The sequence below is a fragment of the Rutidosis leptorrhynchoides genome, chromosome 11 (assembly GCF_046630445.1).
Source record: "Rutidosis leptorrhynchoides isolate AG116_Rl617_1_P2 chromosome 11, CSIRO_AGI_Rlap_v1, whole genome shotgun sequence".
Lineage (NCBI taxonomy): Eukaryota > Viridiplantae > Streptophyta > Magnoliopsida > Asterales > Asteraceae > Rutidosis > Rutidosis leptorrhynchoides.
This window is the reverse complement of record NC_092343.1, coordinates 389,942,934-390,015,022: the sequence shown is the minus strand read 5'-3', so window position 1 is coordinate 390,015,022 and position 72,089 is coordinate 389,942,934. Positions and strand designations below refer to the sequence as shown.

Sequence of the window (72,089 nt, the reverse complement as noted above, 5' to 3'; positions counted from 1 at the left end):
AATGATAATAATAACAATAATACCAATAATAATAATAATAATAATAATAATAATAATAATAATAATAATAATAATAATAATAATAATAATAATAATTGGATAATAATAATAATACTAATTATAACTTTAACGATAATAATGATAGTAATAATAAAAAAAATAACAATTTTTAATGATAAATCCTTTTATTGATAAAGATAATAATAAGATAAAACTAGAACGACGATAATAATAATCATTTTTAATAATAATACAAAAATTTGATGGACTATAACTTCAAATCCGTTCATCGAAATCATTTAATATCTAAATGAAAAGTTCTTAATTTTTCGCTAGCTTTCCAACGACATGCATATCTTATACCTTATCTCAGTCGCATATATAACTAATTCAGGATTCAACATAACCTAACTAAAGGCAATATCAAAAGTACAAATATGCATAATCCTATATACTCGAGCACTAGTCAGGGATACACTATTAGTATGTAAAAGTTAAATTATGAGTACTCACGTATCAATATTGAGATTCAATATTGCAGGAAAGGTACGTAGATGCAACGAAGATGATAAACACTATATTGACCTCACGAGCATACCCATGAACCATACCCAATCACCTCCATAGCTATAACCCATAATTTCCTTAATCCAATCCCACTCGAAAAACAATTTTGAAATCACTCGGACAGCACTCTGACGTAATATTTTATGTATACTATTAATATCTTGAAATAATACGGAGTAAATATATATATATATGTAAATCGATTGAGAGAGTTTACAGAAAAATATTTTCAAGTTTCTATGAAATAATGAAACCTATTGAATTCTATTTATAATAGATTTTTTGAATTATTAAAGTGAATTATTAAAGTATGAATTATTAAAGTGAATTATTAAAGTATGAATTATTAAAGTGAATTATTAAAGTATGAATTATTAAAATATGAATTATTAAAGTTAAAGTAAAGTAAAAATAAAATAAAGGTAAAGTTTAAGTATAATAAAAGTATAAAACTATGTACGTATAATGCGCGTATAAATATATATAATATTAATTTAAATCGTTATATATATTTAATAAAATAAAATATAAATTTCGTTATCTTTATCATACTGGTTAAGTAATGAGTTGTCAAAAGTGGTTCTAGATATTTATAAAAGTTATATACGTTTTAATAATAAAGTTCTTTTTAAACTGAAAACGTTTTTGTACGTTTGAAACTAAATCAAATAAATATAATAATTTTGTTTTCCAAAACCAAATATATTTTTAAGAATCATTTTGTTTAAAGGTTAAAATAATGGAAATCGTTATATCATAAAATGTTTTAGAAAAGTAGAATCATATATATTCATAATAGGTTTCAAGTTTTTAAATTACAGTTTGTTGGTGAAGCATGGGATAAAGTTCAAAGGTTAAATAAACGTATGAAATCATCTTAATGAAAAATGTCGAGTTACTTAACTTGTCGATATCCAACATCTAAGTTATTTACACTTCACGTTCTTACTTATAAATTACTTTACCATTTTCCGAATGTTGTCAAAAAGAATAGATTTCTTAAATCACAGTGGACCTCATAACATAAACCCGTAATCATATCATAATGTATCTGATAAATCAATCATTTGATATTATCTTCTAATTCCATCGATAAACATATTGAAACAAATACGTTCATGTAAAGTATTATACGTTTAATACTTTATTAATATTCTCAAGTTATAATATATATATATATATATATATATATATATATATATATATATATATATATATATACATATTTATTTATATATAACGGTTCGTGAATCGTCGGAATTTGGTCGAGGTTATAATGAATGTATGAACACAATTTAAAATTCTTGAGATTTAACTTAACAAACTTTGCTTATCGTGTCGGAATAATATAAAGATAAAGTTTAAATTTGGTTGGAAATTTCCGGGTTGTCACAGTACCTACCCGTTAAAGAAATTTCGTCCCGAAATTTGAGTGGAAAGGTCGTGAATGATAATAAGTATGTTTTCATGATGCATACAGGCTGAAAATTAGAGTTTTATTATCAGCGAATAATTTGGATAAACAATCCATTTATATGAAGAGTACGAATGAAGCTAACATAGAAGAGTGAAATGAGTAAGTGTAGATTCATCTTATCATTTAGCGTAGATATGATTGATTTCCAGATTTCAAGGGATTTGAAGAAAATCTTTGTAATAAGATTTGATTCTCCGGTAACAAAAGGAATTAGGATCCGCTTTAAATGCGATCGTCCATTTTAATTGTTCTGTCGGATATTTTCTTATAAATTCACCTCCTTCGTTTTCTTACAACTCACACCTTCTGTTGATGCATTTTATGCAAGTCCCTAGACATCTACCCACGTCCATTGCAGGTACAACAGTTTACAGGCCACCATGATCGTTCGTTATTATCCTATCCGTGTTTGTATGTGGTTACAGCAACTGCAGGAACGAGATTTGGATGTTTGACTATGTTAGACTTAGTCAGACGTCCGAGTGAAGCCTCACTCGTACAGATGACAGGCTCATATGCACGGTTTGTAGTGACCCGAACTTTTCCATGTTTATATATATTAATTGAGATTGATATTTACATGATTAAATGTTTCCAACATGTTAAGCAATCAAACTTGTTAAGACTTGATTAATTGAAATAGGTTTCATATAGACAATTGACCACCCAAGTTGACCGGTGATTCACGAACGTTAAAACTTGTAAAAACTATATGATGACATATATATGGTTATATATATAGTTAACATTATATTATGATAAGTAAACATATCATTAAATATATTAACAATGAACTACATATGTAAAAACAAGACTACTAACTTAATGATTTTGAAACGAGACATATATGTAACGATTATCGTTGTAACGACATTTAATGTATATATATCATATTAAGAGATATTCGTACATCATAATATCATGATAATATAATAATTTAAAATCTCTTTTGATATTATAAACATTGGGTTAACAACATTTAACAAGATCGTTAACCTAAAGGTTTCAAAACAACATTTACATGTAACGACTAACGATGACTTAACGACTCAGTTAAAATGTATATACATGTAGTGTTTTAATATGTATTTATACACTTTTTAAAGACTTCAATACACTTATCAAAATACTTCTACTTAACAAAAATGCTTACAATTACATCCTCGTTCAGTTTCATCAAAAATTCTACTCGTATGCACCCGTATTCGTACTCGTACAATACACAGCTTTTAGATGTATGTACTATTGGTATATACACTCCAATGATCAGCTCTTAGCAGCCCATGTGAGTCACCTAACACATGTGGGAACCATCATTTGGCAACTAGCATGAAATATCTCATAAAATTACAAAAATATGAGTAATCATTCATGACTTATTTACATGAAAACAAAATTACATATCCTTTATATCTAATCCATACACCAACGACCAAAAACACCTACAAACACTTTCATTCTTCAATTTTTTTCATCTAATTGATCTCTCTCAAGTTCTATCTTCAAGTTCTAAGTGTTCTTCATAAATTCCAAAAGTTCTAGTTTCATAAAATCAAGAATACTTTCAAGTTTGCTAGCTCACTTCCAATCTTGTAAGGTGATCATCCAACCTCAAGAAATCTTTGTTTCTTACAGTAGGTTATAATTCTAATACAAGGTAATAATCATATTCAAACTTTGGTTCAATTTCTATAACTATAACAATCTTATTTCAAGTGATGATCTTACTTGAACTTGTTTTCGTGTCATGATTCTGCTTCAAGAACTTCGAGCCATCCAAGGATCCATTGAAGCTAGATCCATTTTTCTCTCTTCCAGTAGGTTTATCCAAGGAAATTAAGGTAGTAATGATGTTCATAACATCATTCGATTCATACATATAAAGCTATTTTATTCGAAGGTTTAAACTTGTAATCACTAGAACATAGTTTAGTTAATTCTAAACTTGTTCGCAAACAAAAGTTAATCCTTCTAACTTGACTTTTCAAATAAACTAAACACATGTTTTATATCTATATGATATGCTAACTTAATGATTTAAAACCTGGAAACACGAAAAACACCGTAAAACCGGATTTACGCCGTCGTAGTAACACCGCGGGCTGTTTTGGGTTAGTTAATTAAAAACTATGATAAACTTTGATTTAAAAGTTGTTATTCTGAGAAAATGATTTTTATTATGAACATGAAACTATATCCAAAAATTATGGTTAAACTCAAAGTGGAAGTATGTTTTCTAAAATGGTCATCTAGACGTCGTTCTTTCGACTGAAATGACTACCTTTATAAAAACGACTTGTAACTTATTTTTCCGACTATAAACCTATACTTTTTCTGTTTAGATTCATAAAATAGAGTTCAATATGAAACCATAGCAATTTTATTCACTCAAAACGGATTTAAAATGAAGAAGTTATGGGTAAAACAAGATTGGATAATTTTTCTCATTTTAGCTACGTGAAAATTGGTAACAAATCTATTCCAACCATAACTTAATCAACTTGTATTGTATATTATGTAATCTTGAGATACCATAGACACGTATACAATGTTTCGACCTATCATGTCGACACATCTATATATATTTTGGAACAACCATAGACACTCTATATGTGAATGTTGGAGTTAGCTATACAGGGTTGAGGTTGATTCCAAAATATATATAGTTTGAGTTGTGATCAATACTGAGATACGTATACACTGGGTCGTGGATTGATTTAAGATAATATTTATCGATTTATTTCTGTACATCTAACTGTGGACAACTAGTTGTAGGTTACTAACGAGGACAGCTGACTTAATAAACTTAAAACATCAAAATATATTAAAAGTGTTGTAAATATATTTTGAACATACTTTGATATATATGTATATATTGTTATAGGTTCGTGAATCAACCAGTGGCCAAATCTTACTTCCCGACGAAGTAAAAATCTGTGAAAGTGAGTTATAGTCCCACTTTTGAAATCTAATATTTTTGGGATGAGAATACATGCAGGTTTTATAAATGATTTACAAAATAGACACAAGTACGTGAAACTACATTCTATGGTTGAATTATCGAAATCGAATATGCCCCTTTTTATTAAGTCTGGTAATCTAAGAATTTGGGGACAGACACCCTAATTGACGCGAATCCTAAAGATAGATCTATTGGGCTTAACAAACCCCATCCAAAGTACCGGATGCTTTAGTACTTCGAAATTTATATCATATCCGAAGGGTGTCCCGGAATGATGGGGATATTCTTATATATGCATCTTGTTAATGTCGGTTACCAGGTGTTCACCATATGAATGATTTTTATCTCTATGTATGGGATGTGTATTGAAATATGAAATCTTGTGGTCTATTGTTATGATTTGATATATAAATAGGTTAAACCTATAACTCACCAACATTTTTGTTGACGTTTTAAGCATGTTTATTCTCAGGTGATTATTAAGAGCTTCCGCTGTCGCATACTTAAATAAGGACGAGATTTGGAGTCCATGCTTGTATGATATTGTGTAAAAACTGCATTCAAGAAACTTATTTTGTTGTAACATATTTGTATTGTAAACCATTATGTAATGGTCGTGTGTAAACAGGATATTTTAGATTATCATTATTTGATAATCTACGTAAAGCTTTTTAAACCTTTATTGATGAAATAAAGGTTATGGTTTGTTTTAAAATGAATGCAGTCTTTGAAAAACGTCTCATATAGAGGTCAAAACCTCGCAACGAAATCAATTAATATGGAACGTTTTTAATCAATAAGAACGGGACATTTCAGTTGGTATCCGAGCGTTGGTCTTAGAGAACCAGAATTTTGCATTAGTGTGTATTATCGAGTTTGTTAGGATGCATTAGTGAGTCTGGACTTCGACCGTGTTTAGTTGAAAAATGATTGCTTAACAAATTTTGTTGGAAACTATATATTTTTAACATGTGAATATTATGTGATATATTAATCTCTTAACGCGTTTGATATTATGTGATAGATGTCTACCTCTAGAACAAGTCCCATTGACTCACCTAATAATAATGAAGAGTCAAATGTAAATTGGAATGATTCGTGGACTGATTCACAAGTTCCCGAAGAGGAACCGGAAGAAGAGTCGGAACCGGAAGAAGAATCGGAACCGGAAGAAGAATCGGAACCGGATGAAGAAATAGAACCGGTGGGGGAAATAATAAAACGGTTAAGTAAAAGAAAATCCTCAACCAACCGACCAAGGTTAATTATGGTCAATGGTGTTTCCGCCAAGGAAGCAAAATATTGGGAGGATTACCAATTCTCCGATGAATCGGATTCCGACGAGAATTCCGATGATGTTATAGAAATTACCCCAACTGAATTTAAAAAGGCAAAAGAAAATAATAAGGGAAAGGGCATAAAAATAGAGAAATCTAATTCCAACCCCGATGAACTTTATATGTATCGTCAACCCCCGAAGTCCTTAAGTTGTAACAATGACCCGGGAACCTCTAAACCACCAGGTTTTTCTAAACCAATGTGGAAAATTACGGCTCGTATTAGGGGAACATCATATATCCCTAGAAACTTGGCAAAACGAACCAAAACCGAAGAAGAAGAAACGAGCGAGTCGGAATAAGATAGTTGTATTCGTGTGGTGTAATATATGTAATATAGTGTGCTTATGCTTTATGATATATGTAAAAATTGCTTGTATTAATAAGTATTTTTTTTATGAATCTAACTCTTGTCTATTTTACAGTTTAAAAACACAAAATGGATAGACAACCCAATATTTTAAGAGACCTACCCAGAGACATGATTGATGAAATCTTGTCTAGAGTCGGTCAGAATTCCTCGGCACAACTATTTAAGGCGAGATCAGTTTGTAAGACATTCGAAGAACGTTCCAAGAATGTCTTGGTTTATAAGAGACTTTCGTTTGAAAGATGGGGGATATCACATTGGGAAACCCATAAGTTATGATGTGTTTACTTTGACGCATATATTGCGGGGAACCCAAATGCTATTTTACGCAACGGGTTAAGAAATTATTTTGACTCAATATATCCGAATATTGGACTTCGTGATTTAGAAAAAATGGCTAACATGCAACATAAAGAAGCATGTTATGCTTACGGATTAGTAATGTTCGCTTCTCACCAAAGTGAGAACAAGAACATCGGGCTACAACTATTAAACAAAACGTTTCCACAAGTGACGGAGTCGGTAATTGGGGTAAGAAATGAGGTTTTTAGATTATTACGGGACTGTTGGACATTACGTAACCCTCGTCCCTTTGATGACGTTACAACACGCTGTCTTATCAACGGCCATAACGGTTATGTTCCACAAGACCAAGGATGGGAAGTAGTCCTAGTAAAACCAGAATGCATGACTTGTTTCTGGACGTATGAATTACGTGTCTTTATTACCTTTGCTGAACGACTTGTGTACTAGCTAGAATTATCTTCACAACTATCTTGTATCAAAGTTATTGTGTGCTATATTTCATGCTTTATGTAAAATAAGCGGTATTGTAAGTTTGTAAAATATTGTATAAAAGTTTGAACGCGAAATATTATTATAATCAGTTTTTCATATAGAATTGTAGTAGTTGAATTGTATATTAGCTACTAAGTATGAACTTAACGGGTAGGTACTACCCGAATTTAAACTTATAAAATGCTAATATGAAGAAAAAGCTTTTATAAATGAGTTCATATTATGCTACGAAATACTATTAACTACTCTTAATATTCTGTATGATTAACTTGTTCCATTTGACTATTTTGAAGGAAATGGCACCGACTACTCGACACACCGTGAATATGAATGAAGAGGAATTTCGTACTTTTCTAGCTTCAAACATAGCCGCAGTACAGGATGCGCTACATACCAACAATAACCTTGGATCTGGCAGTACAGGAAATCGTGTAGGATGCACCTACAAAGAATTCACTGCCTGCAAACCTTTGGAATTTGATGGAACCGAAGGACCGATCGGATTGAAACGGTGGACCGAGAAGGTCGAATCGGTGTTTGCCATAAGTAAGTGTACTGAAGAGGACAAAGTGAAGTACGCTACGCATACCTTCACAGGTTCTGCGTTAACATGGTGGAATACCTATCTAGAGCAAGTGGGACAAGACGATGCGTACGCACTACCGTGGTCAGCATTCAAGCACTTGATGAACGAGAAGTACCGTCCCAGAACCGAGGTCAATAAGCTCAAGACAGAACTTAGAGGGTTACGAACCCAAGGATTTGATATTACCACGTATGAAAGACGATTCACAGAATTGTGCCTATTGTGTCCGGGAGCATTCGAAGATGAGGAAGAGAAGATCGACGCGTTTGTGAAAGGATTACCGGAAAGAATCCAAGAAGATATAAGTTCACACGAGCCCGTCTCCATACAACAGGCATGTAGAATGGCTCACAAACTAGTGAACCAGATTGAAGAAAGAATTAAAGAACAGACTGCGGAAGAGGCCAATGTGAAGCAAGTCAAAAGAAAGTGGGAGGAAAACGGTGATAAGAATCACCAATACAACAACAACAGCAATTACAACAATAATCGCAACAATTATCCCAACAATCGCAACATCAATCGTAACTACAACAAACGGCCCAACAACAACAACAACAACAACAACAACAACAACAACAACAGCAACTACAACAATCATCCCAACAACAATAATAACCGCAACAACAACAACAATCAGAAGCAGCTATGCCAAAGGTGTGAAAAGAATCACTCGGGGTTCTGCACCAAATTTTGCAACAAGTGTAAAAGAAATGGTCATAGCGCGGCGAAGTGTGAGGTCTACGGACCAGGGGTTAATAGAACGAAAGGAACAAATGGTGTCGGAACGAGTAATGGCGGAGCAAGTAGTGTCGGAGCAAGTTATGCCAATGTAGTTTGTTATAAATGTGGAAAACCGGGCCACATTATTAGAAATTGCCTGAACCAGGAGAACACGAATGGACAAGGCCGTGGAAGAGTTTTCAATATTAATGCGGCAGAGGCACAGGAAGACCCGGAGCTTGTTACGGGTACGTTTCTTATTGACAATAAATCTGCTTACGTTTTATTTGATTCGGGTGCGGATAGAAGCTATATGAGTAGAGATTTTTGTGCTAAATTAAGTTGTCCATTGACGCCTTTGGATAGTAAATTTTTACTCGAATTAGCAAATGGTAGATTAATTTCAGCAGATAATATATGTCGGAATCGAGAAATTAAACTGGTTAGCGAAACATTTAAGATTGATTTGATACCAGTAGAGTTAGGGAGTTTTGATGTGATAATCGGTATGGACTGGTTGAAAGAAGTGAAAGCAGAGATCGTTTGTTACAAAAATGCAATTCGCATTATACGAGAAAAAGGAAAACCCTTAATGGTGTACGGAGAAAAGGGCAACACGAAGCTACATCTTATTAGTAATTTGAAGGCACAAAAACTAATAAGAAAAGGTTGCTATGCTGTTCTAGCACATGTCGAGAAAGTACAAACTGAAGAAAAGAGCATCAATGATGTTCCCATTGCAAAAGAATTTCCCGATGTATTTCCGAAAGAATTACCGGGATTACCCCCACATCGATCCGTTGAATTTCAAATAGATCTTGTACCAGGAGCTGCACCAATAGCTCGTGCTCCTTACAGACTCGCACCCAGCGAGATGAAAGAATTACAAAGCCAATTACAAGAAATTTTAGAGCGTGGTTTCATTCGACCAAGTACATCACCGTGGGGAGCTCCTGTTTTGTTTGTCAAGAAGAAAGATGGTACATTCAGGTTGTGTATCGACTACCGAGAGTTGAACAAACTTACCATCAAGAACCGCTACCCACTACCGAGAATCGACGACTTATTTGATCAACTACAAGGCTCGTCTGTTTATTCAAAGATTGACTTACGTTCCGGGTATCATCAAATGCGGGTGAAAGAAGATGATATTCCAAAGACTGCTTTCAGAACACGTTACGGTCATTACGAGTTTATGGTCATGCCATTTGGTTTAACTAATGCACCAGCTGTGTTCATGGACCTTATGAACCGAGTGTGTGGACCATACCTTGACAAGTTTGTAATTGTTTTCATTGATGACATACTTATTTACTCAAAGAATGACCAAGAACACGGTGAACATTTGAGAAAGGTGTTAGAAGTATTGAGGAAGGAAGAATTGTACGCTAAGTTTTTAAAGTGTGCATTTTGGTTGGAAGAAGTTCAATTCCTCGGTCACATAGTGAACAAAGAAGGTATTAAGGTGGATCCGGCAAAGATAGAAACTGTTGAAAAGTGGGAAACCCCGAAAACTCCGAAACATGTACGCCAGTTTTTAGGACTAGCTGGTTACTACAGAAGGTTCATCCAAGACTTTTCCAGAATAGCAAAACCCTTGACTGCATTAACGCATAAAGGGAAGAAATTTGAATGGAATGATGAACAAGAGAAAGCGTTTCAGTTATTGAAGAAAAAGCTAACTACGGCACCTATATTGTCATTGCCTGAAGGGAATGATGATTTTGTGATTTATTGTGACGCATCAAAGCAAGGTCTCGGTTGTGTATTAATGCAACGAACGAAGGTGATTGCTTATGCGTCTAGACAATTGAAGATTCACGAACAAAATTATACGACGCATGATTTGGAATTAGGCGCAGTTGTTTTTGCATTAAAGACTTGGAGGCACTACTTATATGGGGTTAAAAGTATTATATATACCGACCACAAAAGTCTTCAACACATATTTAATCAGAAACAACTGAATATGAGGCAGCGTAGGTGGATTGAATTATTGAATGATTACGAATTTGAGATTCGTTACCACCCGGGCAAGGCAAATGTGGTAGCCGATGCCTTGAGCAGGAAGGACAGAGAACCCATTCGAGTAAAATCTATGAATATAATGATTCATAATAACATTACTACTCAAATAAAGGAGGCACAACAAGGAGTTTTAAAAGAGGGAAATTTAAAGGATGAAATACCCAAAGGATCGGAGAAGCATCTTAATATTCGGGAAGACGGAACCCGGTATAGGGCTGAAAGGATTTGGGTACCAAAATTTGGAGATATGAGAGAAATGGTACTTAGAGAAGCTCATAAAACCAGATACTCAATACATCCTGGAACGGGGAAGATGTACAAGGATCTCAAGAAACATTTTTGGTAGCCGGGTATGAAAGCCGATGTTGCTAAATACGTAGGAGAATGTTTGACGTGTTCTAAGGTCAAAGCTGAGCATCAGAAACCATCAGGTCTACTTCAACAACCCGAAATCCCGGAATGGAAATGGGAAAACATTACCATGGATTTCATCACTAAATTGCCAAGGACTGCAAGTGGTTTTGATACTATTTGGGTAATAGTTGATCGTCTCACCAAATCAGCACACTTCCTGCCAATAAGAGAAGATGACAAGATGGAGAAGTTAGCACGACTGTATTTGAAGGAAGTCATCTCCAGACATGGAATACCAATCTCTATTATCTCTGATAGGGATGGCAGATTTATTTCAAGATTCTGGCAGACATTACAGCAAGCATTAGGAACTCGTCTAGACATGAGTACTGCCTATCATCCACAAACTGATGGGCAGAGCAAAAGGACGATACAAACGCTTGAAGACATGCTACGAGCATGTGTTATTGATTTCGGAAACAGTTGGGATCGACATCTACCATTAGCAGAATTTTCCTACAACAACAGCTACCATTCAAGCATTGAGATGGCGCCGTTTGAAGCACTTTATGGTAGAAAGTGCAGGTCTCCGATTTGTTGGAGTGAAGTGGGGGATAGACAGATTACGGGTCCGGAGATTATACAAGAAACTACCGAGAAGATCATCCAAATTCAACAACGGTTGAAAACCGACCAAAGTCGACAAAAGAGCTACGCTGACATTAAAAGAAAAGATATAGAATTTGAAATTGGAGAGATGGTCATGCTTAAAGTTGCACCTTGGAAAGGCGTTGTTCGATTTGGTAAACGAGGGAAATTAAATCCAAGGTATATTGGACCATTCAAGATTATTGATCGTGTTGGACCAGTAGCTTACCGACTTGAGTTACCTCAACAACTCGCGGCTGTACATAACACTTTCCACATCTCGAATTTGAAGAAATGTTTTGCTAAAGAAGATCTCACTATTCCGTTAGATGAAATCCAAATCAACGAAAAACTTCAATTCATCGAAGAACCCGTCGAAATAATGGATCGTGAGGTTAAAAGACTTAAGCAAAACAAGATACCAATTGTTAAGGTTCGATGGAATGCTCGTAGAGGACCCGAGTTCACCTGGGAGCATGAAGATCAGATGAAGAAGAAATACCCGCATCTATTTCCAGAAGATTCGTCAACACCTTCAACAGCTTAAAATTTCGGGACGAAATTTATTTAACGGGTAGGTACTGTAGTGACCCGAACTTTTCCATGTTTATATATATTAATTGAGATTGATATTTACATGATTAAATGTTTCCAACATGTTAAGCAATCAAACTTGTTAAGACTTGATTAATTGAAATAGGTTTCATATAGACAATTGACCACCCAAGTTGACGGGTGATTCACGAACGTTAAAACTTGTAAAAACTATATGATGACATATATATGGTTATATATATAGTTAACATTATATTATGATAAGTAAACATATCATTAAGTATATTAACAATGAACTACATATGTAAAAACAAGACTACTAACTTAATGATTTTGAAACGAGACATATATGTAACGATTATCGTTGTAACGACATTTAATGTATATATATCATATTAAGAGATATTCGTACATCATAATATCATGATAATATAATAATTTAAAATCTCTTTTGATATTATAAACATTGGGTTAACAACATTTAACAAGATCGTTAACCTAAAGGTTTCAAAACAACATTTACATGTAACGACTAACGATGACTTAACGACTCAGTTAAAATGTATATACATGTAGTGTTTTAATATGTATTTATACACTTTTGAAAGACTTCAATACACTTATCAAAATACTTCTACTTAACAAAAATGCTTACAATTACATCCTCGTTCAGTTTCATCAACAATTCTACTCGTATGCACCCGTATTCGTACTCGTACAATACACAGCTTTTAGATGTATGTACTATTGGTATATACACTCCAATGATCAGCTCTTAGCAGCCCATGTGAGTCACCTAACACATATGGGAACCATCATTTGGCAACTAGCATGAAATATCTCATAAAATTACAAAAATATGAGTAATCATTCATGACTTATTTACATGAAAACAAAATTACATATCCTTTATATCTAATCCATACACCAATGACCAAAAACACCTACAAACACTTTCATTCTTCAATTTTCTTCATCTAATTGATCTCTCTCAAGTTCTATCTTCAAGTTCTAAGTGTTCTTCATAAATTCCAAAAGTTCTAGTTTCATAAAATCAAGAATACTTTCAAGTTTGCTAGCTCACTTCCAATCTTGTAAGGTGATCATCCAACCTCAAGAAATCTTTGTTTCTTACAGTAGATTATCATTCTAATACAAGGTAATAATCATATTCAAACTTTGGTTCAATTTCTATAACTATAACAATCTTATTTCAAGTGATGATCTTACTTGAACTTGTTTTCGTGTCATGATTCTGCTTCAAGAACTTCGAGCCATCCAAGGATCCATTGAAGCTAGATCCATTTTTCTCTCTTCCAGTAGGTTTATCCAAGGAAATTAAGGTAGTAATGATGTTCATAACATCATTCGATTCATACATATAAAGCTATTTTATTCGAAGGTTTAAACTTGTAATCACTAGAACATAGTTTAGTTAATTCTAAACTTGTTCGCAAACAAAAGTTAATCCTTCTAACTTGACTTTTCAAATAAACTAAACACATGTTTTATATCTATATGATATGCTAACTTAATGATTTAAAACCTGGAAACACGAAAAACACCGTAAAACCGGATTTACGCCGTCGTAGTAACACCGCGGGCTGTTTTGGGTTAGTTAATTAAAAACTATGATAAACTTTGATTTAAAAGTTGTTATTCTGAGAAAATGATTTTTATTATGAACATGAAACTATATCCAAAAATTATGTAATCTTGAGATACCATAGACACGTATACAATGTTTCGACCTATCATGTCGACACATCTATATATATTTCGGAACAACCATAGACACTCTATATGTGAATGTTGGAGTTAGCTATACAGGGTTGAGGTTGATTCCAAAATATATATAGTTTGAGTTGTGATCAATACTGAGATACGTATACACTGGGTCGTGGATTGATTCAAGATAATATTTATCGATTTATTTCTGTACATCTAACTGTGGACAACTAGTTGTAGGTTACTAACGAGGACAGCTGACTTAATAAACTTAAAACATCAAAATATATTAAAAGTGTTGTAAATATATTTTGAACATACTTTGATATATATGTATATATTGTTATAGGTTTGTGAATCAACCAGTGGCCAAATCTTACTTCCCGACGAAGTAAAAATCTGTGAAAGTGAGTTATAGTCCCACTTTTGAAATCTAATATTTTTGGGATGAGAATACATGCAGGTTTTATAAATGATTTACAAAATAGACACAAGTACGTGAAACTACATTCTATGGTTGAATTATCGAAATCGAATATGCCCCTTTTTATTAAGTCTGGTAATCTAAGAATTTGGGAATAGACACCCTAATTGACGCGAATCCTAAAGATAGATCTATTGGGCTTAACAAACCCCATCCAAAGTACCGGATGCTTTAGTACTTCGAAATTTATATCATATCCGAAGGGTGTCCCGGAATGATGGGGATATTCTTATATATGCATCTTGTTAATGTCGGTTACCAGGTGTTCACCATATGAATGATTTTTATCTCTATGTATGGGATGTGTATTGAAATATGAAATCTTGTGGTCTATTGTTATGATTTGATATATAAATAGGTTAAACCTATAACTCACCAACATTTTTGTTGACGTTTTAAGCATGTTTATTCTCAGGTGATTATTAAGAGCTTCCGCTGTCGCATACTTAAATAAGGACGATATTTGGAGTCCATGCTTGTATGATATTGTGTAAAAACTGTATTCAAGAAACTTATTTTGTTGTAACATATTTGTATTGTAAACCATTATGTAATGGTCGTGTGTAAACAGGATATTTTAGATTATCATTATTTGATAATCTACGTAAAGCTTTTTAAACCTTTATTGATGAAATAAAGGTTATGGTTTGTTTTAAAATGAATGCAGTCTTTGAAAAACGTCTCATATAGAGGTCAAAACCTCGCAACGAAATCAATTAATATGGAACGTTTTTAATCAATAAGAACGGGACATTTCACGGTTGATGCTGAGCTAAGTCACAATTACAACCTAAATGAGAAGACACGAGTGAGTGATCACCCGTACGGCTGATGAAGCCAACTCGTATGTGTGATGGATGAATCGTACGGGTGAGTCAACAGCAGGGGTATATAAAGTCTTATGTTCTTCATTTTAGGTTAAGCCTCTCATTTGTTACACACACTCAGATCTGGTGAGCTCCTCCGATTCTCTCTCAACCCAAATCACCCAGGTGGTGAATAATAGCTCTAGGTGTTGATCTAATCACACTTGATTTAGTTGTGGTATGACTAAATTAATCCCAAAAAGCTTAACCTATTCACTAGAGGGTTTGATTCACTTATTCCGTCATTGTGTGAGTTAAATCTGTTGATTTCTAAGTTTCTAGTCATGTTTCATCACCTTCTATTCTTTCCCCCTCAACTCATATTTTAAAGTACTCATCAATATGCTCCATCCAGTTCTGATTCTCGATATACTTATAACTTTCATATAGTTCATTCTTCTTGTTCATCTACCGCCAGAAGAATCTATTTACTTCTACTATACTCTTGGGTTTATAGTGTTTCTAGTTCTCCCGTGTCTTTATATTGCTATATGCATCGATATATATGGTTTATAATTTTTGGTTTGTCGTTGGGTGATGTCTTAGCAGAGTAGTATATAAAATAGCTTATATTTTTACAGGAAATACTATTAAATACGATACAATTTTACACAAGATATTTATTTATTTATTTAGAGAATGGATATACTTAAACCTTGCTACAACACTTATAGGCAGTGTACCTAATCGTACAGTAGTGTAGTTTTTAGTAAGTCCGGTTCGTTTCACAGGGAATCTTTTTAAACAAAGCTTAACGCTATATTAGTTTACTTTTATAAAAATACAAATATATATATAAGTAATATTATTATTATAAAGGGGGGTTTTTACCGTTTATTGATCGGTTTGTCGATTTTAAAACTTTAGTCGCAGTTAAAACCAAATGTAAAATAATAAAAATAAATACAAGACTTAAATTAAAGCGTAAAGTAAATAACGATAATGAAATTGCGAATAATAAAAGTGCGATAAAATAAACTTGCGATAATTAAAAAGTACGATAATTAAAAATGCAATTAAATAAAATAACAATAAAAATGAGATAATTAGAAGTGCAATTAAATATAAAATAAAGGAAATTAAATATGAAATAAAAGAATTATGCTTATTTAAACTTCCGTAATCATGATGTTTGACGTGTTGATTTTAGTTTTATGCCCATGGGTTAATTGTCCTTTGTCCTGGATTATTTAATATGTCCGTCTGGTTTTTGTCCATAACAGTCCATCAGTCATAAATATAAAGTGCGAGTATCCTCGTCAAATTATCCTTATACCCGAAGTTAAATATTCTAACTAATTGGGGACTTAAACTGTAACAAGATTTTAATACTTTGTTTAATAATTACACCAGGATGTCGACTGAGTGTAATCCAAGGTTTTAATATTTTGTTATCAATTATACCAAGTGTCCTTGTACATAATTTCACCCCTGTTTTAATTATTCTAGTGGCTATTAATCCATTCCCGTGTCCGGTTAAATGAACGATTATTCGTACATATAAATACCCCGCCCATCGTGTCCGATCGAGTGTATATGGTAATTATAGGGACGCCCAATTGTAAATCTTTATATTAACATTAACAAACTATCATTTAGTTAAACAAATATAAAGCCCATTAATAGACCATAGTCTAATTTTCACAAGTGTCGTTCTTTTGTCCAAACCCCAATTATGGTACAAAGCCCAATTACCCAATTTTAGTAATTAGCCCAACATCATGATTACTTCGTTTTAAATAAGCATAATAATAACTTAGCTACGAGACATTAAATTAAAAAGGTTGAACATAACTTACAATGATTAAAAATAGCGTAGCGTTACACGGACAGAATTTCGACTTACACCCTTAAAATATTCGCTAACATACCCTTATTATTAGGATTAAAATTAAAATATAAATATAAATATATACGATATAGATAGAGAGATGGATATATTGATGATTTTTGCGATCAGAATTCGTTTGCTTTTATAGGGAGTTTCAGACTTTGGGGCTCCGCGACTCGCGGCATTTTTTGCCTTCAAACTTCGCGAGTCGCGGAGTTTGAAATTACAGCTCACACAATTTGGAGTCTTTCTTGCCGACGGTTTTTATTTATTTATATAATATATAAATAATTATAAGAATTATTTAAATATTATATTATATTTATGTGCATAGTTGACTTGTAATTTTTAGTCCGTTGCGTCGAGCGTTGAGAGTTGACTCTGGTCCCGGTTCCGGATTTTCGAACGTCCTTGCGTACAATTTTATATTTTGTACTTTGTGTTTTGAATCTTGTACTTTTGTAATTTTCGAGACGTTTCTTATCAATAATTGGAACCTCTTTGATTGTATTTTGTACTTTTGAGGTTTTTGGTCGTTTGCGTCTTCAATTCGTCGAATCTGTCTTTTGTCTTCACCTTTTATTATTTAAACGAATATCACTTGTAAATAGAACAATTGCAACTAAAAGCTTGTCTTTCTTGAGGAATAATGCTATGAAATATATGTTCGTTTTTAGCATTATCAAATATTCCCACACTTGAGTGTTGCTTGTCCTCAAGCAATATCGTCTTGAAATACTAGAATCACTTCTTTATTCTTCACACTTTGTACATCAGTGATTTCTATACGGCGGTATAAACAATGGTAGTAACGATATGGTTTACAGTCCCACATGACTATAAAAATTTAGATCCATTAAGAAAATTGGATCTTTATGAAAACATTTGATCTTTTGAAAATTAAATCTAGTTTTTACCCTAGATAAGTTTTCCAGAATAACCCTTTACCGGTGTTTGCAAAATATTTTTGTGGGTTTGGTGGGTTTCAGATTTGAAAATTTTAGCTCAAAACTTATGGTTTTGTGTCACCCACTTGCTAACCTTGTATTTGGAAAGCAACACGTCCAGTTTACTTGTCCCGTATATTACCTTTCGGTAAACTACCGTCCGGTTGTAAAGGAAAGCGTTGAACAAGCAACTGTTAAGGCAATGTCCCCTGACATGCTTTTAATTATGGTCTATAACGTGTCGGACGCAATTACTATCCTTGGTAGGAGCAATAGTAAAGCCCACCCTTATAATTTTTCGGTCTGGCACAAGGTCCTGTCTTTGACCATGCTATGCAACCACCGTTCTTACGGTTGACACCCGATTTAGTTCAGGTGACCTAATGAATTCCAGGTGAATTCCTAGGATTTTACGTTCAATGGTAATGAACGCATTGAAAATAGGGTTTTCAGAAAACAAATCGGTTTGTAATTTTGATCAAAATATTTTCTCGTTCAAGCTCGAGTTTAGATATCATTGAATTCCATGAGTTTGTAATTCTCAATCTTTAAGGTCAATCTCAAGGATTGAGTAATATCAGGCTTAAAAACTGATTTTTGATCTTTTAAGGAGATTATCCTTTCTGGTGATCTGATTTATTAGTCTTATCCAGCTAATTTGCATGGTGCCCCCCCATTTTACGAGATAAATCCTTCTCATGGTTAGGATAAATCTGACCACTTGGCGACCCTGTTTAATGCTGAGGTCCGTGGATTTCCTGCTGATTTTAGTGATGACTTTTCTAGATTTTTCGTCAACCTACAGCTGGTCTGGACGACAACTTCATCACCTAAATCAAGAAGCGCGTGTCTTTTTCGGAAGACTTTACTTCCTTCTAATGATGGAATTGATTCATCGTGTAGATCCATCTTTTCTTTTCTTTCATCAGGTAAAACAGTTTAGTTTAGTCCAAAGCAAAAGTATTTTCAGTTATTTGTTACAGATATATGTGACATATGTTTAAAATAACTTGGTAAATTTTCCCACACTTGGCTTTTATTTTCCTTTTTATCGTCCTCTATTCCATTTTAAATGAATTTTGACATTTTGGTTTGTTTCTCAATTTATGTCCTTTCCGAGGTTACAATAATTTCGGTGTTAAAACCTAGTTTTATCGTTCATAAATATGTATAAACATGATTTTGAGTTCATTTAATTGAAAATTTTGACCAATTTTACTAGAATTGGGTAGTCAGTATATAAGACTAGGGCTGTTCTTTATTATCAGAGAGCACTAGATTCTAATACAACTACTGCTTTACTAGTATTTTTAATGGTAACCCAGTGTTTAAAGTAAAAATTTTAAAATCCGAAAGAATTTAACCCCTTCCCACACTTAAGATCTTGCAATGCCCTCATTTGCAAGAAATCAGTAACAATTTAAATTATTGAGGGTGATTTGTGTGAAAATGATTAAATTTTTACCAAAGTTTCCCAATATATTGGCGTTTGTTTGCTGAATGATAAATGGTGCACATCATTTGTTCATTCCGTCTTGTTGTTATTTCATATATATTTTGCATCTTGTTGTCAAAATTAGTTGCTTTTACTGAACTTAATGCCAGTCTTTGAAAATGCGTTGTTTTACCCTGTTGTGTACATAAGATAAACTGCAAACATATATACATATTTTTGAAGTTTGGTATATTACCCCACATTCAAAAATTATTAAAATCTAAGAATAAAAGTTAGAAAATTATAAAAACTTTTACAATATTAACATAAGTATTAAACGTATCAATATTACAAATTACAAAATAAATAAAACTAAGTAGACTAGGGATGATACTGGTACCAATAGGGGTTCCAAGCATAACCATAGGTGCTATAGAATGCTTCGGCAGGGTTATACGTAGGATACGGTGGTTGCATCTCTATAGACCAGGGAGGGAATATGGGTTTCGGAGTAGGAATATAGTTTCTACCTATATGTTGGCAATGAGCTATGATTTGGTTTTGATGAACTTTCCAATCTTCAAATGCTCTCTGTCTAGCATTTTCGTACTCCTGTGAAGCTATAAACCTTTGCATTTCTTGCATTTCATTTCCCCCTCCTACATTACCTTGCTGTTGGTTTCTCTCAACCTGTGGATGTCTACCATGGTATTGTACTGCGGCGTTATTTCGCCTCTTCAAAACTTTCGCACCATGGTATACATTTAAACCTATAGTATCGCGGGGTTCTGGTTCTTCTACTAATAATCCGCCCCGACTTATATCCACACCGAGATATTCAGCAATCAAAGTAATAAAAATACCACCTCCTATTATGCTATGCGGTCTCATCCCCCTAACCATAGCTGATAAATAATAACCCACACAATAAGGTATACTTACAGCGCTTTGTGGGTCTCGAATACACATATGGTAAAACAAATCCTGTTCATTTGCCTTTTCCTTGTTCTTACCTCTTTGTGTAATCGAATTAGCTAAAAACCTATGAATCACTCTTAATTCAGCTCTATCTATATCCAAATAAGAGTAATATCCCCCTTTGAATCAGTGATAGCTTGTCATTTGACTCCATACACCGTGTGTATCAAAATTTTCATCTATCTTTCTACCATTTAGTATCAACCCTCTACAATCGGCAGATGCTAACTCCTCAGGCGTATATATACGTAAAGCCTGAGCCATGTCTAGTAAAGACATGTGGCGCATCGAACCTCCTAACAAAAATCTAAAAAAAGATCGATCGGTTAAACTAGCTACCCGATCATTTAATTCTATACTACATAACAATTCTTCACACCATACTTTATATACAGGTCTACGCATGGTGAATAAACGTACCCAGTCGTTAAAAGTAGAATTACCATACCTCTGTACAAGTAATTCCCTAATTGGCCCGGCCAATTCTACAGCTTCTAATGGTCCCCATTCTATGACCCTCGGTACCTCAACAACTTTAGAATGAAGAGTATGCAAACCCCTTTGGTATTTTGGATAATCTATCCAAAGTCTGTCAAATCTCAGGTTCGGATGCAAATCTTCCAAGTGCATATCAGAAAATGTCATGACTGGATGAGGTATATCTTGCGTGTAGTAGCTATCCACCTCCTGTTGTTCTGCATTCTCAGCAGGAGCATTGCGAGCTTGGGATGAAGATTCACCCCTTTCAGTCTGCAAAACACATCAAACACAATTTTTGTGCATCCAAATATGATTGTCTCGTGTCTCTTGATAAAGTTAACTATTTAGTTTTCTTAATATTGAAAACGTTTTACGACATAGATGAAACCTTTTAAAGAATGATTTTGAATATAACTAATTCTGGAAAACTAAATTATATTTATTCGATTTAGTTCAAATATATGAAAGCATTCTTCGAAATAATAGATTTTTAATTATTATAACGTTTCGATAAAAAGATGTAAATGTAATTAGTTTTAGAGAACTATAGTTATTCGATTTAGTATGGACACATTTTTCGATATAATAGAATTTTATTGTTAAAATATTTTTATGGATTTTCAATGATATGAAAATGAAAATAAAGATAAAATAAAGGTTTCTAATGAGCACTAAAAGACTACAACATTTCATCTCAAGATTTCAAGTTAAAATGATGGAAATCACTAAACCTGCGCACTTGCACGAGAAAAATCATAACTAAATAATACTGACTCGAAAAAGGGTGATTCCGGTGTCCAGACGTCCGTAACTCAAAAATCTACAACTTTCGTGAAGACACCATACGCGAACCGTGTACCTATCTACGCGAAACGCGTAATGTTTGTCGACATAAAAAGTTTGTCGACATAAAAAGTGATGGCGGCTTATTATTATATTATATATTATATTATTATATTATTATTTTACATATATATATATATATATGAACGAAGTACTTATTAGGAACTAAAAAAAAACACTCACACACTCACATAAATAAATCACTCTGTATATTTTCTAGCCTAAAATTTTAAATTAGTAGTATGGTACTGTAACAAGTGATACACGGGTATTTTAATTCGGGTTACAAACCGATTATAATTAAGGAAACTATGGGTTATTGCCAAGGAGGTTATGGGTAATATTCGAGGATATATTTATGAATCAAACCTAGCGTTTATCATCTCCGTTACGTCTACGTACTTTCCTACAATATTGAATCTCAATATTGATATGTTGAGATCTACGATTATTTGATAATCCGAGTTTCGGTTACATTACGATGAACAACTTTATATGCTGCTAAGGTGAGTTTCATTTGCTCCCCTTTTACTCTTTACATTTTTGGGGCTGAGAATACATGCAAATGTTTTATTAACTGTTTTACAATAATTATATGCGTGAGTTTCATATGATCCCTTTTACTCTTTACATTTTTGGGCTGAGAATACATGCAAATACTTTATTAACTGATTTACAATATTTATATGCGTGAGTTTCATATGATCCCTTTTACTCTTTACATTTTTGGGCTGAGAATACATGCAAATACTTTATTAACTGATTTACAATATTTATATGCGTGAGTTTCATATGATCCCCTTTTAATTGCTTTTGCAATATATATTTTTGGGCTGAGAATACATGCACTTTATTTTAAACGCAATGGATACAAGTACATACTAAATTCTACACCGAGTTTGAACCGAAAATCCCTTAGCTTTGGTAACTAGTAACTGCTGGTTATAAGAACTGGTGGGCGCGAGTAGTAGTATATGGATCCATAGGGCTTGATATCCCCGTCCGAGCTAGAGCACTAGCCTTTTAACGGACGTATGCTATTTGAGAAGCGTACACGTTGGTTTGCGTGTATTATTAAGATGATTATACAAAGGGTATAAATTATATATACGTTAAGTTTAGTTACCAGGGTGCTCAATTTCGTAGAATATTTTGATAAACGTTTTGATTAGGCTAAAAAGGAACATATATTTCATAGCAAAATCCCCCAAGAAAGATAAGATTTTAGTTGCAATTGTTCCATTTTCAAGTAATATTCGTTTATATTTAATAAGTGCGAAGACAAAAGGCGAAAACGAAGATTTGAAGACAAAAAGGTCCAAAATGCTCAAATGTACAAGATACAATTAAAAAGGTTCAAATTATTGATGAGGAACGTCTAAAAATGACAAAAGTACAAGTTACAAAACGCAAAGTACACGATATAAAATTGTACGAAAGGACGTTCGAAAATCCGGAACCGGGACATGAGTCAACTCTCAACGCTCGACGCAACGGTGTAAAAATTACGAGTCAACTATGCACAAGAATAAAATATAACATTTAAATAATTCATAATAAGAATAATATTAAATAATAAAAAGTTGTTAATTGAGCATAGTTCAGGGGTCATAAATGAAAATTCAAATTTATAATTTGCCTATAAAAGGCTATGTAATTCGATCGATATAGGGAGACTTTTTTTCTATCATTTTTCTATCGATCCATCTATCTATTATCAATATCAATTATCAATATCTATATTCTATATCTCTATCATAATGTTAACTTAATAAGATATAACAATAATCTTAATTTTAATTTTAAATTATGATAATAATAAGATTTATGATAGAGATCGTTTGAGTGTGTAAGTCAAAATTCTGTCCGTGTAACGCTACGCTATTTTTAATCATTGTAAGTTATGTTCAACCTTTTTACATTAATGTCTCGTAGCTAAGTTATTATTATGCTTATTTAAAACGAAGTAATCATGATGTTGGGCTAATTACTAAAATTGGGTAATTGGGCTTTGTACCATAATTGAGGTTTGGGCAAAAGACCGACACTTGTGAAAATTGGACTATTGACTATTAATAGATGGGGGTTATTGTCTAATTGAGTGACAACTCATTGGAGTCTGTCGAACCTATCTTCAAATTAATTAACCTAATAATTAATAATGATTATGGTTGTCCTATTTAGTGACGTTGTCCTATTATAATCATTTAATTAATTATTCGGGTTGGGTAATTGATTATTCAAACTGATCAAGTGGGTAAATTAATATTCATATCTAATCAAAACAGGGGTGGATTACATACAGTGATAACTGGTGTAATTGTTGACAGAAGTGATAACTGCGTCACAGTTTAAATCCTTAATTAGTTGGAATATTTGACTTCGGGTATAAGGGTAATTTGACGAGGACACTCGCACTTTATATTTATGACCGATGGATTATTATGGACAAAAACCAGATAGGTATCAAATAAACCATGACAAAGGACAATTAACCCGAGTAACAATTAATTAAAATCAAAACGTTAAACATCATGATTACGGAAGTTTAAATAAGCATAATTCTTTTATTGTATTTCTCATCGTATCTTTATTTACTGTCATTTTATTACTCGCAATTTTATTTACTGTCATTTTATTTATTGTCATTATTTTACGCACTTTAATTATCGTCATTTATCTTTGCGCTTAAAATATAAAATCGACAAACCGGTCATTAAACGGTAAAACTCCCCTTTTATAATATATTACTACTTATATAATTATATATATTTTGTATAAATATAGTTGTTAAAAATATAGTAAGTATCACCAGCTCCCTGTGGAACGAACCGGACTTACTAAAAACTACACTACTCTACGATTAGGTACACTGCCTATAGTGTTGTAGCAAGGTTTAGGTATATCCCACTCTATAAATAAATAAATAACTTGTGTAATTTGTAACGTATTTTGTATTAAAAATAATAGTATATTTCGTACCCTCACGCTACATCATCAAGTTTTTGGCGCCGCTGCCGGGGAACGCTAAAACGCTATATTTTTAATTTATATTTGTGAAAATATAAGTTTGTAAAAAAAAAAAAAAAAAAAATCTAAAAAAAAAAACAAAAACGTAAAAAAAAAACGTAAAAAAAAAAAAAAACACGAGTTTTGAATCTGCATCAGTTTTGAGCCTGCATAATTTTGAATCTGCATCAGTTTTGAACCTGCATCAGCTTTTGAACTTGCATTCAATTTTGAATCTGCACTCCCATTTTGAGCCTGCATATAAAAAAAAAAAAATATTAAAAAAAAATATTTTTTTTTTAAGATTTTGTCTATAAAAAAAAAATGTTTTTTTTAGTTTTATTACCTTTAGATTTTTAGACTATAGTCGCAACTTTTAGTATTAAGTTTAGTTTTGCCATAGTTATTTTCTTATTTTTATTTTTCGACGCCTTTTACCTATGTATCAATTACAATTCCAATTAGTAATCTCTATTTGTAGTTTTAATTTTAAGATAGTGATAGTTATAAGGTTGGATTAATCGCGTGTTTTTAAAGTCTTATAAGCCACTCTTCGCCTTTTTCGTTTTTCGACACTTTTCGACGCGCAATCTATTTCTTCCTTATTTCTCGTCATTCTAGTTATAGGACATAGAATTTTATCTACATCTAATCTAATATTTCTTAAACGGAAAGAGAAATTATTTAAGCGGTTAAGTTAATAGACGTTGACATTTTTCTGGTTCGTAGTAATAGTTGGATTTGTACGTGGACCGGGTTGTTGGAGCCAAACAGTCCTCAATTATATTGAGACCAAACGAATCCTGCCCCTCTGCTGCATCTTTTGGCTATTCGAAACGTGGGCAAAAATCAGAAAAGTCTATTAATTGGACAACTTATATAAGTTTTTCTTATTATTTTTTTATAACTAATAGGATAATTCTGTGAATGCACCGAGCAAGACGTTCGCCGCCGGTCATACGTTCACCACCTGTAACTCGATCAAGACATCGTTTAACAAATATAGCTGCCGTTGATTTTTCTTTAGACTCGTCATCAAGTCGACCGAGTACTTCAACTCAAATTTCCGATAATCCAGTTTTTGAAACCAATATCACAATTGAGAATCCGGAGAATACTCAGGGACAATTCCGAGACCCTGATCCATTAATTATTCCTCCGGAACTACCAATCATTCAAACAGAGATTGTTGAGGAAGAAACCATTAAATCAGAAACCTCTAGTGATTCAGATACAACACTTCCAATCATGGAAAATCTAGAACCTCTAAGTATGGAAGACCGAATGAGAGCTAAACGCACGGGCCAAGGTCACGCCATTATTAAACCAGAAGTTAATGCTCCAGATTATGAAATTAAAGGACAAATCCTACACATGGTAACTAACCAATGCCAATTCAGTGGTGCACCGAATGAAGATCCTAACGAACACCTTCGTACGTTTAAAAGAATTTGTACACTATTCAAAATCCGAGAAGTGGAAGATGAGCAGATCTATCTCATGTTATTTCCCTGGACTTTAAAGGGAGAAGCCAAAGATTGGTTAGAATTGTTACCTGAAGGGACGATTGATACATGGGATGTTTTAGTTGAAAAATTTCTTAAACAATTCTTTCCGGCATCTAAAGCCGTGAGACTTCAAGGAGAAATTGTTACGTTCGCGCAAAAGTCAAATGAAACTCTATATGAGGCGTGGACAAGATTTGGAAAGTTGTTGAGAGGATGTCCTCAACACGGTTTAGACACTTATCAAATAGTACAAATATTCTACCAAGGTGTCAACGTTGCTACACGAAAAGACATCGACATAACAGCTGGTGGTTCCATTATGAAGAAAACCGCAACTGAAGCTTACAAAATTATTGATAACACAGCCTCCCACTCTCATGAGTGGCACCAAGAGAAAGATATATATCGATCATCTAAAGCGGCTAGAGCCGATTCTAGCCATGACTTTGATTCCGTTTCCGCAAAAATAGATGCTTTCGAAAGACGAATGGAAAAGATGAATAAAGATATTCACGCAATACGAATCAGTTGTGAGCAATGCGGTGGACCACACTTATTGAAAGATTGTCACATTGAACCAACGATGGAACAACGAGAGAATGTTTCCTATATGAACCAAAGGCCGGGAAATAATTATCAAAATAATTATCAACCGCCAAGGCTAAACTTAAATCGAAATCAAAACATTCTTTACAATCCAAAAGGACCCGAAAATAACTGGTATAACCAACAAGGTCCGAATAACCAACCGACTCAAAACAACACTTTCAAATCAACAAAGACCTAGCTTGTATAAACCACCACAACAACCCGAAGAGAAAAAGCCAAATCTAGAAGAAATGATGTCAAAGCTGATTGAATCTCAAACACAATTCATTACATCTCAAACCCAAACGAACGAGAGGTTTGATCAGTCATTAAGAACTCAACAAGCTTCCATTTTGAATCTTGAAAAACACGTAGGTACTCTTGCTAGCATGATGAGTGAGAGGGAACAAGGAAAGCTACCGAGTAATACTGAAGTAAATCCTCGAAATGAGAATGTTAATATGGTTTCAACAGACTCTGAAAAACCAGCTCCAGAAGATGGGAAGGTTTTAAATGTTAGTAACAATGAAGAAGTTACACCACCACCACCACCACCCAAGTATGTAAAGCCAGTGGTGGCACCATATAAACCACCCATCCCGTTTCCAAGAAAAGGAGTTGAGTATGAGCAAGTAATAAGTAATAAAGTTTGTGATACCTCTGGAAAGAAGAAGAAGAAGAATAAAAAAGTGCAAGAAACAAAAATAGTAGAAGTAAACCCGGTGAAGACAGTTCCACCAAATCCTCCACCTAGGGTAGGTGATCCGGGTGAATTTATTGTTCCTTGTCTACTTAGTGACTGTGTCATGTATGATGCACTAGCAGATTTAGGTTCAAGTGTGAGTGTTATGCCTCTTTTATTATATAAGAGATTAGGTGTAGGTGAGTTAACTCCAACGGATATGAGTGTTCGACTCTTTGATCAAACCATTAAGCACCCAGTTAGAATTGATGACAACCTACCCATTCAAGTAGGCAATTTAACCTTTCTAGTCGAATTCATTGTCATTGACATAGAAGAGGACCCAAACATTCCTCTAATTTTAGGTTGACCATTCTTAGCGTCCACCGGGGCGTTCTTTGATGTAAGAAACGGTAGAATGACACTTAGTAGTGGTGACAAATCGATCACTTTTATGATTCGAAAGACTAAATCTCCACCAACCAAAATCGTTGAACCAGCAAAAACGATTGGTAAGAACCATGTTGTTTTACCAACTCCAACGGTAATACTTAGCAATAATGAAACGCCTAAGTGTGGGGAAAATGAAGTAACACCTAATGATGACATGATAACAAAGAACCCCGTTGTTGATACGAAATTAAATGATCCCGTTATTAATAGTTCAATGAAGAAACTTATTAAACGGATTCGCGATGCTAGAACCAAGGGGAACTTTAAGTTATGTAACCGGTTAGTATCCAATCTATCACCTAAAGAAAAGGAGAAACTAGTTGAAATTGTGGATATTAAACAGGAATCCGACCAATGGCTTAAAGAAAAAGTCACGGATATGCAAGTTGATTATGGACCAAGAGAAATTGACGATGAAGCTAATCACAATTTCGACACCACAGCTACCTAAGTGTGGGGAGATTCAAATGTTCTAAAAAGAAAATGCTGTCTAGAATTAGTTGTTCTGTTCTCGTGTAGTTCCGAGAATGGAATCCGATTGGTCTTTTCCGCTAGCAGACACTAAAGAACTAGTTTTCTTCCCCCATTCTGAATTTTTTTTTGTTTTGTAGGTTTTATATTAAATTAATATGCTTTTTAAAATTTATGTTTTGTGTGTTTTTTTTAAAAACAAAAATGTACTTTATTTTATTAAGTTAAAAAAATGATTTCTAAAATTCGTCGTGAGTTGAAGATTAGGTCGTTGAACCGAAATTGCTTTACCCGAGGGCGGGACGAAAAATTTTGTTATCATTATTTTTAATTTTATTGATTTAAAGTATGCCAAAAAATACTATGTTTTATAAATTTTTGAACGTGGGGTTATATACCAAACTTCAAAAATATGTATATATGTTTGTATTTTATGTTATGTACAAAACAGGGTAAAACAGCGCACTTTCAAAGACTAGCATTAAGTTCAGCAAAAGCTAATAATTTTGACGACAATATCAAATGTGAAATAACAACAATATGTTTGCAAACTCGGTATTTTTAATCACTTTTCTACGCTAATCACCCTCATGAATTTATAATTGTAGTCTGATTTCATGCAAATGAGGGCATTGCATGATCTCAAGGGTGGGGAAGGGTTATAAATTCTCTCGGGTTTACACTTGGTTTATTTGCCAAATTTTGTAAAAATTTTAAAAAATTTTCAACTAAACGAATTCAAAATCATGTTTATACATATTTATGAACGATGAAAACTAGGTGTTAATATCAAAATTATCGTTACCTCGAAAAGGACATAAATTGAGAAACAACCCAAAACGCTTAAATTCATTTAAAATGGAATTGAAGAGAATAAAAAGGCAAAGAAAGAAACTAAGTGTGGGGAGAATGTACCAAGTTATTTAATTAAAAAACTATATATCACATGTTTCTGTAAAGTTATTGCAGGTGCTTTTGTTTTGGACGATACTAATCAGTTTTACCCGATTTATTATAATACTTTTGAAAGAAAAGATGGATCTACACGATGAATCAATTCCATCATTAAAAGGAAGTAAAGTCTTCCTAAAAAGACACGCGCTTCTTGATTTAGGTCATGAAGTTGTCATCCAGACCAGCTGTAGGTTGACGAAAAATCTAGAAAAGTCATCTCTAAAATCAGCAGGAAATCCACGGACCTCAGCATCAAACAGGGTCGCCATGTGGTCAGATTTATCCTAACCATGAGAAGGATTTATCTCGTACAATGGGGAGGCACCGTGCAAATTAGCTTGATAAGACTAATGAATCAGATCCCCAGAAAAAGGATAATCTCCTTAAAGATTAAAAATTAGCTTTTAAGACTGATATTAGTCAATCCTTGAGATTGATCTTAAAGATTGAGAATTCAAACTCATGGAATTCAATGATATCTAAACTCGAGCTTGAACGAGAAAATATTTTGATCAAAACTACAAACTGATTTGTTTTCTGAAAACCCATTTTCAATGCGTTCATTACCATTGAACGTAAAATCCTAGGAATTCACCTGGAATTCATTAGGTCACCTGAACCAAATCGGGTGTCAACCGTAAGAACGGTGGTTGCATAGCATGGTCGGAGACAGGACCTTGCGCCAGACCGAAAAATCATAGGATGATCTTTACTATTGCTCCTACCAAGGATAGTACTAGCATCCGACACGTAATTAGACCATGAACAAATGCATGTCATGAGACATTGCCTTAACAGTTTCTTGTTCATCGCTTTCCTTAACAACCGGACGGTAGTTTACCGAAAGGTAATATACGGAACAAGTAAACTGGATGTGTGCTATTCGATACCGGGATAGCAGTGGATTACACGAACCTAAAAGTTTTTAGCCAAAATATTGATCCACAAATATATTTTGCAACACCGATGATGGATCAAATCAGAAAACTTGTCTAGAGTAAAATCTAGCTTGAATTTTCAAAAGATCAAATGTTTTCATAAAGATCCAATTTCCTTAAGGATCTACATTTTCATAGTCATGTGGGACTGTAAACCGCCTTTCAAATGTGCACTTTGCTTTGGAAACCGAAAGTAAATCGGCTATTTGATTGCAAGTGTCGTTGTCCTAAACCCAAGGCAACTGTGGATGACACACCCACCTTTAACCATATCGTTACTATCATTTTTTATACCGCTCTATCAAAATCACTGATGTACAAAGTGTGAAGAATAAAGAAGTGATTCGTGTGATGTATTATATTATTTCAAGACTGTATTGCTTGAGGACAAGCAACGCTCAAGTGTGGGGATATTGATAAGGCTAAAAAGGAACATATATTTCATAGCAAAATCCCCCAAGAAAGATAAGATTTTAGTTGCAATTGTTCCATTTTCAAGTAATATTCATTTATATTTAATAAGTGCGAAGACAAAAGGCGAAAACGAAGATTTGAAGACAAAAAGGTCCAAAATGCTCAAATGTACAAGATACAATTAAAAAGGTTCAAATTATTGATGAGGAACGTCTAAAAATGACAAAAGTACAAGTTACAAAACGCAAAGTACACGATAAAAAATTGTACGAAAGGACGTTCGAAAATCCGGAACCGGGACATGAGTCAACTCTCAACGCTCGACGCAACGGTGTAAAAATTACGAGTCAACTATGCACAAGAATAAAATATAATATTTAAATAATTCATAATAAGAATAATATTAAATAATAAAAAGTTGTTAATTGAGCATAGTTCAGGGGTCATAAATGAAAATTCAAATTTATAATTTGCCTATAAAAGGCTATGTAATTCGATCGATATAGGGAGACCTTTTTTCTATCATTTTTCTATCGATCCATCTATCTATTATCAATATCAATTATCAATATCTATATTCTATATCTCTATCATAATGTTAACTTAATAAGATATAACAATAATCTTAATTTTAATTTTAAATTATGATAATAATAAGATTTATGATAGAGATCATTTGAGTGTGTAAGTCGAAATTCTGTCCGTGTAACGCTACGCTATTTTTAATCATTGTAAGTTATGTTCAACCTTTTTACATTAATGTCTCGTAGCTAAGTTATTATTATGCTTATTTAAAACGAAGTAATCATGATGTTGGGCTAATTACTAAAATTGGGTAATTGGGCTTTGTACCATAATTGAGGTTTGGGCAAAAGACCGACACTTGTGGAAATTGGACTATTGACTATTAATAGATGGGGGGTATTGTCTAATTGAGTGACAACTCATTGGAGTCTGTCGAACCTATCTTCAAATTAATTAACCTAATAATTAATAATGATTATGGTTGTCCTATTTAGTGACGTTGTCCTATTATAATCATTTAATTAATTATTCGGGTTGGGTAATTGATTATTCAAACTGATCAAGTGGGTAAATTAATATTCATATCTAATCAAAACAGGGGTGGATTACATACAGTGATAACTGGTGTAATTGTTGACAGAAGTGATAACTGCGTCACAGTTTAAATCCTTAATTAGTTGGAATATTTGACTTCGGGTATAAGGGTAATTTGATGAGGACACTCGCACTTTATATTTATGACCGATGGACTATTATGGACAAAAACCAGATAGGTATCAAATAAACCATGACAAAGGACAATTAACCCGAGTAACAATTAATTAAAATCAAAACGTTAAACATCATGATTACGGAAGTTTAAATAAGCATAATTCTTTTATTGTATTTCTCATCGTATCTTTATTTACTGTCATTTTATTACTCGCAATTTTATTTACTGTCATTTTATTTATTGTCATTATTTTACGTACTTTAATTATCGTCATTTATCTTTGCGCTTAAAATATAGAATCGACAAACCGGTCATTAAACGGTAAAACTCCCGTTTTATAATATATTACTACTTATATAATTATATATATTTTGTATAAATATAGTTTTTAAAAATATAGTAAGTATCACCAGCTCCCTGTGGAACGAACCGGACTTACTAAAAACTACACTACTCTACGATTAGGTACACTTCCTATAGTGTTGTAGCAAGGTTTAGGTATATCCCACTCTATAAATAAATAAATAACTTGTGTAATTTGTAACGTATTTTGTATTAAAAATAATAGTATATTTCGTACCCTCACGCTACATCATCACGTTTCTAGATGAAACAACGGAAATCTTGTGATCCACTTTTATATACAGATTATACGAAACACTAAAACTATGAACTCACCAACCTTTGTGTTGACACTTGTTAGCATGTTTATTCTCAGGTTTCCTAGAAGTCTTCCGCTGTTTGCTTATATGATAGACAAGCTATGTGCATGGAGTCTTACATGGCATATTTTTCAAGAAAACGTTGCATTCACCAAATCATCACCATGTATCTTATTTTGACTTCATTGTCAACGGAAGTACTGTTGTAAACTATTATTTACGGTGATTGTCTATATGTAGAAATCATCAGATGTCGAAAACCTTTAATTTAAATATTCATATATGGTGTGCCTTTTCAAAAGAATGCAATGTTTACAAAACGTATCATATAGAGGTCAAATACCTCGCAATGAAATCAATGAATGACGTGTTTGTCCATATGGATTTGGAGCGATCGTCGCAGTTGGTATCAGAGCATTGGTCCTAGAGAACCAGGTCTTGCATGAGTGTGTCTAACTGATAGTTGTTAGGATGCATTAGTAAGTATGGACTTCGACCGTGTCTGCATGTTAAAAGTTTTGCTTATCATTTCTTATCGAAAATTACATGTCTATCATCTTAAGTCTAAACGCGTCTTATTGCATTGATTGCATAGATGGTGTATAGACCAAATTTTATATCTTAGCGTATCTGTTATTGTAAACTTTTCCTGACATCTTCCGAAAATTTCTCCATGATTTATGGAATTTGGTATTATATATACATATGTAAATTATGTATTGAAGAATACCAAACTAAATTCTATAATCTAATTCATATCAAAAATCATCTTCCTAATTATACAAGATGTATCCCGTATCTAGTTCAAATTCCTTAAACTCCGACAGCTATTCCGATATGGATATTCACCTGAATTCCGAAGATAGTGTAACCGGAGTGGATTAACCAATTAGCCATCATCTATTCTGGATGAATTGGGAATGGGTTCATAGTCTACTTAATCATTGGAGACAAGAAGAAGGTGATCCCTTCCATCCACCACATTGTCCTCTTGGCAAAGAACCTGAAGCACTTACCGACGAACCTGTTCGAGACACCATTTTCTCTCTCATTTCCAGAGTATCTCGTCACGATAATATACTATCTCAAATTCTGGATCTTATTCATCCGCTCGTCCGAACTGCCAATCATCCCGGTGTAGTAGAAGAAGTCAACGAGCTTCGCGCTAGGGTAGTGGCTTTGGAGAATACGGTGCAAAGGTTACAAGCACCAGCAGCATCACCGGCATCAACAGTACCACCGACAACAACACCAACAATACCATTATCACCACCAACAACATCCGTATCGCAAACCTCAACTTTACAATCTGTTCCACGAGCATCAACATCATACGCACCGTAGTTACCAAGAAATACCAGCAACAATAACCGATGAAGTATTAACTCATTTCCCCTGAAGAAATTTTATGTATATTTAATATATATGAATTTTGAAATCAAAATAAATCTTTTCGTACTAAGCTATTACGTGTGAATCTTAACTGGTAGGTACTACCCGGTTAGTTCATATTACTAATATGCAATGATGTACATCCTTCCTTAACAACTTAACCATCGTTAACTACAATCTCTGTTTCAATCCAATGAATTTCATTTCATAATAAACCAAGTGTATTATTCAATTACATAATTGATTTTACATTTTCATTTTCGATGTACTCGAAACTATCCAGAAAACATCATCTGTGCCTTGTAAGGTTCACAAGAATTTCACGAGCATCAACATCCTTCACCAAGGAATATCAATAAGAATAAATAATGAAGTATTGATTTCATTAGCGAAATGCTCCACAAAGATTAAGTAATCTTTAATATTTTAGAGATTATTCATTTCTAATTCCAGCCAAAAATCAAATGAGCTTAATATGATATTAACTCATTAAATCTGTATTACATCTGAAGAAAATATACATACATATATTCTCATAAAAACGGTAATAAAAATTCTTTTGTACAAAGTATTAGTTGTGAAATCTTTAACGGGTAGGTAATACTCGGGAAATATATAAGTTCACAATTAATATGTTATATTGTACATTCTTTAACTTTGATTCAAAAATTATTAACTATGCTCACAGCGATATACAATCGTTTCCATACAAATTCAATTACATATTCTGATATTGACGGATCAGAATCCAAGCCAAGATTTAATGGGTGACATCATTCTTAGATCTCTACATCTTTCAAAGCTATACTTTGACTTCAAAACGGCGAAAGATCCTTTAGCATTGTTATTACCGAAAATAATCTTGCAATCCCTGTTCAAAGTATCCAGTTTTACCGCACTTCTAACCAGTCAACTTCTACTTTTCAGATTAGCCTTATTATAACCTTGATATATACATTTTTGTTACTGGGGAACCTTTCATGTTCCACCACATTAGCAGTAAATTTACCAACAACTTCATTGATCTTTGACCTTCCGAAAAATCCTTATACTCATTGAAACCGTATCATGTACTCATCCACATCTTGTAACGGCAATTGACATACCAACTATCGGGAATTAGCAATTAGTATTTTGAAATCTTGTAGCACGTCTACGCCAACAGTTATATGTGTACATATAACGTCTACCTCCTGGACTTACATACTTCGAATGTGAAGTTTCCGAAAAACACCCCAAACTACGAAACTAGTTCTCCGAATTTTGGAAAAATGTTGATGAAGCAGCAAAAACTGTAAATGACCTTAACAGTCAAAAGTTTGATGATAAAAAATAGTATGGTGGTAAAGCTGAGAAAAAGAGAAGGTTTGGAACTGGAAAACGGATTGAGCAGACCATGAAGGAGGCTGTGGACAAATCACAAAGACGAAATCTACCTTCAAAGTATCCAAATGATTCAGTATCTGCTGAAACCATTAGTAAGAACCTTACTTCTTATTCTAAACCTTCACAGACAGATTTTCCGCATCATCCTCTGATATTATAAATTCTAAGATATCATCGTATCTTCCATTATAAATATCCTTCATATTTCTGAAGATATTTTCATAACTATTCTTATCTGAAATCATTTATCTCTTCACGCTATCTTTGTTACATCATAAAAAAAACTATTTTAGTTTCTAAAATCTGAAAAATTCGAAAAATGAATGTTTTGAAGTAATGTTGGGAACTGAAGCATGAATTAGTATAATATAATGACACTTGATCAACGTGATTATATTACAGTAAGTCATGCTGAGTTTCTAATGGAACGTGATAAAGGTTCACAGATCATACCCTCATCATGATCCATGTTACATAACTCTTTCATTCTATTTAACCTCTAAACATATCAAGAAAATATTTTTCTTGATGATTCGGTCTTTTTCGAGGTATTCCGGTAATTTGACAAGTCAGATTGTACTATTATCATTTCTTTCTTAGAACATTAGTTATGTTCATCTGAAACTTCATACCTACGAATTCTAGACCATTATCCGCTTGACTTAAGGTCGGGAAGAGAAAACGAAAGCATGAAGCTCCTAAATATAATGGAGAATATAAAGCCCGATAACAACCCCGAAATTACAAACCGTGTATATCAATGCGTATAGCAATATAAAGACACGGGAGAATGAAAAACACTATAACCCCAAGGTAATAGTAGAAGAAAATAACTTCCTCTGGTGGCAGATGAAAAAGAAGAATGAAGGATACGATAGCTAGGAAAATATCAAGAATCAGAACTGGATTAAGCATTTTCACAATCTATTGGGATGTATGAAATAAGAAAGAAGATTATAGGAGTGGTGAAAATAAATGAAACGGAAGAGGTCAATTTATAGCGAAATATCAGACATAGCAATCGACGCAGATTACGCATTTAATCAAAGAAAATCCTTATTTCCGCAAATTCCGAAGAATCAAATTTTATTTAGATTATGAAGATTTTCTATTCCTGAAATTCCGGAAATCAATCGTAACTACGTCAAAAGGTAAGACGAATCTCTATTCTTTCATTTCACTCTTTTACGATAACTTCTCTCATACGCTTCGAGTAATTGGATTGTTTTATCCATATTATTCAACGGTGATAAAACTTTATTTATCGACTCATATTCATCATAAAAACATTTTTATTGTTAGCCATGACAACCTCACTCAAATTTCGGGACGAAATTTCTTTAACAGGTAGGTATTGTGATGACCCGGAAATTTTCGAACAAATTTAAACTTTAATCTTTATATTATTCCGACACGATAAGCAAAGTTTGTTAAGTTGAATCTCAAGAATTTTAAACTATATTCATACATTCATTTAACCGCGACCAAATTCCAATGATTCATGAACCATTATATGAACGGACATGATTATATATGTATATGTGTATATATTATAACTTGAAAACGTTAACAAAGTATTAGGCGTATAATACTTTACACGAACGTATTTGTTTCGATATAGGTTTAATATAATTATCAACGGAATTAAAAGATAATATCAAATGATTGATTTATCAGATACATTGTATGATCGTGAGTCTCTATTGAGAGGTCCACTTTGATTTATGAAACCTTTCCTTTTTAACGATATTCGGAATAAATGGTAAAGTGACCTACAAGTAAGAACAAATATGTCAATTAACGATTACTGGACAAAGGTTAGTAGAGATTAACTTTCAACACAATGATTGTCTCGTGTCTCTTGATAAAGTTAACTATTTAGTTTTCTTAATATTGAAAACGTTTTACGACATAGATGAAACCTTTTAAAGAATGATTTTGAATATAACTAATTCTGGAAAACTAAATTATATTTATTCGATTTAGTTCAAATATATGAAAGCATTCTTCGAAATAATAGATTTTTAATTATTATAACGTTTCGATAAAAAGATGTAAATGTAATTAGTTTTAGAGAACTATAGTTATTCGATTTAGTATGGACACATTTTTCGATATAATAGAATTTTATTGTTAAAATATTTTTATGGATTTTCAATGATATGAAAATGAAAATAAAGATAAAATAATGGTTTCTAATGAGCACTAAAAGACTACAACATTTCATCTCAAGATTTCAAGTTAAAATGATGGAAATCACTAAACCTGCGCACTTGCACGAGAAAAATCATAACTAAATCATACTGACTCGAAAAAGGGTGATTCCGGTGTCCAGACGTCCGTAACTTAAAAATATACAATTTCGTGAAGACACCATACGCAAACCGCGTACCTATCTACACGAAACGCGTAATGTTTGTCGACATAAAAAGTTTGTCGACATAAAAAGTGATGGCGGCTTATTATTATATTATATATTATATTATTATTTTACATATATATATATATATATGAACGAAGTACTTATTAGGAACTAAAAAAAAACACTCACACACTCACATAAATAAATCACTCTGTATATTTTCTAGCCTAAAATTTTAAATTAGTAGTATGGTACTGTAACAAGTGATACACGGGTATTTTAATTCGGGTTACAAACCGATTATAACTAAGGAAACTATGGGTTATTGCCAAGGAGGTTATGGGTAATATTCGAGGATATATTTATGAATCAAACCTAGTGTTTATCATCTCCGTTACGTCTACGTACTTTCCTACAATATTGAATCTCAATATTGATATGTTGAGATCTACGATTATTTGATAATCCGAGTTTCGGTCACATTACGATGAACAACTTTATATGCTGCTAAGGTGAGTTTCATTTGCTCCCCTTTTACTCTTTACATTTTTGGGGCTGAGAATACATGCAAATGTTTTATTAACTGTTTTACAATAATTATATGCGTGAGTTTCATATGATCCCTTTTACTCTTTACATTTTTGGGCTGAGAATACATGCAAATACTTTATTAACTGATTTACAATATTTATATGCGTGAGTTTCATATGATCCCTTTTACTCTTTACATTTTTGGGCTGAGAATACATGCAAATACTTTATTAACTGATTTACAATATTTATATGCGTGAGTTTCATATGATCCCCTTTTAATTGCTTTTGCAATATATATTTTTGGGCTGAGAATACATGCACTTTATTTTAAACGCAATGGATACAAGTACATACTAAATTCTACACCGAGTTTGAACCGAAAATCCCTTAGCTTTGGTAACTAGTAACTGCTGGTTATAAGAACTGGTGGGCGCGAGTAGTAGTATATGGATCCATAGGGCTTGATATCCCCGTCCGAGCTAGAGCACTAGCCTTTTAACGGACGTATGCTATTTGAGAAGCGTACACGTTGGTTTGCGTGTATTATTAAGATGATTATACAAAGGGTATAAATTATATACTTTAAGTTTAGTTACCAGGGTGCTCGATTTCGTAGAATATTTTGATAAACGTTTCTAGATGAAACAACGGAAATCTTGTGATCCACTTTTATATACAGATTATACGAAACACTAAAACTATGAACTCACCAACCTTTGTGTTGATACTTGTTAGCATGTTTATTCTCAGGTTTCCTAGAAGTCTTTCGCTGTTTGCTTATATGATAGACAAGCTATGTGCATGGAGTCTTACATGGCATATTTTTCAAGAAAACGTTGCATTCACCAAATCATCACCATGTATCTTATTTTGACTTCATTATCAACGGAAGTACTGTTGTAAACTATTATTTACGGTGATTGTCTATATGTAGAAATCATCAGATGTCGAAAACCTTTAATTTAAATATTCATATATGGTGTGCCTTTTCAAAAGAATGCAATGTTTACAAAACGTATCATATAGAGGTCAAATACCTCGCAATGAAATCAATGAATGACGTGTTTGTCCATATGGATTTGGAGCGATCGTCACAAATAACATGTCAAAATAATCATTACTAGCAATTAAACAAGTTTCAAATGGCATTATTTCTCAAAAATCAAGTTCATGAATTTTTAGACTTGAAAAAGTCCACTTTAATTCTCAAAATCATGTTTAGGCTCAAAGTTTGGATCATTTAACTACCTAAACATGTTACACTACTTAATTTAGCAACAATTCATGACAAAAATCGGTCATAACCTGTTTATATCAAAAAGCCCCAAATTTGCTCAAGAACACAAACCCTAGATTACTCAAAATTTGAAGTTTAAGGCTTCTAATCCTGTTAAATAGCATCAATTTAGGTTATACAAGAATAATACATAAACAATTTAAGCATAATTACACTAAAAAGCATCAAAATCAAATTGAGGAAAAAATTGCTCAAGAACACTAATTTTCGGATTAAATGGTGTTTAGGTGTAGAAATTTACCGTTTTTCTTGAGTAATTCCTTGATAGCATCCTTCTCAACATGATTTTAGTAAAAGATTTGATGATTAACGGTTAAAAATTGTGATTTTGGGGTGTATTTTTCGGGTTTTTTGCGCAGTGTTTTCGCAGTGTTTTTCTTGTTTTAGGTGTGCAACTGAGCTGTTCCAGCTCCTTTTATTTTTTTTCTGTAATTCGATCCCTCCGCGAGTCGCGGGGTATATACCTTCAAACTCCGCGAGTCGCGGAGTTTGGTTTTTTTTTTGTTTTTTTTTAACATCTTCTACTAATTAAAACCATTAAGTAATTAATTTTAAAATTTTGTTTCCCTTGTTATTTAGGACGAGGTCGTTTCGGATCGATGTCCTAGTCCGTCCTTCGACAAAATTTTAAAATTTGTCTTTTTGTAGCGATTGTTTTAAAAGCTAAGATTTTTGGGTTTTTTAATGTTTTTGGCATACTTTAATTCAATAAGATTAAAAATAATGATAATAAAAGTTCTCGTCCCTCCCTCGGGTAAAGCGATTTCGGTTCAAAGACCTAGTATTCAACTTACGACAAATTTTAAAAATCATATTTTTAACTTAATGAGATAAAGTAAATTTTTATTTTTAAATTCACACAATTTAAATATAAAATTCAAAATTAATATTAAAAATTCACACCAAACTTAAAATTTGAAATGCATAAAATTAAAAATTCATTTTTTAAAAATTAAAAATTCATACCAAACTTAATTTAAAAATTCATATTATAAATTCACACCAAACTTATATTAATTTTTCAAATATTTACAATTTTAAAAATATTGTTTTTACAAAGTTTACGATATTAATTTAAGATTTAAATATTAATTTTAAAAACATGGTAAAAATAAAATTAAAAATCTTTTTGGCTTTTTATCCCACTTTAATCAATCAAATATTATCAAAAATATGCGCCCCTCTTTTCGGTAAAGTAATTTCGGTTCCAAGACCTAATTTAACTCATGACGAATTTTTGATATATTTTGGGTTGATTTATTAAAGATATTTATACCTTAAGAATAAACGTTAAATTTCGCAGTGATGTAATAAATTTTTGAATGATATCAATAATTTCGGTCGTCAAACCTAATTTTATTCAATACCAATTTAATACTTTATAGCGAACAAATTAGCGTTTATTATCAAAAGGTTAAAAATAAAAAAAATAAAATAAAAACTGTACAGATATACCTGTGAAATATATTTCTTAGTTATATGATCTATCCCATTCATAAGATAGTCGGTTTAATTGGTTTTCCATAGCTACATAGGTGTAACCTCGAGCATTCAATGTCTTTTCTTCTAAACATATGAACGGTCCGTCTCTGCATAAAGTAACAAATTCGGTATTTGAATAGGTTTGATTATTTGAACATTTACCTCCATGTGACCATTTTTCGCATTTGTGACATCTTTCTAGGTGTCGTGCTCTTCTTTTCGCTGCGGATTTTGATTTTCCTTTACCAAATTGTAACTTATTATCTTCGCATCTGGATTCTTTTCTAACTCCGTCCATTCTTTCTCTGATTACTGATACTATTTCACTCGGAAGTGTGTCATTATTACGTTTAGTGATCAAAGCGTGTAGCATTAGACCATGGTTTAGTTCACAGGCAGTCTTCATTTCCTAAAAAAAATAAAAATTCAGAATGGGGGGAGAAGACTAGTTCTTTAGGGTCTGCTAGGGAAAGACCATTCGGGTTCCATTTTCGAGAACTACACGAAAACAGACAATCTAACTCTAACAGAAATACATATTACCCTTTAAAGACTTGATTCTCCCCACACTTAGTTAGCTGTGGTGTCGAAATTGTGATTAACTTCGTTGTCGACTTCCATCGGACTATCTATGTAGTGTTTAACTCTGTGACCATTAACTTTAAATTCAATCCCATTTGAATTTATCAATTCTACTGTTCCGTATGGAAAAACTCTTTTAACTATGAATGGTCCAGACCATCTTGATTTCAATTTTCCAGGAAATAGCTTGAATCGTGAATTGAAAAGAAGAACTCTGTCTCCTTCCTTAAATTCTTTTGAACTTCTGATTCTTTTTTCATGCCATTTCTTCGTTTTTTCTTTATAGATTAACTAATTATCGTATGCTTCATGTCTTAATTCTTCTAATTCGTTTAGTTGACTTAATCGTAGACGTCCGGCTTCATGTAAATCAAGATTACATGTCTTCAAAGCCCAAAATGCTTTGTGTTCAATTTCTACTGGAAGATGACATGCTTTTCCATAAACAAGTCTAAAAGGTGTGGTTCCAATTTGAGTTTTGTAGGCTATTCTAAAAGCCCAGAGTGCATCCTCCAATTTAATGGACCATTCCTTCGGATTTGATCCTACGGTTTTCTCTAGAATACGTTTTAAAGCTCGGTTGGTATTTTCAACTTGTCCACTTGTTTGTGGATGATATGCGGTGGAGATTTTATGAGTTACTCCATATCTTTTAAGAATTTTCTCAAGTTGATTATTACAGAAATGAGTACCCCGATCACTTATTAAAGCTTTCGGTGTTCCAAACCTTGCAAAAAGACGTTTTAAAAAGTTGACTACAACTCGTGCATCGTTAGTTGGGAGAGCTTGTGCTTCCGTCCATTTAGATACATAATCAATGGCTACGAGTATATATAGATTATTATGAGATTTTGGAAATGGACCCATAAAGTTAATACCCCAAATGTCAAATACTTCACATACTTGGATGACATTTTGTGGCATTTCATCACGTTGACTTATTTTTCCGGCCCTTTGACAAGCATCACAGGTTTTGCAAAGAAGGTGTGCGTCTTTGTAAATTGTAGGCCAATAGAATCCAGCATCATAAACTTTTCTTGCTGTTAGTTGAGGCCCATAATGCCCTCATGTTGGTCCTGTGTGACAATGGTTTAAAATTTTACTAGCTTCATCTCCAAATACACATCGGCGTATTATTCCATCGGGACAACTTTTAAACAGATGTGGATCTTCCCAAAAATAGTGTTTTATATCACTGAAGAATTTCTTTCGTCTTTGGTACGATAATCCTTTTTTAAGGAATCCACAAACTAAGTAGTTTGCATAGTCTGCAAACCATGGAATTTCTTTATAATCTATCTTCAATAGATATTCATCAGGAAAGTTGTCTTGTATGGCCGATTCATTTAGAACTTCTAATTCGGGATTTTCAAGACGAGAAAGATGATCAGCGGCAAGATTTTCTGCTCATCTTTTATCTCGGATTTCAATATCAAACTCTTGTAAGAGTAAGATCCAACGGATTAATCTTGGTTTAGCATCTTGTTTTGAAAATAGGTATCTAAGAGCAGAATGGTCGGTATAGACCACCGTTTTTGCTAGAATGAGATATGATCGAAATTTGTCAAAAGCAAAGACAATAGCAAGGAGTTCTTTTTCAGTAGTTGTATAGTTCGTTTGTGCTCCTTGTAACGTCTTACTAGCATAATATATAGGTTGAAATCGTTTTTCAATCCTTTGTCCTAAAACGGCTCCCATTGCAAAATCACTTGCATCGCACATTAGTTCAAATGGTAGATTTCAATTTGGTGTTATCATGATCGGCGCATTAGTGAGTTTTTCTTTAAGAATATTAAAAGATTTGATACACTCATCTGAAAAGTTGAATGGAGCATCATTTTCTAGGAGTTTATTCATAGGAGTGGCAATTTTAGGAAAATCTTTTATGAAACGTCGGTAAAAACCGGCATTCCCTAGAAAACTCCTAACTCCTCTAACATTGGTGGGATGTGGAAGTTTAGCAATTATATCTACTTTAGCTCTATCCACTTCAATTCCTTCTTTTGAAATTTTATGACCAAGAACGATGCCTTCTTTAACCATGAAATGGTATTTCTCCCAATTAAGTACTAGATTTGATTGTTCGCATCTAATAAGCATTCGTTCCAGATTAACTAGACATGATTCAAATGTATCACCGAAGACTGAAAAGTCATCCATGAAAACTTCCATGCATTCTTCTATCATGTCGTGAAAAATCGCCATCATACACCTTTGAAAGGTTGCAGGGGCGTTGCAAAGTCCAAATGGCATGCGTTTGTAAGCAAAAGTACCATAAGGGCACGTGAATGTGGTTTTCTCTTGATCTTCGGGTGCTATTGGAATTTGAAAATATCCGGAAAATCCATCTAGAAAACAATAGTAACTATTTCCGGCTAATCTTTCCAACATTTGATCAATGAAAGGTAAGGGAAAGTGATCTTTTCTGGTGGCGTCATTTAATTTTCTATAATCAATACATACACGCCATCCTGTTACAGTTCTAGTAGAAATAAGCTCATTTTTCTCATTTGTAATGACAGTCATGCCACCTTTCTTAGGCACGCATTGAACTGGGCTTACCCATGGACTATCAGAGATTGGATAAATTAGACCTGCGTCTAGCAGTTTAATAATCTCTTTCTTAACTACATCTTGCATATTAGGATTTAGTCTTCGTTGGCGTTGCACATACGTTTTATGACCTTCTTCCATAAGGATTTTATGTGTGCAATACGAAGGACTTATTCCTTTAATATCATGAATCTTCCATGCAATGGCTGGTTTATGAGCTTTCAACACAGAAATGAGTTGTGATTTCTCATTTTCAGTAAGAGAAGACGATATTATTACAGGTAATTCAGATTCACCATGTAAATAAGTGTATTCCAAATGGTTTGGAAGTGGCTTTAACTCTAATTTCGGAGGTTCTTCTATCGATGATTTGTATCGATATCTGTCTTCTTCTTTTAGCATTTGAATTTCTTATGTTGTTGGTTCATATCCATTAGCTATAAGTGTAGCTAACATTTCAGCTTCATCAATTGGTTCATTACCTTCTCCTAAAGAACATTCTCCTGTTCCTTGTAATTCTGGAAATTCTTCTAATAATTCTGCATGTGCATCTATAGTTTGAATATAATAACATGTATCATCTGCAGATTGTGGTTGTTGCATTGCTCTATCAACTGAAAAGGTAACACTCTCATCCTCTATACTTAGGGTCAGTTTCTTACCGAACACGTCTATCATTGCTTTAGCCGTGTTTAAGAATGGTCTTCCTAATATGAGAGGAACTTGAGAATCTTCTTCCATGTCCAGAACAACAAAATCTACTGGAAATACTAAAGTACCAACTTTAACTAGCATGTTCTCCATTATCCCTCTAGGATATTTTATTGATCTATCGGCTAGTTGTATGCTTATTCTGGTTGGTTTCAATTCTCCAAGGTCTAGTTTAGCGTATAGTGAATACGGCATTAGATTTATACTAGCACCTAAGTCTGCCAATGCTTCTATTGAACTAAGACTACCCAGAAAACATGGAATTGTGAAACTTCCTGGATCAGATAATTTTTCTGGTATCTTATTCAACAGCACTGCTGAACAATTAGCATTCATGGTAACAGCCGAGAGTTCTTCCATTTTCTTTCTATTTGAGATTAGATCTTTCAAGAATTTAGCATATCTAGGCATTCCTGAAATCACATCAATGAAAGGAAGATTTACATTTATCTGTTTAAACATATCCAAGAATTTGGATTGCTCGGCTTCAAGTTTCTCTTTCTTCATTTTACTCGGGTAAGGAAGTGGTGGTTGGTATGGTTTAACATAAGGTTTATCCTTAACTGTGTTATCTTCATTAACCTTTTCAACTACCGGTTCTTTTTCCTTATCTTGATCAGGTTGTGGTTCTTGTGGAGTAGGAATAGCTTCATCAGAAGTTACAGGTATTTCAGGTGGTTTAAGTGTTGTACCACTTCTTGTGGTAATGGCTTTAGCTGTTTCATTCCGGGGGTTAGCATTTGTATCACTAGGTAGACTTCCCGGTTTTCTTTCACCTATTAACCTTGCTAGGTTACTTACTTCTTGTTCCAGATTTTGAATAGAAGCTTGTTGATTTCTAAATGCTTGAGCATTTTGTTCATTGGTTTGTTTCTGAGATGTGAAAAACTGCGTTTGAGTTTCAACTAGCTTCGTCATCATGTCTTCTAAATTCGGTTTTTTATCATCGGTTTGTTGTGGTGGTTTGTTTTGAAAATTAGGTCTTTGCTGATTGTAATTATTATTGGATACTTGTTGATTGCTAGGACCTTGTTGGTTGTTGTATGGAATATTTCTGTTATAATTCTGGTTTTGATTGTAAATTGGTCTTGGCGGTTGATAATTATTCTGATAATTATTTCCAGGCCTTTGGTTTATGTATGAAATATTCTCTCTTTGTTCCATTGTTAATTAAATACTGAGACAATCTTTTGTCAAATGTGGTCCTCCACACTGCTCACAACTAATTCGTATTGAGTGAATATCTTTAGTCATCTTTTCCATTCGTCTCTCCACAGCATCTATCTTTGCGGAAATGGAATCTAAGTCATGGCTAGAATGCTCTAGCTGCTTTAGATGATCTAACGATATCTTTTTCTTGGTGCCACTCATGTGAGTGGGAAGCAGTGTTATCAATAATTTTGTAAGCATCAGTTTCGGTTTTCTTCATAATAGAACCACCAGCTGCTATATCTATGTCTTTCCTTGTAGTGATGTCGCATCCTTGGTAGAATATTTGTACTATTTGACAGGTATCTAAACCATGTTGCGGACATCCTCTTAATAACTTTCCAAATCTTGTCCATGCCTCATATAAAGTTTCATTTGGCTTCTGTGTGAACATAACAATTTCTGCTTAAAGTCTTACGGCTTTAGATGCAGGAAAGAATTGTTTAAGAAATTTTTCAACTAAAACATCCCATGTATCGATCGCCCCTTCAGGTAACGATTCCAACCAATCTTTGGCTTCTCCCTTTAAAGTCCAGGGAAATAACATGAGATATATCTGTTCATCCTCCACTTCTCGGATTTTAAATAGTGTGCGAATCCTATTAAAGGTACGTAAATGTTCATTTGGATCTTCCTTCGGCGCACCACTAAATTGGCATTGATTAGTCACCATGTGTAGAATTTGTCCTTTGATTTCATAATCTGGCGCATTAATGTCTGGATGAGTAATTGCGTGACCTTGGCCAGTGCGTTTAGCTCTCATTCGGTCTTCCATACTTAAAGGTTCCAGATTCTCCATAATTGAATTTTTGAATCGGAATCACTAGAGGATTCTGATTTAATGGTTCGTTCCTCAACAATCTCTGTTTGAATGATTGGTGGTTCCGGAGGAAAGTTTAGTGGTTCAGGATCTACGAATCGTTCCTGAATATTCTCCGGATTCTCAATTGTGAGGTCGGGTTCAAAAAATGGATTATCGGAAATTTGAACTGAAGTACTTGGTCGACTGGATGACGATTCTAAAGAGAAATCAACGGCAGTAATATTTGCTAAATGTCTTTATCTAGTTAAAGGTGGTGAACGTACAAAAGGTGGTGAACGTCTTGCTCGGTGCATTCACTGAATATCCTATTAGTTTTAAAAAGGAAAGAAAAATTATAATAAGTTATCCAATCAATAGATTTTTCTGATTTTGCCCACATTTCGAATAGCCAAAAGATGCAGCAGAGGGGCAGGATTCGTTTGGTCTCAATATAATTGAGTACTGTTTGGCTCCAATAACCCGGTCCACGTACAAATCCAACTATTACTACGAACCAGAAAATTTTGATGTCTATTAATTTAACCACTTAAAATAAATTTTCTTAATTTTAAGAAATTTAGATAAGAAGTAGAATAAAAATCTATGTCCTAAAACTAGAATAGCGAGAAATAAGAAAGAAAAAGAGCGTGTCGGAAAAAGGTCGAAAAAGAAAAATGGTTGAAAAATAAAAGGTGACGGAAAAATAAAAGAAACTTATAAAACTTAAAAACAATTGACTAACCTAACCTTATTACTACAACTAACTTAAAATTATAATCGCAAATTGAGATTACTAATTGGAATGATAATTGATACATAGGTAAAAGTCGTCTAAAAATATTAAAGCTTACAGGAAAAACTAAATCCCAAATGGAAATAACTTAAAAAGAAACTAAAACTTAAAAAGGCGTCGCAAAATTCTAAAGCACCTAATTCTTAGTCTAAAGAAAAAGCACTTAAGGAATTCTACGGCAAAGCCTAAAAATCTAGAAGTAAAAATAACTATGGCAAAAACTAAGTTTAAAACTAAATATGAGCTAAAAATACAAATATTACGCTAAAACGATTAAAAAGGGATAAAATATAAAAATATACAAAAAGTTATAAAAAATACAATTTTTATAAAAATATTATTTTTATATTATTTATTTATTAAAACTATTAATTTTACAATTTAATTAAACTAATTAAACTAAATACATAAATTAATTAAAACTTAAATTAAATACTAAATTAATTAAATATTTAACCCTAATTACAAATTAATTAATAATAATTAATAATACTCCGTATTTAATGCAGATTAGGGTTCTGTGTGGCCCGTGTCAGACGGCTCCGCGACTTGCGGTATTCAAAGCATCAAACTCCGCGAGTCGCGGGGATCCAAAATTCAACTCAGGTACAGTTTTAAAACTTGACGTTTTTTTTTTTATATTTATAAAATATATTTATAAAATAAATTAAATAAAACTTATATTTTTACAAACTAAAGAAACTTTATAAAACTTAAATATTTATCAAACTCCTAAAAATATTTATATTTTTGTTTTTCTTTTTATATTTTCGAATATTTAAAACGTATTTTTATAAAAACGAATTTTAATAAAAGTAAACTAAAAATCTGTGTTTTTTTTTATATTAGCGTTGCGCTTCCGGCTTTTAAGCGATTCCCCGGCAGCGGCGCCAAAAATAACTTGATGTCTTAGCAGAGTAGTATATAAAATAGCTTAAATTTTTACAGGAAATACTATTAAATACGATACAATTTTATACAAGATATTTATTTATTTAGAGAATGGATATACTTAAACCTTGCTACAACACTTATAGGCAGTGTACCTAATCGTACAGTAGTGTAGTTTTTAGTAAGTCCGGTTCGTTCCACAGGGAATCTTTTTAAACAAAGCTTAACGCTATATTAGTTTACTTTTATAAAAATACAAATATATATATAAGTAATATTATTATTATAAAGGGGGGTTTTTACCGTTTATTGACCAGTTTGTCGATTTTAAAACTTTAGTCGCAGTTAAAACCAAATGTAAAATAATAAAAATAAATATAAGACTTAAATTAAAGCGTAAAGTAAATAACGATAATGAAATTGCGAATAATAAAAGTGCGATAAAATAAACTTGCGATAATTAAAAAGTACGATAATTAAAAATGCAATTAAATAAAATAATAATAAAAATGCGATAATTAGAAGTGCAATTAAATATAAAATAAAGGAAATTAAATATGAAATAAAAGAATTATGCTTATTTAAACTTCCGTAATCATGATGTTTGACGTGTTGATTTTAGTTTTATGCCCATGGGTTAATTGTCCTTTGTCCTGGATTATTTAATATGTCCGTCTGGGTTTTGTCCATAACAGTCCATCAGTCATAAATATAAAGTGCGAGTATCCTCGTCAAATTATCCTTATACCCGAAGTTAAATATTCCAACTAATTGGGGACTTAAACTGTAACAAGATTTTAATACTTTGTTTAATAATTACACCAGGATGTCGATTGAGTGTAATCCAAGGTTTTAATATTTTGTTATCAATTATACCAAGTGTCCTTGTACATAATTTCACCCCTGTTTTAATTATTCTAGTGGCTATTAATCCATTCCCGTGTCCGGTTAAATGAACGATTATTCGTACATATAAATACCCCGCCCATCGTGTCCGATCGAGTGTATATGGTAATTATAGGGACGCCCAATTGTAAATCTTTATATTAACATTAACAAACTATCATTTAGTTAAACAAATATAAAGCCCATTAATAGACCATAGTCTAATTTTCACAAGTGTCGTTCTTTTGTCCAAACCCCAATTATGGTACAAAGCCCAATTACCCAATTTTAGTAATTAGCCCAACATCATGATTACTTCGTTTTAAATAAGCATAATAATAACTTAGCTACGAGACATTAAATTAAAAAGGTTGAACATAACTTACAATGATTAAAAATAGCGTAGCGTTACACGGACAGAATTTCGACTTACACCCTTACAATATTCGCTAACATACCCTTATTATTAGGATTAAAATTAAAATTAAAATTAAAATTAAAATTAAAATATAAATATAAATATATACGATATAGATAGAGAGATGGATATATTGATGATTTTTGCGATCAGAATTCGTTTGCTTTTATAGGGAGTTTCAGACTTTGGGGCTCCGCGACTCGCGGCATTTTTTGCCTTCAAACTTCGCGAGTCGCGGAGTTTGAAATTACAGCTCACACAATTTGGAGTCTTTCTTGCCGACGGTTTTTATTTATTTATATAATATATAAATAATTATAAGAATTATTTAAATATTATATTATATTTATGTGCATAGTTGACTTGTAATTTTTAGTCCGTTGCGTCGAGCGTTGAGAGTTGACTCTGGTCCCGGTTCCGGATTTTCGAACGTCCTTGCGTACAATTTTATATTTTGTACTTTGTGTTTTGAATCTTGTACTTTTGTAATTTTCGAGACGTTTCTTATCAATAATTAGAACCTCTTTGATTGTATTTTGTACTTTTGAGCTTTTTGGTCGTTTGGGTCTTCAATTCGTCGAATCTGTCTTTTGTCTTCACCTTTTATTATTTAAACGAATATCACTTGTAAATAGAACAATTGCAACTAAAAGCTTGTCTTTCTTGAGGAATAATGCTATGAAATATATGTTCGTTTTTAGCATTATCAAATATTCCCATGATGATGTTATGATCTGTGAATCATCACGTTCCATTTAGAAACTTAGCATGAATTACTGTAATATAATCACGTTGATCAAATGTCATTATATTATACTAACTCATGCTTCAGTTTCCAACACTACTTAAAAAATATTCATATTTTAAACTCAAAGGTTTACAGAGTATAGGAACTAAACAGTTTCCTTTTTGATGTAATACAGATAGCGCAAAGAGATAAATGATTCTAGATAAGAATAGTTATGGAAATATCTTCAGAAATATGGAGGATATTTATAATGAAAGATACGATGATATCTTAGAATTTCTAATATTAGAGGATGATGAAGAATATTGTCTGTAAGGGTTTAGTGTCAGGAGTAAGGTATTCGTTAATGACTTCAGTAGACACTGAATCATTTGGATTCTTTGAAGGCAGGTTCAGTCTTTGTGATTTGTCCACATCCTCCTTCATAATTTGCTCAATCCGTTTTCCAGTTCCAAAACTTCTCTATTTCTGAGCTTTGTTAATACACTAATCTTTATCATCAAACTTTTTACTGCTAAGGTCGTTTACAGTTTTTGTTGCTTCATCAGCATTTCGAGAACTAGTTCGCGGTTCAGAGTGTTTTTCAGAAACTTCACATTCGAAGTATGTAAGCCTTGGAAATAGACGTTATGTATAACTGTTGGCGTCAACATGCTGTGAGATTTCAAAATACTGATTGTTAATTCCCAATGATTCGTATGGCAATTCTCGTTACAAGAGGCAGATAAGTAAATGATGAGGTTTCGATAAATATAAAGATTCTTCGGAATGCCCAAGATCAGTAAAGTTGTTGGTAAGTTTATTGCTAATGTGGTGGAATATGAAAGGTTCTCCGGTAACAAAAGGGTAATCACATATATCAAAATTATGATAAGGCTACTCCGAATGAAAAAATCGAAGTTGTCTTGCTGGAGCTGTGATATAATTTGCTACTTTGCAAAGGAATTGCAAGGTTATTTTTGCTAATAAATGCCAAAAGATCTGACACAGATATGTGTTGAATTATGACTTTGGTTTTGAGAGCTTTTTAAGTACATAATTGTGGGTAATATGTGGTTGGATCATCATCTCGATTGCTCATTATTTGAAGTGTCTTCAGAAATTTTTGAAGGGTTTGAACACAGATTGTAATCGTTTGTATACATTTGATGTTCTAACACACTTTTGAAGTCAAAATATAGCTTTGAAAGATGTAGGAATCTAAAAGTGATGGTACCGGTTATATCTCGAATTGAATTCTGAGATTTTAAAATCAGAATATGTAATTGGGTTTGAATGAGTATGGTTGTTTTGATTTCTATGAAAGAACTTATATTATTGTGAAAGTAGGAAGTATAATTGATAATTTGCTTAATCTGATTCGAAGAATGTAACATATTAATTGTGAATTTATATATATCTCTCGGGTATTACCTACCCGTTAAAAATATTTTCACAATTAATATTTTGTGCATAAGAATTTTATTACAGTCTTTATGAAAATATATATGTATATATTCTCCTCAGATGTAACATAGATTTTAATGAGTTAATACTAAATTAAACTCATTCGATTTACGGTTGGAACTAGAATTGAATAATTCCTTGAAGGCTTTAGAGGTTACATAAGTATTTCTTCAATAATATTGAAATTATGAATCACTACTTCATTATTTGTTGAGATGTGATGTTGGTTTTCGTTAAATTCTTGTGAACTTCGCAAAGTACGAATGATGTTATCTGAAAAGTTTCGGTTACATCAATGATGAAGTGTAAAATCAAATATATACTTGATTTATTAGGAATTGGAATTTGTTGAATTGAGACAGAGATTGTAGTTAACGATGGTTAAGTCGCTGGCGAGGGACGTACATTATTGCATATTTGTAATATGAATTAACCGAGTAGTTAAGATTCACACACAATAGCTTAGCACGGAAAGATTTATTTTTTATTTCAATATATATATATATATATATATATATATATATATATATATATATATATATATATATATATATATATATATAATATACATATAATTTCTTCAGAGGGAATGAGTTAATTCTTCATAACTTGTTGATACAATATACACGTTATTGATTCGTAATGATGTCCACAGTGATTCTTGAACTGACGGAGTTTGTGATGTTATAGGTGTTATTGATTCTGATGTTGAATGTACTGACGATGCTGGTGACATTGACGGTACTGTTGATGATGTTGGTAAAACAAGTTTAACTTGTTAATCACATACCATTTTTGTCAGGGTTTCTACTCTTCCTTGTATCATTTTGGTTCGCTTAACTGATTTATGGTTAGGGCTAGATTAGATAATCTCTAAGACTTTAGAGATTATATAATCACCGCGGAATGTTTCTCCAATGAAGTTATGAATTAATACTTCGTCAGTTATTGTTGTTGGTACTCCTTGGTATCTATGGTGCGTATGACGTTGATGCTCGTGGGACAGATTGTGAAGTTGAGGTTTACAACGCGGTTGTGGTTGGAGGTGGTAGTGGTACTGTTGGCGTTGATGATGGTGGTACTAGTTATGCTGCCGGTGCTGCTGCTGGTGTTTGTAATCTCTGCACCATATTCTCCAAAGCCACTACCCGAGCGCGAAGTTCGTTGACTTCTTCTATTATTCCAGGATGATTATCGGTCGGAACGAGCGGATAAATAAAATCTAGAATTTGATGTAGTATATAATCGTGACGAGATACCCTGGAAATGAGAAAGAAAATGGTGTCTCGAACAGGTTTGCCCGTAAGTGCTTCAGGTTCTTCGCTAAGAGGGCAATGTGGTGGATGGAAAGGATCGCCTTCTTCTTGTTTCCAATGATTGAGGAGGCTACAAACCCATCCCTAATTCATCCAGAATAGGTGATGACTGATTGGTTGATCCATTCCGGTCACACTGCTTTCGGAGCTTGAGTGAGATTCCATTTCGGAATCCGAGTAACTTGAACTGATGACAAATTCCATTTCGTACGATTGGATAAAGGATTTTCGATATAAAATGATTTTTCGGCTATCGGGTGGTATTCTATTTACATAGGATATCTATATATAGAGATCAAAAGATTTCATAGATTACGGAGGAATTTGCGGGATATGTCAGGCAAAGTTTAAAGTAACAGATAAGATAAGATATGATTTAGAAGATACGCTAAAATATGAATTTTGTCTATACACTACTCATGCAATTAATGTAGCAAGACGTGTCTAGACTGATAATGATAAGCAGGTAATTTCCTATGGATGATAAGCAGATGATTTTCGACTAGAAATGATAAGCAAAACTTTTGACATGCAGACACGGTCGAAGTCCAGACTCACTAATGCATCCTAACGACTTATCAGTTAGACACACTAATGCAGACCTGGTTCGCTAAGACCACCGCTCTGATACCAACTGAAAGGACCCGTTCATATACATTATAAACGATTCACAATAGTTGATTACATTGCGAGGTATTTGACCTCTATATGATACATTTTACAAACATTGCATTCGTTTTTAAAAGACAATCTTTCTTTACATCAAAAATTGACACGCATGCATACCATTTCGTAATATCCACTATTCAACTATAAATTGATTTAATAATAATCTTTGATGAACTCAATGACTCGAATGCAACGTTCTTCGAAATATGCTATGAAAGACTCCAAGTAATATCTTTAAAATGAGCAAATGCACAGCGGAAGATTTCTTTAACACCTGAGAATAAACATGCTTTAAAGTGTCAACCAAAAGGTTGGTGAGTTCATTAGTTTATCATAATCATTTATTTCCATCATTTTAATAGACCACAAGAATTTCATTTCCAGTTCTCATAAATATACGTCCCATGCATAGAGATAAAAAATAATCATTCATATGGTGAACACCTGGTAACAGACATTAACTAGATACATATAAGAATATCCCCTATCATTCCGGGATTCTCCTTCGGACATGATATAATTTCGAAGTACTAAAGCATCCGGTACTTTGGATGGGATTTGTTAGGCCCAATAGATCTATCTTTAGGATTCGCGTCAATTAGGGTGTCTGTTCCCTAATTCTTAGATTACCAGACTTTAATAAAAAGGGGCATATTCGATTTCGATAATTCAACCATAGAATGTAGTTTCAATTACTTGTGTCTATTTCGTCAAACATTTATAAAAGCGCATGTATTCTCAGTCCCAAAAATATAAAGGGTAAAAAGGTAAATGAAACTCACCATACTGTATTTCGCAGTAAAAATACATATAACGTCATTGAACAAGTGCAAGGTTGGCCTCAGATTCACGAACCTAAATTAATTATATATATTTATGTGTTGGTCAATATTTGTCTAACAAATTAGGTCAAGTCATATTGTACCACAATCCTAATGCTCGAGACTAATATGCAAAAGTCAACAAAAGTAAATTTGACTCAAAATAATTTCCAAAAATCTATACATGATTAATATATAGTTTAAATATCGTCGTTTTATATTTTTAAATATTTTTAAAAGATTTATTAGAGTAAATAATATAATTTATTTATTAATAAATAAAATTTTATATTATATTTATATAATAAAATATACTTTTATATATATTAAGTAATAAAATTTATAAGGTTCATTTAATATTATAAAGATAATATGATAGGTATTATTAAAGTAAGTTATTACACGTAGTAAAATATATTTGTATCAAATATTTATTTGATAAAATAATATCTATAATGATAGTAAGTAAAAGTTGTATTATTTTGTAATAATAATTATTATTATAAAAATATCAATATTTATAATTACTAAGATGACATTATGATAAAACGATAATTCTAATTATGATAACTTTAATATTTACGATAATTTTTAATATTATCTTTAAAATAATAATTCTATTTAAAATAATAATAATAATGATATTTTATAGTAACAATGACATTTCTATTAAAATGATAATTTTTATTAAAATGACAGTTTTAATACTAACGATAATTTTAATAATAATAGTAATGATAAAAATAATAAGAACGATAATTTTATCTAAATCAATATCTTATAATATTTTAATTTCATCATGATACTCTTACCCATTATTTCCTAATCGTTTCGTTTAATAGCTTTTAATCGTCTTTTATATCGTGTTCGTAATAATGATAATAATAGTAATCAAAATAATTAGGTGTTACAAATATTTGTTTTAATTACACTAATATTAATAATGATAGTTACTATAACATTATTAACGATAATACTAATAATTATCTTAATGATAATATAGTAATAATAATAATAACAATAACAATAACCATTTTTAAATAATGATATATATATTAATAATGATAATAATAATAATAATACCAATAATAATAATAATAATAATAATAATAATAATAATAATAATAATAATAATAATAATAATAATTGGATAATAATAATAATACTAATTATAACTTTAACGATAATAACGATAGTAATAATAAAAAAATAACAATTTTTAATGATAAATCCTTTTATTGATAAAGATAATAATAATAATAATAATAATAATAATAATAATAATAATAATAATAATAATAATAATAATAATAATAATAATAATAATAATAATAATAATAAGATAAAACTAGAACGACGATAATAACGACGATAATAATAATCATTTTTAATAATAATACAAAAATTTGATGGACTATAACTTCAAATCCGTTCATCGAAATCATTTAATATCTAAATGAAAAGTTCTTAATTTTTCGCTAGCTTTCCAACGACATGCATATCTTATACCTTATCTCAGTCGCATATATAACTAATTCAGGATTCAACATAACCTAACTAAAGGCAATATCAAAAGTACAAACATGCATAATCCTATATACTCGAGCACTAGTCAGGGATACACTATTAGTATGTAAAAGTTAAATTATGAGTACTCACGTATCAATATTAAGATTCAATATTGCAGGAAAGGTACGTAGACGCAACGAAGATGATAAACACTATATTGACCTCACGAGCATACCCATGAACCATACCCAATCACCTCCATAGCTACAACCCATAATTTCCTTAATCCAATCCCACTCGAAAAACGATTTCGAAATCACTCGGACAACACTCTGACGTAATATTTTATGTATACTAATAATATCTTGAAATAATACGGAGTAAATATATATATGTAAATCGATTGAGAGAGTTTGCAGAAAAATATTTTCAAGTTTCTATGAAATAATGAAACATATTGAATTCTATTTATAATAGATTTTTTGAATTATTAAAGTGAATTATTAAAGTATGAATTATTAAAGTGAATTATTAAAGTATGAATTATTAAAGTGAATTATTAAAGTATGAATTATTAAAGTGAATTATTAAAATTAAAGTAAAGTAAAAATAAAGTAAAGGTAAAGTTTAAGTATAGTAAAAGTATAAAACTATGTACGTATAATACGCGTATAAATATATATAATATTAATTTAAATCGTTATATATATTTAATAAAATAAAATATAAATATCGTTATCTGTAACGACCCGTCAAAATCGCTATTGACGCGGCACGTTAATCATTGATTCCACAGTGAGGTTTTGACCTCTATATGATACGTTTTGATAAAATATTGCATTCATTAAAATAAGTGACTTTCTAAACATAGAAAGTTATAAACGTGTGGGCGAGTGCTTAGGTATAAGCAAAACCCCGAAATACATAAGTCTTTAATTTACAGGTTGACATCACAGTCCAATTATTTATTACACAACGCAGTTTTATTTTGAATGCAATAAACTTTGTACAAAGCATGAGAGACTCCATGCAGGCAACAAGCACATCACAGCGGAAGCATTCTAAGGACCTGAGAATAAAACATGCTAAAAAGTCAACACGAATGTTGGTGAGTTATAGGTTTAATTGCTCGAGTCATAAACATATATAAAGATAGACCACAAGATTTCATCAAAAGTTTATCAATAGATTCTACGTAACAGAGCACCCTGGTAACTAAACTTAACGCTATAGTGATAATTACCCCATTCGTTTTAATACACGCAAACTAACGTGTCTTAAACTCAAATAACATACGTCCGTTAAAAGGCTAGTGCTCTAGCTCGGACGGGGATGTCAAGCTCTATGGATCCATATACAATTATTCGCGCCCACCAGTCCATATCCTATGTACTGGCAGCTACTAGTTACCAAAGCTAAGGGATTTTCGGTTTAACTCAGTGTAGAATTTAGTATGTACTTGTGTCTTATCGTGTTTAAAATAAATTGCATGTATTCTCAGCCCAAAAATATTTAAAGTATTTAAAAAGTGAGACTATAAACTCACAGTTCAATATTAAGACTCAATATTGTAGGCAAATTGCGTAGACGTAATGATGGTAGACGACTGTATGGTTGGTCTTGGATTCAAGAACAATACCCAATATTTCTTTAGTTTAAAACGGTTTGAAACCCGAATTAAAAATACTCGTTCATAACCTCTTTTCAATATATTACCACTTATAAAAATATAACATCAAAATATGTAAAAGTATATATGCATGTGTAGTTTAAAAGCAAGAACGAATTCTCAATTTATAGATGAAAAACTTCGATCCTATCATGCATATTTTATTTAAATAATAATATAATAATTAAAGCCGCCATCACTTTTTATGTCGACAAACTTTTTATGTCGACAAACATTACGCGTTTCGCGTAGATAGGTAAGCGGTCCGCGTATGGTGTCTTCATGAAAGTTGTAGATTTTTGAGTTACGGACGTCTGGACACCAGAATCACCCTTTTTCGAGTCAGTATGATTTAATTATGATTTTTCTCGTGAAAGTACGCAGGTTTAGTGATTTCCATCATTTTAACTTGAAATCTTGATACGAAATGTTGTAGTCTTTTGTTGCTCATTAGAAATCTTTATTTTATATTTAACAAAATTTAAATGAGACTAATTATATACACACACATCAGCTTGCATGATCAAATGTCTAGCTACATTAAATTTTGTCCTCGTCTAATTTCGAATTTATATAGATATGCATGTTTATCAAAAGTGAAAAATAGAAAGTCCCATATTTTTGTCCAAATACAATCTTGCCATTTTCAATGATATATATATCGAGTTACTTGTATAAAATATATAATTACATTATTTATTTAAATCGTTATATATATATATATATATATATATATATATATATATATATATATATATATATATATATATATATATATATATATATATATATATATATATATATATATATATATATGTATTAATGTGGAATTTTCTGGATCATTACAGTACCTCCCCGTTAAAGAAAATTTCGTCCCAAAATTTTGAGTAGTACCTGTTTTATGAGTGATATCAGTGAACAAATGTGGATACTTTTGCTTCATTTGATCTTCACGTTCCCAAGTAAACTCGGGTCCTCGTCTAGCGTTCCAACGAACTCTAACTATCGGTATTTTGCTTTGTTTTAATTGTTTGACCTCACGGTCCATGATTTCAACAGGTTCTTCGATAAAATGGAGTTTATCATTGATTCGTATTTCGTCAAGAGGAATTACGACATCCTCTTCAGCTAAACATTTCTTCAAATTTGACACGTGAAATGTGTCGTGAACACTACTAAGTTCTTGCAGTAGCTTTAATCGATAAGCAACTGTTCCAATTCTTTCGGTGATTTCAAAGGGTCCTACGTACCTAGGACTTAGCTTTCCTCGTTTACCGAATCGTACAACGCCTTTCCAGGGTGACACTTTCAACATGACTTTGTCGCCCACTTGAAATTCTAGCGGTTTTCTTCTTACATCAGCATAACTCTTTTGGCGACTCATGGCCGTTTTCAATCGCTGTTGTATTTGAATGATCTTTTCGGTGGTTTCGTGAATAATTTCTGGTCCAGTAAGTTGTCTTTCTCCTACTTCACTCCAACATATAGGAGATCTGCACTTTCTACCGTAAAGTGCTTCAAATGGCGCTGCGTTGATGCTCGTATGATAGCTGTTATTGTATGAAAATTCTGCCAACGGTAAGTGTCGATCCCAACTGGTTCCAAAGTCAATCATGCATGCCCGTAACATGTCTTCCAATGTTTGTATTGTTCTTTCACTTTGACCATCTGTCTGTGGGTGATAAGCGGTGCTCATATCTAATCGAGTTCCCAATGCTTTTTCTAATGACTGCCAGAAACGTGATGTGAATCGGGTGTCGCGATCAGATATGATAGAGATGGGTACACCATGCCTGGAAACTACTTCCTTCAAATATAGGCGTGCTAATTTCTCCATACTGTCTGTCTCCTTTATTGGTAGAAAGTGAGCTGATTTAGTTAGACGATCAACTATCACCCAAATAGTATCATGACTACTTGCAGTCCTTGGCAATTTCGTAATGAAATCCATAGTTATTCTTTCCCATTTCCACTGCGGAATTTCTGGTTGTTGCAGTAATCCTGACGGCTTTTGGTGCTCAGCTTTAACCTTTGCACACGTCAAACATTTGCTTACATAAGTAGCAATTTCTGTCTTCATATTAGGCCACCAATAAAACTTCTTGAGATCGTGGTACATTTTCCCGTTTCCTGGGTGAATTGAGTACCTCTTTTTGTGTGCTTCATCTAGTACTAGTTGCCTTAGATTACCATATTTTGGTACCCATATCCTATCAGTAAAATACAGGGTTCCATCGGCTTTTACCTCAAGCTGTTTTTCTAACCCTCTGCTCATTTCGCCTTTTTCATTTTCTTCTTTTAAAGCTTCTAACTGTGCTGCTTGAATTTGCTTTGTGAGATCGGTACGAATTGTAATATTCAAAGCTCGGACCCTAAGAGGTTTTACTCTTTCTTTTCGACTTAGGGCATCAGCTACAACATTAGCCTTTCCGGGGTGGTAACGGATTTCACAATCGTAATCGTTTAACAACTCTACCCAGCGACGTTGTCTCATATTGAGTTGTTTTTGATCAAAAATATGCTGAAGACTCTTATGGTCAGTGTACACTGTACACTTGGTGCCATATAGATAGTGTCTCCATATTTTGAGTGCAAAAACTACAGCTCCAAGTTCCAAATCGTGTGTTGTATAGTTCTTTTCATGAATTTTTAGTTGTCGTGAGGCATATGCGATAACTTTTGTGTGTTGCATTAATACACATCCTAAACCTTGGCGCGAAGCGTCACAATAGATCACGAAATCATCATTTCCTTCTGGTAATGACAAAATGGGTGCAGACGTTAACTTCTTCTTTAACAACTGGAATGAGGATTCCTGTTCCGTGGACCAATCATACTTCTTTCCCTTTTGAGTCAATGAAGTTAAGGGTTTGGTGATTCTAGAGAAATCTTGAATGAATCTTCGGTAGTAACCAGCAAGACCTAAGAATTGGCGGATTTGTGTTGGAGTCTTCGGTGTTTCCCATTTACTAATGGCTTCGATCTTGGCAGGGTCAACTTTAATTCCATGTTTACTGACAACATGTCCCAAAAATTGTACTTCTTGTAACCAGAAATCACACTTCGAAAATTTTGCGTACAATTCTTCTTTCTTGAGTATCTCTAGTACCAGTCTTAAGTGTTGCTCATGTTCTTCCTTGTTCTTCGAGTAAATCAATATGTCGTCGATAAAAACAATGACAAATTTGTCTAAATACGGTCTACAGATGCGATTCATTAGATCCATGAATACTGCTGGAGCATTAGTCAATCCAAAAGGCATGACTAGAAATTCATAGTGACCGTAACGGGTTCTGAACGCGGTTTTAGGAACATCTTCTTCCTTCATTCTCAGCTGATGATATCCGGAGCGTAGATCAATCTTGGAATAAACACTTGATCCTTGCAATTGATCAAACAAATCATCAATCCTCGGTAATGGGTACCGATTCTTGATCGTTAATTTGTTTAATTCTCGGTAATCTATGCACATTCTCATAGATCCATCCTTCTTCTTGACGAACAGAATAGGAGCACCCCAAGGTGAAAAACTAGGACGAATAAATCCACGGTCCGATAATTCTTACAACTGGTCTTGTAATTCTTGCATTTCTGAAGGTGCAAGTCTATATGGAGATCGGGCTACAGGTGCAGCTCCTGGTATGAGATCAATCTGGAATTCTACACATCTGTGTGGAGGTAGCCCCGGTAATTCTTCTGGAAATACTCCGGGATATTCTCTTACAACCGGCATGTCATTAATGCTTCTTTCTTCAGTATCGATCTTCTTTACATGTGCCAAAATAGCATAACAACCTTTTCTTATAAGTTTCTGGGCCTTCATACAGCTGATAAAGTTCAGCTTTGAGTTGCTCTTCTCCCCATAAATCATTAATGACGTTTCATCCTTACGAGGGATGCGAATTGCTTTCTCAGCGCAAACAACTTCCGCTCTTGTTTTGGACATCCAGTCCATGCCAACGATTACGTCAAAACTTCCTAATTCTACGGGTATCAAATCGATTTTGAAGGTTTCACCAGCGAGATTCATTTCGCAACCATGGCAAATTTTATCGGCTTTTATCAGTTTACCATTAGCTAATTCAATAGTATATTTATCGTCTAGAGGTAATGATGCACATTTTAGTTTAAAACTAAAGTCTTTACACATATAACTTCTATCAGCACCCGTATCAAACATAATAGAAGCTAGTTGATTATTAACGGTAAAACGTACCCGTGACAAGATTAGGATCCTCACGTGCTTTACTGGCACTAACATTAAATGCCCTTCCACGTGCGGGTTCTTTGTTCTTCTCCTTATCAGGGCATTGATTTATAAAGTGACCAGACTTCCCGCATCCAAAACATTTCTTGACATCGGTCAGTTTTGTCTTTACTTCAGAAACGGTGGCATAACAATCTTTCGCCACATGTCCTTTCTTGTTGCACTTATCACAGACCACTTGACAATAACCTGCATGATGTGTGTAACATCTTTTGCAGAACGGATGGGGTCCCTTATAGTTTGGACTTGCAGTTGCCCCATCTTGTTTACCTTTAAAAGTTTCTTGTTTCTTCAGGTGAGTACTTTTGCCCTTATAGTCTTCCCATTTCCTCTTTCCTTCAGTTGTCTTGACTTCGGTAATTGGTGCCTTAATCGAACTCTCTGTGATCTGGTCCATGAGTTGGTGTGCCATTGTCATGGCTTCCTGCATCGTATTTGGTTTGGACGATGTAACATTTCCTTTGATATTGATCGATAAACCGTCAATATACATTTCTATCTTTCGATTCTCGTTTGGCACCAATTCGGGACACAACAAGGCTAGTTCCATGAAACACTTTTCATAGTTATTGAGATTCGCGCCGATAACCTTCAGATTACGTAACTCAGATTCCATTTTTCTGATCTCGTTTCGAGGACAGTACTCCTCGATTAGCATCTTTTTCAGTTCTTCCCAAGAGATATCATATGCCGTATCTATTCCTTCTGCTTTAGCATAATTGTTCCACCAAGTAAGTGCACCATCTTGCAACGTGCACGAAGCATACTTTGACTTGTCTCCGTTCGCACAATTACTGATTTTGAAAACGGACTCCATCTTTTCAAACCATCGGGTTAGACCGACTGGTCCCTCGGTTCCACTAAACGTCTGTAGTTTGCATCCTTGAAAAGTTTTATATGAGCATCCGTTTCGTGAGTTTGTGTTTACGGCTGCTGCTTTGGCTGCTGCTTCGGCTGTTGCTTTTGCTGCTTCGGTTGCAGCAATTCTTTCATTCACACGTTTCTCGACTAGTTGCTCAAACTCAGCATCCGACATTTGAGACATGTTTCTTCAATAAACACAACAGATATAATTTAATCATATAGAATATTATAGGTAAAATGAGTTGTCAATAGTTAATCGTAGCATATTAATAATATGAACCAATTATTATAAAAGCGTTTTCTTCTTATTAGCATTTTATAATTATTTCTAGGGTATTACCTACCCGTTAAGTTCATACATAATAGCTAGTACAAGGAATTAACTACTAAAATCCTAATAATATTCCACTATAAAAAATTATAGCGAGTTACTACATTATTATGTAATAATAATAATAATAAGAAGTAGTAATAATACAAATAATCATTCCATGCATTTATTATTAATAAACCAAAATAATACAATACCATACAATACTGATATTTTATATATGCTTATTTTACATAACAAGATAGAGTAGCACACATAAGCAATAAAATAGCGCATGGAAGATTTATGGTTGCGAGGTCGTTCATTCAGAACTATCAGAAACTTCTTCCCATTTGGTTCTCTCTGCCAATTGTTTGTGTGCACATGGTCCGACAGACATTCTGGCAGTGTATTTTATTTTTAGTTGGGGTTTTGAGGTACCCGTTGCCTCAGTGGGTTTAATACAATAAGGGTGGTTACGGATCGAATGGTCCTGTTCTTTTTTAATAATTAAGGACATTTTATTATTGTGGTTGTTTTTATTATCTATAGCAAGTTGGAATTTCTCCTTAGTGATCTCTTTTATTTCATTAGCGAAATCCTCCTCCTTACTGATCTCGTCTGATGACGAACTGTCTGAGTCATGTGTAGGAGAATATGATGACGAACTGCAAGAATATGTACCGGTGGTCATGAACCGAAATCTGCCAGGCGTAATCGGCACAACCCGCCCGTCGGCGGTATATCTGGACCAATGTCCATATTTGTTTAGAAATGGACGATCCTCTTTTACTCCAGGGATCATGGGTCCATGCCAACGATACTGTGGCTCCGGAAAACTAAATCTGGGTGGAGCTGGAACCTCCTCTGGGTTTACCGGGAGTTGAGATTCCCCGGCTAACACAATTTCTTCTTTAATAGGTATTGGAACGCCCTTTTCAATTGTGGATAGAATAGATTCAGTGTCCGATTCCGAGTCGTACAAAATGATAGGATTAGAAGAAGTCATCTATCACATAATTGAAACAACAATTACGTTAGTATATAAATATATCACATATAATGTTTTTGACCAAATAATAAGCAAAAATAAGGAAAAACAGATATGGTCATAGTCCAGACTCACTAATGCATCCTAACAATTACCAGTTAAACACAATAATGTAATTTCTGGTTCCCTATGACCTCAAGCTCGGATACCAACTGTAACGACCCGTCAAAATCGCTATTGACGCGGCACGTTAATCATTGATTCCACAGTGAGGTTTTGACCTCTATATGATACGTTTTGATAAAATATTGCATTCATTAAAATAAGTGACTTTCTAAACATAGAAAGTTATAAACATGTGGGCGAGTGCTTAGGTATAAGCAAAACCCCGAAATACATAAGTCTTTAATTTACAGGTTGACATCACAGTCCAATTATTTATTACACAACGCAGTTTTATTTTGAATGCAATAAACTTTGTACAAAGCATGAGAGACTCCATGCAGGCAACAAGCACATCACAGCGGAAGCATTCTAAGGACCTGAGAATAAAACATGCTAAAAAGTCAACACGAATGTTGGTGAGTTATAGGTTTAATTGCTCGAGTCATAAACATATATAAAGATAGACCACAAGATTTCATCAAAAGTTTATCAATAGATTCTACGTAACAGAGCACCCTGGTAACTAAACTTAACGCTATAGTGATAATTACCCCATTCGTTTTAATACACGCAAACCAACGTGTCTTAAACTCAAATAACATACGTCCGTTAAAAGGCTAGTGCTCTAGCTCGGACGGGGATGTCAAGCCCTATGGATCCATATACAATTATTCGCGCCCACCAGTCCATATCCTATGTACTGGCAGCTACTAGTTACCAAAGCTAAGGGATTTTCGGTTTAACTCAGTGTAGAATTTAGTATGTACTTGTGTCTTATCGTGTTTAAAATAAATTGCATGTATTCTCAGCCCAAAAATATTTAAAGTATTTAAAAAGGGAGACTATAAACTCACAGTTCAATATTGAGACTCAATATTGTAGGCAAATTGCGTAGACGTAATGATGGTAGACGACTGTATGGTTGGTCTTGGATTCAAGAACAATACCCCGAACAATACCCAATATTTCTTTAGTTTAAAACGGTTTGAAACCCGAATTAAAAATACTCGTTCATAACCTCTTTTCAATATATTACCACTTATAAAAATATAACATCAAAATATGTAAAAGTATATATGCATGTGTAGTTTAAAAGCAAGAACGAATTCTCAATTTATAGATGAAAAACTTCGATCCTATCATGCATATTTTATTTAAATAATAATATAATAATTAAAGCCGCCATCACTTTTTATGTCGACAAACTTTTTATGTCGACAAACATTACACGTTTTGCGTAGATAGGTACGCGGTCCGTGTATGGTGTCTTCATGAAAGTTGTAGATTTTTGAGTTACGGACGTCTGGACACCAAAATCACCCTTTTTCGAGTCAGTATGATTTAATTATGATTTTTCTCGTGAAAGTACGCAGGTTTAGTGATTTCCATCATTTTAACTTGAAATCTTGATACGAAATGTTGTAGTCTTTTGTTGCTCATTAGAAATCTTTATTTTATATTTAACAAAATTTAAATGAGACTAATTATATACACACACATCAGCTTGCATGATCAAATGTTTAGCTACATTAAATTTTGTCCTCGTCTAATTTCGAATTTATATAGATATGCATGTTTATCAAAAGTGAAAAATAGAAAGTCCCATATTTTTGTCCAAATACAATCTTGCCATTTTCAATGATATATATATCGAGTTACTTATATAAAATATATAATTACATTATTTATTTAAATCGTTATATATATATATATATATATATATATATATATATATATATATATATTAATGTGAAATTTTCTGGATCATTACATTATCTTTATCATACTGGTTAAGTAATGAGTTGTTAAAAGTGGTTCTAGATAGCTATAAAAGTTATATACGTTTTAATAATATAGTTCTTTTTAAACTGAAAACGTTTTTGTACGTTTGAAACTAAATCAAATAAATATAATAATTTTGTTTTCCAAAACCAAATATATTTTTAAGAATCATTTTGTTTAAAGGTTAAAATAATGGAAATCGTTATACCATAAAATGTTTTAGAAAAGTAGAATCATATATATTCATAATAGGTTTCAAGTTTTTAAATTACAGTTTGTTGGTGAAGCATGGGATAAAGTTCAAAGGTTAAATAAACGTATGAAATCATCTTAATGAAAAATGTCGAGTTACTTAACTTGTCGATATCCAACATCTAAGTTATTTACACTTCACGTTCTTACTTATAAATTACTTTACCATTTTCTGAATGTTGTCAAAAAGAATAGATTTCTTAAATCACAGTGGACCTCATAACATAGACCCGTAATCATATCATAATGTATCTGATAAATCAATCATTTGATATTATCTTCTAATTCCATTTATAAACATATTGAAACAAATACGTTCATGTAAAGTATTATACGTTTAATACTTTATTAATATTCTCAAGTTATAATATATATATATACATATTTATTTATATATAACGGTTCGTGAATCGTCAGAATTTGATCGAGGTTATAATGAATGTATGAACACAATTTAAAATTCTTGAGATTTAACTTAACAAACTTTGCTTATCGTGTTGGAATAATATAAAGATAAAGTTTAAAGTTGGTTGGAAATTTCCGGGTTGTCACACGAATCCATGCGAACGCATGAGATTAACATAGAAACCTCATGCGAACGCATGAGGTGATGTGACTGCTCTGATTACTCTGCCGACTGAATTAGGGTTTGTAATTAATTATTATTATTAATTAATTAATACTAATTAGGGTTTTATTTTAATATAATTAATTTAAGTTTAGTTTTAATTAATTATAAGTTTTAATTAGTTTTATTAATTATAATTTAATACTTTTATAAAATAATAATATAAAAATAATATTTTTATAAAAATAAGTAATTTTATCAATTTTTGTCTCTTTTTATAAATTGTATATTTTTAATCGTTTAATTCGTAAATTGTATATTTTTCATTCGTAATTAGTTTTAAGACTAGTATTTTGCCGTAGTAATTTTATTTCTAGATTTTTAGTCTTTGCCGTAAAATCCCTTAAGTGCTTTTTCTTTAGACTAAGATTTAGGTGCTTTAGAATTTTGCGACGCCGTGTTAAAATTTTAGTATCCTTTTAAGTTATTGCCGTTTTGGATATAGAATTCCTTTAAGTTTTATTTCCTTTAGACGCAACTTTTAATATTTAGTTTTTAGACTTTTGCGTTTCGACGCTTTACTTTCTTTTTATTATTTTTCGACCTTTTATTTTTCGACATTTTTCGACGCACTCTTTTTCTTTCTTATTTCTCGACGCTCTAGTTTTTAGAACATATATTTTTTTTTCTTCAAAACTTCGACGAAAAATTATTTTAAGTGGTTAAATTGATAGACATCCAAAATTTTCTGGTTTGTAGTAATAGTTGGATTTGTTAGTGGCGAGTTGTGGGCTTCCGATTTAAAGGGTCCTGGCTACCTGCTGCATCTATTGGCTATTCGAAACGTGGGCAAAATCAGAAAAGTCTATTAATTTGATAACTTATATAATTTTTATCTTTTATAACTAATAGGATATTCAATGAATGCACCGAGCAAAACGTTCACCACCTTTCATACGTTCACCACCTGTAACTCGATCAAGACATCTAGCCAATATTGTCGCCGTTGATTTTTCTTTAGAATCATCATCAAGTTGACCAAGTACTCCAATTCAAATATCCGATAATCCATTTTTTGAACCCGACCTCACAATTGAGAATCCGGAGGATATTCAGGGACAATTTAGAGATCCTGAACTACTAATCACTCATCCAGAGATTGTCGAGGAAGAAACCATTAAGTCAGAATCCTCTAGTGATTCAGATTCAACAAATTCAATTATGGAAGTAACAGAACCTCTAAGTATGGAAGACCGAATGAGAGCCACACGCACGGGCCAAGGTCACGCCATTATTAAGCCAGACATTAATGCGCCAGATTATGAAATCAAGGGGCAAATCTTACACATGGTAACTAATCAATGCCAATATAGTGGTACGCCAAAAAAAGATCCAAACGAACATCTTCGAACTTTTAATAGGATCTGTACTCTATTCAAAATCAGAGAAGTTGATGATGAACAGATCTATCTCATGTTATTTCCCTGGACTTTAAAGGGAGAAGCCAAAGATTGGTTAGAATCGTTACCTGAAGAGGCAATTGATACATGGGATGTGTTAGTTGAAAATTTTCTTAAACAATTCTTTCCGGCATCTAAAGCCGTGAGACTTCGGGAATAAGGTTAATTTGACGAGCATTTTATAATTATGACCGATGGACTATTATGGACAAAAACCAAATAGGTATTAAATAATCCAGGACAAAGGACAATTAACTCGAGTAATAAATTAAAACACGTCGAACATCATGATTACGGAAGTTTAAATAAGCATAATACTTTTATTTCATATTTCATCGTACCTTTATTTACTGTCATTTTAATTACTGCAATTTACTTTATCGCAATTTAAATTCTGTCATTTATATTATCGTCATTTATCTTTACGCTTAAAATATAAAATCGACAAACCGGTCATTAAACGGTAAAACCCCCTTTTATAATATTACTACCTATATATAATTATATATATTTATATAAATATAGTTGTTAAAAATATAGTACGTTATCACTAGCTCCCTGTGGAACGAACCGGACTTACTAAAAACTACACTACTCTACGATTAGGTACACTGCCTATAAGTGTTGTAGCAAGGTTTAGGTATATCCACTCTATAAATAAATAAATAACTTGTGTAAAATTATATCGTATTTAATAGTATTTCGCACTAAAAAAATAACTATTTCGTATACACCTCGCAACACATCACTAATCTTTGTGGCTCTCTTAGTTGCTCAGATATATGCATATACCATGCGACCGAAAATGAACCGCCATGGCTGCAATCCCGAGATTGCCCTACCAAGATACGAAAACATTCATTCAGGTCGCACGGCCAAAGTCCAATATTTTTAACATCATAGCCTAGTTCTTTATATCATACAAAACAGAAGTCCACACACGAAATCAATAACAGAACTTTTTTTTTTTTTTTTTTTTGATAATTTGCCTCAAATAAATAAAGGAATCGCCAAAAACAGGCAGTCACATTGCTTATAGCACATTGCTTATGTAATCAAGTAACCTCCTTTTGTTCATATGAACCTTTGTTCATATTTTTTTACTCCCTTCAACAAAAGCTCATGAACCTGAAAAATCATTAGTATCAACTATAGAAAACCAAATGAATAAAAAAATAATAAAACTTACAGAGTTAAATGGATCGAGGGGGAAGGTAGGAATAGCACGTGTACAGTACAAATTTGGTTCCATCGGTATTACGGAACAAAAATCAATAGAGGTTGTTTTATTTATTCCATCGAATAAACAACACCTACCAATCGAAAATAACAGTAAATCGTACCTGCTTCATTTGTTACACATTATTATCAGTTAAAAACATCAAAGAAAATTCAATATGGTTTCATATCACAAAGTCCACTTGGAACAATAATTTAATAAAAAGAATAACAATGCAGCTATGTAAGAACCAAACCCGTTTCAAATCGCAAAGTACGTTTTAACCTAACCCGCCCATTTTGCTACTCCGTATGAAAATCTTAAAGTAGATTCGTATACATGGGGGCCATGCTCAATGCCCTTTAGAAAAGGAACATCTTATATATAATCCTCATATATATTTTTATATGAAACAGGGAAATTAACAACCATGTGTTTCTGCTCCTGATGTCTGCCAGAGATTACTGCTGCTGATGTTATATTTTTTAGTATAACGCTCATGTATCCCTGTTTGTTCAAGATAATCAACATCATAAGCACGTCGCATGGGGTTAGGGTAAATTTGTGCATAAAGAAAAAGTAGCAGCAATAAGCAATAAACACTGATATTTAGAAATATAAGAATTGTGAAAGAGGTCCTTTCAGTTACAACAAAAAAGATAAGAGTGTGAATAAAGAACCTCATATTTCGAGCAGTTGACCCATCTTGCTACGGCTGCCCATCTACATTATAGAGTTAATAATGAGATCAACGTCGAGTCCATCAGAAATACATAAGTTCACGCAAAAACCTTCTTAGAGTAAAGATATTTTATAATTTATAATCCCATGGTTCCATTGCTCAATTTATTTAATGATATCTTATAAATCGATATATATACAACCTGCGAGGGTCATAGACGGTCATAGTACGATCCGCACCACCAACTGCAATATTACCATTTGAGGAGTTGCAAACTGCATACAAAATATCACCAACTGAACCACAAATACGATGCACACAACCACCTTTTTCTTTTACTCTAAGGTCCCATATTGATAGCTGAAGAAAATATAAAGACTTCAGAAATTACAGAGAACTTAAATAAAATAAAAGAGATGAATGACAAATTATAACACATACAATTCACATTCAAATTCGATATTCACTGAAAACTGTCAAACAAACCCACATTGTTAGGCTCTAATAATTTCAAGTACCTGGCAGCCTTCTGTAACAGCCACAATCGAACTTTCATTTTCGCTGTATAAGTTGTTCACAAAGTTTACAGCAGTAGGGTACCACATTCTGCAAAGATAGAAAAATAAATACTTTCACTTATCAAATTTCCAATAAAATGTGACGTTTTCTTTATAGCTAAGGCCTACATCCAACTTTTTATTTTTCACCCGTTAGTAGCTGCTATTAAGCCATAATGTTTCCTTATTTTTTCTTAACACATGGTATATTGAAATTTTAAAAGTTCATAACAGGTAATCTTCACATAGTCCGTTTACAACTAAACAATTCAATGAAATACACAATCTACAATTCAATGCAACCTGGAAAATACAACTAAACAATTCAATGAAATACACAATCTACAAACCGAAAAAGTGAGAAAATAACATCTATTTAAACAAAAAACCATCGCAAGAAGGTTAATTTTTGAATTAGAACAAACATTCAAAGCATAATATACAACAACAAATCGAAAGAAACTGAATAAATGAAACCCTAACCTTATCGTTCCATTTGACAAATAAATAAAGCGAAGCCCTAAAATTTTATATTCAATCATCACCTTAGACAACAGAGATCATCAAACGGATGAAAAAATAAG

At 32.7% G+C, this 72,089-nt stretch overlaps 1 protein-coding gene and 1 non-coding gene across 3 annotated transcripts in view; one reads left to right on the top strand and one right to left on the bottom strand.

Annotated features, from left to right (window-relative positions):
- Positions 1 to 46,729: 46,729 nt before the first annotated feature.
- LOC139879282 (small nucleolar RNA R71) lies at positions 46,730 to 46,836 on the top strand. The gene has a single exon (XR_011770132.1). It is a non-coding gene; the product is annotated as a small nucleolar RNA R71 (small nucleolar RNA).
- A 22,965-nt stretch (positions 46,837 to 69,801) lies between these two features.
- Positions 69,802 to 72,089, bottom strand: part of LOC139877530 (uncharacterized) — a 2,870-nt gene continuing 582 nt past the window's right edge. For both annotated transcript variants that reach the window (XM_071864967.1, XM_071864968.1), the window contains exons 4-7: positions 71,467 to 71,554; positions 71,151 to 71,308; positions 70,947 to 70,989; positions 69,802 to 70,773 (exon numbers count right to left, since the gene is read on the bottom strand). In XM_071864967.1, the coding sequence (XP_071721068.1) occupies positions 70,645 to 70,773; positions 70,947 to 70,989; positions 71,151 to 71,308; positions 71,467 to 71,553 (417 nt within the window). In that variant the 5' untranslated portion in view covers position 71,554 and the 3' untranslated portion in view covers positions 69,802 to 70,644. The remainder of the gene's footprint in view (positions 70,774 to 70,946; positions 70,990 to 71,150; positions 71,309 to 71,466; positions 71,555 to 72,089) is intronic.